General features: G+C 40.0%; 3 protein-coding genes and 1 long non-coding RNA gene across 6 annotated transcripts; 2 read left to right on the top strand and 2 right to left on the bottom strand.

The window, feature by feature from the left end:
* Positions 1 to 9,466: 9,466 nt before the first annotated feature.
* Positions 9,467 to 10,285, bottom strand: LOC123986411. The gene is made up of 2 exons (XR_006828877.1): positions 10,221 to 10,285; positions 9,467 to 9,750 (listed from the first exon to the last, which is right to left on the bottom strand). It is a non-coding gene; the product is annotated as an uncharacterized LOC123986411 (long non-coding RNA).
* A 10,456-nt stretch (positions 10,286 to 20,741) lies between these two features.
* On the top strand, positions 20,742 to 41,301 carry LOC123986055 (TRIO and F-actin-binding protein-like). The gene is made up of 18 exons (XM_046074124.1): positions 20,742 to 20,891; positions 23,860 to 23,972; positions 28,778 to 28,944; positions 29,103 to 30,232; positions 31,425 to 31,564; positions 31,925 to 32,081; positions 32,163 to 32,240; positions 33,140 to 33,172; positions 33,426 to 33,494; positions 33,683 to 33,772; positions 34,014 to 34,108; positions 37,097 to 37,733; positions 37,916 to 38,150; positions 38,948 to 39,059; positions 39,216 to 39,375; positions 39,523 to 39,636; positions 40,369 to 40,455; positions 40,592 to 41,301. Exons 1-18 carry the CDS (start codon positions 20,742 to 20,744, stop codon positions 40,739 to 40,741), a joined length of 3,717 nt encoding a protein of 1,238 aa, XP_045930080.1. The 3' UTR covers positions 40,742 to 41,301.
* smdt1b (single-pass membrane protein with aspartate-rich tail 1b) lies at positions 40,950 to 43,157 on the bottom strand. The gene is made up of 3 exons (XM_046074033.1): positions 42,860 to 43,157; positions 41,398 to 41,556; positions 40,950 to 41,221 (listed from the first exon to the last, which is right to left on the bottom strand). The coding sequence occupies exons 1-2, from the start codon at positions 43,019 to 43,021 to the stop codon at positions 41,419 to 41,421; spliced, it is 300 nt and encodes a 99-aa protein (XP_045929989.1). The 5' UTR covers positions 43,022 to 43,157; the 3' UTR covers positions 40,950 to 41,221; positions 41,398 to 41,418.
* On the top strand, positions 42,844 to 56,692 carry zgc:158803 (LUC7 domain-containing protein). Of its 3 annotated transcripts, none has more exons than XM_046074032.1 (11): positions 42,844 to 43,035; positions 45,831 to 46,053; positions 46,518 to 46,612; positions 47,384 to 47,482; positions 48,128 to 48,238; positions 48,425 to 48,568; positions 49,707 to 49,883; positions 50,034 to 50,194; positions 50,292 to 50,321; positions 52,393 to 52,548; positions 55,595 to 56,692. In XM_046074032.1, exons 2-11 carry the CDS (start codon positions 45,993 to 45,995, stop codon positions 55,821 to 55,823), a joined length of 1,263 nt encoding a protein of 420 aa, XP_045929988.1. In that variant the 5' UTR covers positions 42,844 to 43,035; positions 45,831 to 45,992; the 3' UTR covers positions 55,824 to 56,692. The 3 variants fall into 3 exon arrangements, with proteins under 3 accessions (XP_045929988.1, XP_045929987.1, XP_045929985.1); XM_046074031.1 differs by having other exon boundaries at positions 42,844 to 43,047; XM_046074029.1 differs by lacking the exon at positions 42,844 to 43,035 and having other exon boundaries at positions 45,405 to 46,053.
* Positions 56,693 to 72,089: the final 15,397 nt, after the last annotated feature.

The raw sequence follows: 72,089 nt of genomic DNA, 5'->3' as shown, positions 1-72,089 counted from the left end.
CGTGTCTGAGGTAGCTTTTATTCAAGTATCTCAGAGGACCTAAACAGACATATATCACAACATAATCCAGTGCAAAAGAAAGACTGGAGGAAGACCATGTCAAAAAAAAACCCAACAGATTACTATGTCCCTTAATCTCCCAATCCAAACAACAATATGAAAGGTTCACCACAGTTGCTGTGTGACCTGGCTTAAGCCCTTTTGTATAATCTGAGATCTAATGATATGAGATGGGAGGGAGCGATATGAGATGGATGAAGAAAGAAAGAAAGAAAGAGAAAAAAGATAATATATTGAATACACGTATGGGCTAAAGTAATGGGCTTTACAAAGTATGAGGTCTTCCACGTTGGACAGAGTGTGAGAATAAATACAGATTAAGATGAAGAGATTATGACGTCAGTGGATGGTACTACAACGTGTAATGGCATTTACAGAAAAGTAGAAGATTTACACACACACACACACAAACCAAAAGTGTAAAAAAAAAATAAAAACACTCTTTGTTGTTGGCTTTTCTCTCTTCCCAGTGTAACTGCTTTTCTGAAAGTTAAAGGAATGTGTGAAAATGTTGCATTTGGTCATGCCATGTTTTCCGGAGGCGATTCTCTTTTGTTTTCCTGTTCCTCTGTTTCTGTGTCTCCGTACAACACAGCCTCTTAAAACTGACATTTGAAAAGGGCCTACACGTCCCTAAGGACGGCACTGGGTCCACACAGTGTCCTAGTCCTACAGAGAAGCAAAAATAGGGACCTGTACTTATTTTGACTTGAAGAACTTCATCACACACACACACACACACACACACACACACACACACACACGAATACTAGAAGTAACACTAGATAGATTCACAGTAATAGATGAACAATGGACAGTAGCCCTTTTGTGTTCTCTTCACAAGGTAAAAAAAAGATCATAATGCAGTAGTGGAATGTAACTTTATACATTTACTCAAGTGCTGTACTTGAGGTACTTGTACTTTACTTGAGAACTTCCATTTTCTGCTACTTTATATTTCTACTGTATTAAATATCAGAGGCAAATATTGTACTTTTTAGTATATTCACACTTATAAAACACATGTTTAGTTTGTAAAATATGATGCATTATTATTGACAGTTGTTGAAATGAGCTCCTCCTTGAAAGCATTAAATTGCTGCTTTACATATTAATGCATACATAATGATACTCTAAAATAGTAATAGTATGATGCATATTATACTCCAAATAAGGCCATTTTGCATATTGAGCACTTTTCTTTTTATATTTTAAGTACATGGATAATTAAAACTTTTTCTCTTTGTGCATTTACAAAATCAATTTCTGTTCTATCCTACTAAACAAAACAGAACTTTTATGCCACTGAGATGATACATTGAACAAATCAGCTTTTATTTTGCAAAGGAGTGGTCACAGACACATTTCTATCATAGTGGACATTAATCCTTAATGCTTGTATACTTTTACTGCAATGAAACTTTGAAAGCAGTACTTTTACTTGCAATGGAGTATATTTATAGTGTGGTACTTTTATTGAAATAAATAGCTCTTACTGCAAACAAGGATAACGTCTAACTTTGATATATCAGTTTCATAGAAGATATCCTGAGCCATACTACAAGTTTGGGTCATAAGCAGTTGCCTCAGCTTTAAAATGTGTATAAATAGTGTTGTACCCATTTAAAACAACAGAGATAAAAGTGACATTTCCATCTTTGCACATGCATCACTGCAGGAACAAGGCCTAAATGTCGAGAAATGGTTCACACAATGCAACCAGAAGTTGTGACGGGGCAGTTTGCAAACTAAGCAGCAGCTGTGACGTGTGTTGGTTTCATTGAGGCCACAGGAGCCGTCCAGTGCTGAAAATCAATCCAAAGCCTGCAGGAATAATCGACAGCTGGGAGCAAAGGGGAGGAGGGGCGTGGGGGGCTGAATACTACCCTAACCTTGAAAATGATTTTTGCTTTTAAAATCTTTTCCTCTCTTTCATCTGTTTACACACACAGTTTTTTTTTACGGTCGACTTAACTCTGCCACAGGAATGTTTTGTTTAAGTATTGATTGTGTTTTCTGAGTGGTCAGTTAGTTATTGCAGGACTTACCAAGGTGGCAGTCTCTTAATATGCAGTTTTGAAATTTGAAAAAGGTTTAAAGTGGTAATTAATAAGTATTTTTTAATCATAACATGTTTTTTTAAATGCCCTTTTGGGTTATACGATTATTAGTGTTTGTTTTTTTAATTGTCCCAGTAAGCCGACAACCGTTACCACAAATAAAAAAAATATGAAGATTTAAAACACTCACCTTGGTGTTGCTGCAGACTGAATCACTTGAAGACTCACATTAGTTTCATCCTCATAAAAAGATATTTGAGTAGGTTTACTTTTGGCACCGTCCTCTCTTCTCTCCTTTAATAGACAAACACCGTATTTAGAAATCTGCTCCCAGAAATCTCTTGCACAAACTCGTACATGTCCCCTGTCTGAGCTATGTCTTGTCGCTCCATAGTCACTGAACAGAGCCGCTCCTGCCTGGTGGTTGTGCGTCTGCCCCGATATCTGCCAGTGCGCGTGTGTGTGTGTGTGTGTGTGTGTGTGTGTGGGAAAGAGAGAGAGAGAGGGAGAGAGAGAAAGAGAGAAAGCAAGAAAGAGAGATCTGATTATGTTCCTATTTATATATATGCTGTTGTTTTCCCCTGAGTGTGGAGATGTGGATTGTATAATTTAGACTTCAGCCCACTCAGACAGATACTTGCCACAACACCAGTGAAGACTGTTGTAATCCTACAAAATTCCTGTAGAGACTTAAAAGTGTCTCTGAGGTATTTTACACTGCGTTCATATTGATTTTTATAAGTAAGTTTATATATTTAATGTATGTTATCCCCTTTTTCATAATATAAACATTAGTATATACAGTATTTCTTGGTTTTCACATTTTTAATTAAATAAGGACGCAAGAAGCAAAACAAAACATATACATATAAAGACACGCAGACACAAAAAACACTAAGAATAAAGTAATAGTAATAAATATGTACATCCTCTAGTTCATTAGGTTCATCATATGGTCAGGAAGTCAGAATTGGTTAGGTTTATCAGTGAGTATATTTTTTGTATTGTAGGTGTAGGTGGCCTTTAGTTCATTCACTCATTTAGCTGATGCTTTTATCCAAAGCAACTTACAATTGCTATATGTCAGAGGTCACACGCCTCTGGAGCAACGAGGGGTTAAGTGTCTTGCTCAGGAAAACAATGGTGTATGGGTCACAGTGGGGGATTGAACCCAGGTCTTTCACACCAAAGGCAGGTATCTTTTCCATTGCGCCATCACCACCACCAGCACATGACAAATTTTCCATGACCAGGCAACTTGAGCTCTTCAACCATAGATTAATAATTAGTGCTTAAGTTTTACAATATTTCTTCTGTAGGATACAAAAGCTAACTGATTTTACTTGACATTTAGATGGTTTCAGATACATGTTACATTTTACATTTACGTCCCTATTTGATCCAAAAACGTTAATTCCTACATTTCCTTTCTATTTGACTTCCCCTGCTTGGTAACTGCACCTGTTTTTCAAACGCCTTTCTGTTAAATCTCCAAGTCGAAGTAATCCTTTAGACTTACGAAAGCTCCTTCAAAGCTACAGAAGACATTATGAAACCGTTTTGCCAGGCTGAGTAGTGCTCTCCATGATGACTAAACTTCATGTGAGTAAATTTGGTGGAGTGCCCCTTTAACACCAATGACTTGTGATTTTAACTCAGCCAATCAACTTTTCATTTTCCTGGCAATGGATATAATTTGAATCAAGCCAGCCGCCGCCAATCATATTAAGGAGTGATTAGTTGGTCTTAACATTGGACCCCATACTTCATGTTACCTGTGATGTGCAAAACAATGACTTTGTCCCTCCTCTGCCCAGTGCTCTACATATTTAGAATTAGAATATTCTCACCATACATCAAATGTAAAGTTACCATCCAAACTGACTAAACAATCACTTCAAGTAGAGGATTTTTCCAATTTTGTAGTTTTTGGAAGACACAAATTAGTTGCCCTGTCAACCGTGATGAGTGAATAGCCAGTCGCCTGAAAATAATCAGAGAGGCGGAAGAAAGTAATTACTACAATCTCTGCAACTTCGGACCAGTTCACTGCTTCCTACTCTGTCCTGCATCTTCGCCTCGAGCAACAGCACCCAGCCAGGGACCACACTAACAAGTCATGATGGACTTAATTATGAAAGTGTACTTTACTTCCTATCTCGTGATTTTACAAGTCATTACACAAATACTTAGAATGAAAAGTAAAAATGACACAGTGATGCTTATACTGAGAGGTTGAATGGCGGTGAACCTCGGTTTACTGCTCTGACCTCTCTCAAGTCATTATCATCCTTCTCAGGCATTATGTGCATGCAATCAAGGGAGGCGATTAAGTCACTTAAGGGAGGTTAATATCTTATGTCTGGTTAAACACAGGTTACATAACGGAGATTAGTGTTCCAATTACTGCAACCTTAATTTGTCAAGTAACTGTGAAAATGAGGAATTACGCACATGCTGTTGACCTGCAAGTCACAGGAGATTCAGAGCTGCAGAGATAAGTCGATTAATTGATTGGTCTATCGAAAAGAAAATTAATCAGTAACTACACTGAACAAAATTATAAACGCAACACTTTTATTTTTGCCCCCATTCATCATGAGCTGAACTCAAAGATCTCAGACTTTCTGTATGCACACAAAAGGCCTATTTCTCTCAAATATTGTTCACAAATCTGTCAAAATGTGTCAGCGAGCACTTCTCTGATCAGACAGCATGGGTATTGCACAGGTGTGCCTTAGGCTGACCACAATAAATGGCCACTCGAAAATGTGCAGTTCAATCACACAGCACAATGCCACAGATGTCGCAAGTTTTGAGGGAGCGAGCAATTGGCATGCTGACTGCAGGAATGTCCACAAGAGCTGTTGCCTGTGAATTGAATGACAGCTGCTGCAACAATCGGTTTGCATAAACAAAGAATTTCTGCACTGTCAGGAACGTTTCACGGAAGCTCATCTGCATGGTCATCGTCCTCATCGGGGTCTCAACCTGACTGCATCTTCGCACAGCCATTGAAGAGGAGTGGACAAACATTACACAGGCCATAATAAACAACCCGATCAACTCTATACGAAGGAGATGTGTTGCACTACGTGAGTCAAATGGTGGTCACACCAGATACTGACTGGTCCCCCCCCACCAGACCTCCCCAATACAGTGAAAGTGCACATTTTCGAGTGGCCTTTTATTGTGGCCAGCCTAAGGCACACCTGTGCAATACCCATGCTGTCTGATCAGCATCTAGATATGCCACACCTGTGAGGTGGATGGACTAACACAGATTATTAGATATATGAGAGAAATAGGCCTTTTGTATACATAGAGAAAGTCTTTGAGTTCAGCTCATGATGAATGGGGGCAAAAACAAAAGTGTTGCGTTTATATTTTTGTTCATTGTATCAGTTAATCATCCTATTTATTTCAGTTATTTTTTTGATGTGAGGATTCAGTGCTCGTCTTTGACTTGTAAAAGAATCAGAAGAGTGATAATGTATTCTTGGGCGTCTGAGATGACATGTTAATATCTGCAGCATAGTTCTCATGGAAAGAGGGATTTTCTTTTGGCAGCCCGGTTGGCTTGTGTGTGTAGGTGTTTGTGTCTGTGTGGGGTGGATCTTGAATCCATCAAATGTGTGCCGAAATAACCTCTTCTGCTTTCATTTCTGATAACCATTCAGCCCAGAAATAGACAAGGCAAAGAAATGGCTGCTGCAGCCAAAACCGTTTTGCACTTGTTGCACTGGACAGATTGAATACCACCAGTCTTTGTAAATAAATAAAAAATTAAAATATCAATAAATAAAAAAGCAATGATGATTGAGCATGGCAGCACAGTGTCAGCCATTTCCATACGGCTTTATGGTTTCTTATTTCAGACCTCACTGAGGTGTTATTGCCAATTAGACACAACTCTATAGTTTCCATGGAAACCTTATTTTTCTGCTCTTTCTCTTGCACATAAATACACACACAGTCTCTCTCTCTCTCTCTCTGCCTGGTTTATTTTTAAAACTCCTTTCTGTTAAGTTTCATGAGACAGCAGGTGGGCGTTGCTTTGCGTAGGGGAAGGTTGGGGTACAGTAATATAGGAGTGAGCGTGTGTGGGCACAGGTCAGAGGTTAGGGGATTAACTAAGTAGGCACACAGAGGGAGTGAGTGGGCTGAGAACAGCTCACAGTCGAAGGAACACAGTGTCCTCCGTGTAACAAGTCTGAATGAAAGACAAGTTGTTAATGTTGTGTTGGCCAGTAACGGTAGCAGTTTGATGATTCATGTACACAAAGTTTTACAATCACATACGAGGTGGCACTTACACTTGAGAAATTAATGTGGGCTGCACATAAAAGTAGTACAATAACAAAAAATAATAATGCTGCAGAAGCATGAAGATTTAAAAAAACAGCCTGTGTTGCAGCCACAGATAAATGAAACTCTTCTAAGCTAGTAAGAGTGTTAAGTCATGCAGCTGGACATGATGCTGAGCAAGGTGAAGGAAAGACCGTCCTTACTGCCAATACGGCCATCTGTGTATAGAAATAGCCCTGATCTAGGTGGCAGTGAGATATTAATGCATTTTAGTGGCATATTTTGCTGGAGGTACTTCTGTATTTCTGTCTCCATCAGGACCATCCATCACTTCTCCTCATCACACATAGAAAACCATTGAAAGGCACACATGCAGGCACACAGACACACAGAATTTTTCCCAGTGCAAACTTCATCGAGGAGGTAAATGACAAGAAATCACCGCCTAAAGACCTCCACACCATTATAATAACTCTTCCCTTCAGTCCTTTTTAAATTTGATAAGCAGGTGATGGGAAGCTATTTTCTGTAGTGTTGGCCGTCTCTGTGGCCCTGCTTGATGACTCCCCCTCGAATGCCACAAGAGCCAATTTACTCAGAAGCAGGCGGACGCCTCATTTCTCACTGTGAGAGCTGATCCAGGTCAACATGTTTTTAGAAAAGTAGGCCGAGGGGGGCAGGAGGAAAGCGAGGGAGGGGCAATCACCCCCAGCGGCTGAATAAATTTGCTCTAAATAAGAACTTTATAAAGTGTTGCTTTGTACACTAGAAACACCAACATGCCACGTGCACTTTATTGATTTGTGTATTTTATTTGCCAGTCAGAAACTTGTTGAACATTTTATGAGATTAACACAAACTTAATTCCAAGAACCCTTCACTCATTTTTGGCAGGTGTTTGTCTCTAAATAAGTGTTCAGTGCACTTTACTTTCTTTCCAGACAGGCTTACATAACAAAACTATTATTCACTACATGAAATTACCAGTGTTTCTTGTAGAAACAGAGACATCTGTGCCGACATTTGCCAACTCTCCGTGTTGTTCCATTCGATGATTTAAAAAGGTACACCTATACTTCTTGTGCTACAATCTCTGCATGCAGTAACACTGTATTTTACCCTCGCTTTTACATGTATAAGCAATATGGAAACAATTCAGTGGTTTATAAAACACTGTCAAGCCACAGATTTAAGGACCTTTTTAAGTGTTAATGTAGTTGTCAACACCTAGAACTTTCCTGGTGATCTGTTACAGATAATATGAGTGACAATACAATGTTACACAGTTGTAATCCTACAAAATGTCTTAATATTCTAAATTCAAATGACATTCATGTATTATATTTGTACTACTATTTTTACTTCTTCTGTACTCTCCATACAACTGAGCAAACTCCATCAGTTGACGAGGCCATGAGATGCAGCTGAATAAAATGACATAAATCTAGTAGAAACCAGTATTTCCAGGATGCAAGTCATCCTGGAAAAACGTTTAGGCCTATATATAATATTTAATAACACACTGTAAGGATGTTACTGTTAATGTGTGTAATTATATATTACACAATGATTAAACATGGTTACAGCAATGTTATACAGCAGAAGTGATTAATTCATTAACTGTTCATACACCAGTTGTATTTGCCTCATAGGAAAAGTCACAACTGTTGACAAATACAAAAACACTTAAAAAACTGTCCTTACATGTGCTGACAACTACATTATAGTGTGTTACAAAGTTTATATATACTGTATACTTTATATAGCCTATACGATATAGTGTATTCAATTCAATGGGAATGTGGAATGGGAAGGTGTTACTGCAATAAAAGTGAGAAATAAAGGCATTACAGCTGTTTCATGTGGTTGACTGGTGGCTATTTAACTGTTAATGATGATTTAAAACAATCACCATGTAACACCAGCAAGTGTAACACCAGCATTAGAATTAGTCAACAGTTTGTAAATAAATACTTATTTAGGGCACAAAGAATATATAAAACTTTAAAATACAAGGTGCCATCAGCTGCTCCTTTCCTATCTGTGAAGCAGGGTTTGACATCACAAACAGCTAAAACATAAAATACAGATAAAATGAGTGGGCTTGTTGATCTGATAGTGTAAAAGATGGTAAAATTGTTGTGTCCAGAAGGTTGTTCTGAGTAGAATACTGGTCACGATCGATACCTGCCTTGGGTGAGGGGTATCAAAGTTAAGAGTGCTGGATCAATGTTGGCCCTCTATGCTGAAGTGATTACTGATGGGGATTTAATTAATCACGTATGATTGGTCGTATTATGAGAGACTCTGCTACAGAGCCCTGTTTCTTTGTTTTAAATTAAGTACGTCTATGCTATTTCTACTCCATTGGACAGAGTGATGCAGAGGGAAAGAATTGATTACAGTTACATGTAACTCTGACGTAAAACCTACAATGCTAAAAGCTGAGCACACGTGCCCTCACATGTCCATGAATCTCTACATGATGGACAAAATAACTGGAAATTTAACACCACAAGCTAATACGATATCTCAATTTAAAACTTGAAGACACTTGCGCATACAAGTTAAATATCGAGCAGTAGCCTAACTGTTATAGTCCTGCAGTATTTCTCCCTCATCCCATCAGTTTCCTGTCAGTTTCCCTGTTTGTTTCTCTGTCTGGTGTTTGTGTGGTCTATCTAGGCGTGACACTAAGCCAATCACCTCCTGCGCACCCGTTACACATCCACGAAATAAGACGCTGCAGTGTATCTACACCGGCTCTTTACTTTATTCTCCACCAGGTGGTTCAATTTCCCAAGGTAGTACTAGCGCTACAGCCATCTTCTCTAGTTCAAATGAATGGATCCTGTTCTGCCGCCACCAGATTTTCCCTGAAATTCCAAATAAACTGTGTTTAAAGGTGACATGTCTATGCGAGTTGTGCTTTTGGGTCCAGAATCTGACATTATGACAGAAGCATGTAGTAGATTTAAAATTACATTTACTCATTTGGCAGACGGTTGGACTCAGGTGCAAACACAGACTCGCGAAGGTGTGGAGAAAAACAGGTTTATTCTCGAGAACAAAACAGTTAACTAGGTGAGGGTTTGGAAGTCCAGACTGGGAAGCTAGAGAGCTTGGGGATCCATGAGTGGCTGTGTGGCTGGCGATGTGAGGTGGCACGAGGCAGTGGAGGTCACGGATGGCAAAATAAAAAAAAATAAAAACAATCTGGCACCGACCCTCCAGGAGGTTGGAGCTTAAGAGAAGAGCGGTGATGAGCTGATCTGCTGCAGGTGTGGAGGAGAGCCAGGTGCTGAGCCAGCTGCCACACCCCCTGCACAGAGATAACCACAGAGAGCGCACATCCCAAGCAGCCATATAACCCAAGTTGAAACAGACACTTTTATCCAAAGTGATTTACATTGGAGGAACATACATACAAGCATCAGTAAAGAAGAAATGTACAAGTGACTATAGATACTAAGAGTAGCAATACATACTGGTAAGAGCTTTTAGTGCATACAGCATTAACAGCAGGGGTGGACTGGTAAACCGGGCCTGGTGGGCCTGGCCGACGAATGTTTGGGGCCAGTGTAACTTAAATTATTCATTTATTTAAAGAGGTGGTATTATCCTCATTTTCAGGTTCAAAATCTTATTTAGGGGTTGTACCAGAACAGGTTTACATGGTTTAATTTTCAAAAAAACACCATATTATTTTTCTCATGCTGCACATTGCTGCAGCTCCTCTTTTCACCCTGTGTTGTACGCTCTGCTCTTGAGCTACAGAGTGATGCATCTTACTTGTACAAAATCTTTGTTGGGAGTTGCACATGCGCAGTCCCCAGGTAAGGACTAGTAGCCAATCAGAAGCAGAGAAGGGCGGCTCGTCAGAAATAAGGTAGTGTGATCCAAATCAAAGCCGCTTCAGACTGCGACCGTAACCTAGCAGATGGTATAAGTTACTCACAAGTCCACAACATCATTGTTCCACATCTTACCATAAACCGCAACAAAAATCACCATATTGCAACTCAATTTTACATAAAAATTGGCCAAACAATTTGAACGTTTGCTCAGTTGCTTTCACATCCGGTGTAACATTAGCATTATAGTTACAATTTTAGCTGTGTTAGCCAACGTTTACAACAACTCCGCACTTGAACAGTCTGTGAAGTTACATTGCCGTGTTTATTTTAAATATAATTCACAACCAATAAAGCATACTTACAGTTTGTGATTGTGAATTTCCAGGCCCAAACAGAGTCGGAGTTGCATCGTCTTTTAGAACTAAATGTTAAACTGTTGCCGGTGTTCTGACGATCTGTGCTGCCTTGCCGAAAAATGCTACCATAGTGCAAATCGATAGACTCGACTCTACTCGGCCCTTCTCCGTTTTCCATTGCAGACAGTACCCAGAGATAGTACGTAGCTTGTCGTCATAGCGACGCTACACACAACTGCCGAGACGTAATGTTCAATGCGACACACACACCAGCGATCCACACAGCTTTTTAAAGTTAAAACGTTTCAACATTACTCGGAATGTAAAGACAGATAAGCGGTATGAAAACCTTCCAGCTTTGTTTTCCTCTGCCGTTGTTGCTGCAGCGGTCTGTGTGACGGCGGGAGCAGAGGGCTCTGTGAGCGGGGGGCCGGCTGGCCTCGCCAGCTCCTTACGCGGGTTGGCACAGGCTTCCCCCGCCGCCACTTGCGGAGCTCCTCAACTCCGAAAATATTCAAGCACATTTTTGTTCTGCCATCACTTCTCGTAAAACTGTCAATATTTAAAATCTACACAGCTGATTTCTCACTTCAAAAATTCTCAGAAGTGGATTTAGTGATGAAATTACACACAAAAACTGTAAAATATCAAACTTTCTGTTGCTGGCCTCTGTCTGGTGCACGCAATGATAATGCAGTCAATAGTGACGATTCTCTCTGACCAATCAGCAGTCTGTCCTGTTTTCACGTTACATTTTAGTATCCCTCAGCTCGCTTGGAACCTCCACGGAGGTGATACGAAAAAAAGTACCTAGAAGCAGGTACAACATTTCTGCAATGCAAAACCAAACAAAGGCGAGTCAAGCAAAAGGGCCTCCGCTCAGACTAGCTTGATTTGAGGGTGTGCCTGACCCTGCTAGCCGCTTGGCAAGCTTTATGACGCGTTTTCATTGTGACGTCACAAGTAAAGGGCTGGACTACAAACGAGCTGTTTTAAAGTGGTTCAGAGCAGAGCTTTCTGTGGGAGATGGGAACTCCCTTTGGGCTGGACTTTGGGCTTTTTCACTTTGCAAACCTGTTACATGCACAAAAAAGATATATAACTCAATAAAGCAGAGGGGAAAAGCCAAAAAGCACAATACCACCTCTTTAACTGATTTTTTTTAACTGACAGCGGCCCATTGTGTAATTTTCTATACTGACACTGGGCTGGCCCAATCACATCTCTTACTGCCTCTTATAATAATAACGCTATCATAAAAGTGACCTCTGCTGGTGATCACTCACTGTCAGACAGTGTTGCATAAGTTATTTGACATTGTTTTTGTGGCTAGCATAGTTCCTAATGCAGTCTTAAATTTGGCTAACTGTCCTAATGGCTGAGGTGAGGTTATTTTGTCAGCGTCGCATTGACTAATCCCACGCCGCTGTGAAAATGACTTGTTGGCCACAACACATACCACTCAGCTGGTTTGGAAGAATATTATAATAATATTATTATAATATGGAAGGATGGTGTGTTGGTGAGGGGTTTCTACCGATTTTGGTAGGCCAAAAATGCCAGGGCTGATTATTTTGTCCCAGACCAGCCCTGATTAATGGGATAAATACCAAGGGGAAGAAGTAAGAGTTAACGAAAAGTGCAGCTAATACAATTGTAGAGAATTGTAAGGAGACAGAAGAAGAGCGCAGGAAGTGCATGTTAGAGGTTAGAGGTGTTCTAGGAAGAGATGACTTTTTATTGGCTTCTTGAAGTTAGAGAGGGACGCCCCTGCTCTGCTGGCATTTGGTAGCTTGCTCCACCATTGTGGTCTTATAGATGAGAACAGTGTGTAGGGATGGCAGAGCCAGGCAGCATTCGTTGGAGTAGCGCAGTGGACGTAAGTGGAAGGAACGTAAGCTTGTGTTCTGGAGTTTAGGTAGATGGGTGCAGATCCAGTAGTCACTCTCTATGCAAGCATTAGTGACTTGAATTTGATTCAGGAGGCCACACGTAGCCAGTGGAGGTCGCTGAGTAATGAGTGACATGAGTCCTTTCGCGTTGATCAAAAACCAGACGCACCGCCACGTTCTGAACCATGGAATGGTTTCACAGCACAAGCTGGAAATTAGTGCTTGTTAATTATTGCCTTTTCCATTTATTTGCTTTCTTTTGAGAAAGTTGTGTTTGGTTTGTTGTTTGTAAAGTTGTAAATTTTGTAATAAATATCTTTATTTTTTGTTTGCACATGATTCTGGTTTCCTGTTATCATTTGCCCTGGTTTTATTTTAAATATTGTTGCTCTCCTCTCCCCCTTACCATTTGGAGGAGAGTAACAACTGCAAGGAGGGCGTTTGTGATGAGGTTCCTCTGCCTGCTAAACGAGCATCCTGCTCACGTTTGATTAACCTGCTTACTGTTGAGAAATATTCAGCTGCATTTGACGCAAGCTCGGTTCTTATTTTGAATTACGCGGACGCTTGTACACAGGCGTTTAATGATCATTGCACCCTGCTGTTGGAAAAAGTGCCGCCTCTTAACACTAGAGAAATTCCTTCTGTTAATACATCCCCGTGGATGAATGACGCCATTCGCAGCTTGAGGCATGTCTGTCGGAGAACTGAGCGTTTATGGAAAGCGACTCAGCTACAAGTCCAGCATCTTAAAGAGCTCTTAATAGACTTTAATGGAATGATCAAGGATGCTAGATACTCTTACTTTACTAACCTGATATCTGCCTGTAAAAAAAATCCTAAAGCTCTGTTTGAGACCATTAACAACACTGTTTCTCCTGCTGCATGTATTGTCCCTGTGTTTTCAAATGTTGACTGCAACCACTTTTTGTCTCACTTTGTGGACAAGGTTAGAGCTGTCAGGGCAGGCATTGTTCCATCAGCAAACCCCCATTTAGTTAAACATCACAGACTTTCAATACTGGACTCCTTCTGTCCCATTACCCTGAATGACATCATTAAGTTAGTGGGCATGATGAAACCTTCACAAAGCCCTGTTGATATTTTACCCACATCTTTGCTTTTAAAGTCCATACATCTACTTGGCCCATGTTTGGTTTAAACTTATCTCTTCAGCTGGGCCAGGTCCCCAGCTGTTTTAAGCATGTGGTTGTTCAGCCTATCTTGAAAAAGAACAATCTTGATGCAGCTTCATTTAGAAACTATAGGCCTATTTCTAAATTGCCTTTTCTTTCAAAAATCCTAGAAAAGGTTGTTGCGAACCAGCTACATAATGTTTTGGATTCCCATAATATCTTTGATAAATTTCAGTCTGGTTTTCGTAAAAACCATTCAACTGAGACTGCCCTCCTTAGGGTCTCAAATGATATTTCGATGGCTGCTGATGGGGGTAAATGTTCTGTGCTGGTCCTATTAGATCTCAGTGCAGCGTTTGATACTGTTGATCACTGCACTCTGATTGATCGACCGAAAACAACTGTGGGCATTACTGGATCAGCTCTGAACTGGTTTTCCTCCTATCTCTCTGACAGGAGTTTCTCCGTGTCCATAGGAACATGTCAGACTCTGCCCCTTTGTCCTGTGGTGTGCCCCAAGGTTCTGTGCTCGGCCCCCTGCTGTTCAGACTGTATATGCTTCCTCTTGGAAAGATTATTGGTAGGTTTGGAGACATATCTTATCATTGTTATGCTGATGACATCCAATTATATTTATCTTTTAGTTCTCATAGGCTAGACAAACTGTCTGAGTTGCACAATTGCTTAGCCTCCATTAACAAATGGATGGCAGACAACTTTTTGCAACTAAATACAGACAAAACTGAGGTGTTGATTTTTGCCCCAGATTACTAAACCCCTAAAATTAGGCAGGCCCTTGGGGCTCTATCATCCTCTGACGGTAATGTTGTGTGAAATCTGGGTGTCATTTTTGATAAATCTATGTGTTTTAATAGTCATGTTAAATCACAGGTTCCTTCCTGTGGTTCCTGTTTTTTCCATCTCAGGAACATTGCTAAGATTAGATCTATGGTTTCTAAAGAAGAGTTGGAGATGCTTGTTCATGCTTTTATTTCTTCTCCTATGGATTATTGCAATGTACTGTACATTTGTCTAAACAAATCCTCCATAGACCGACTGCAAGTTGTGCAGAATGCAGCTGCAAGGCTTTTGTCTAAAACTAACAAGAGATTGCACATTACTCCTGTGCTTAAGGCTCTTCATTGGCTTCCGATTGGTTTTAGAGTACATTTTAAAATTTTAACCATTACTTATAGAGCCTTGCATGGTCAAGCTCCCTCTTACATCCAGGATCTGTTGCCAAGACCTTTTAACTGTTCCCAGAACACGTTATAAAACAAGAGGTGATCGTGCTTTCTGTGTGGTGGCTCCAAGGCTCTGGAACGTTCTCCCTTTAGCCTTGAGAGCCTTGGATTCTGTGGAAACTTTTAGAAAACACCTTAAGACACATCTTTTTAGACAAGCTTTTAACTAGCCATATAGTTTTGTATTTTAAGTGTTGTTGTTATTTGTTTTATTTTATTCAACTTTTTACTTTGAAGCACTTTGTGACCCTCCTTGTCTGTGAAGGGTGCTATATAAATAAAGTTTACTTACTTACTTACTATTGCAATAGCCAAGGAAATTAGTTCATAACAGGCCAGAGAGTTTAAATTAATTTTTCATAAGCTCACAAAACAACTCCACAACTAACTTGAATAGAATAATGTAAGATAAAAGTTAAGGACCATCAGCTGGTGTATTAAGACAAGATTCTTCAATGAAGTCCTGAAAATAAATGCCTCACTTCTGCCTGCGTGAAATGTAACATAGTCTGTTTTGTGATTTTTTTTTAATACATGGAGATTTTAAAACACCATCTTCAACTCATAGCACCTACTGGAAATCACCATGGTGTTGGACATGTAATGTTATGGGCAGCTGTCTCCTGGTAGCCCTAACTGTAAGTGAAGGTCATTAAAGGACGAGAAATAAATGTCTTCTGTTGTAAGACAATGTCACCCCAAACATACTGCACAGCACGTTTAAAGCTGATGATACACGGGGCAACTTTTTAAGCAATGTTGCTGGGCAATCTTGCTAGGGGCAAGTCCGACTATGTTTTGAACAGATAGCAGCAGTGCGGGCTGGGTGGCGGAGTGGTGGGGGAAGGGGATTACGGTAGTAATCTTTATTCATTACCATTGACGACAACGTTGCCCTGCACGATTGCTCTAAAAGTTGCTCTGTGTATCATCAGCTTAAGAGTGATGATGTGTGATGAAGAAGAGTACCGGCCACAGGACATGCATATTTTTTAATAAATAAAACACATAAACTTACAACAGTTACAACTGTGTCTGCGTTCTTTGAGTGTTTAAACCCATTCATTACATAGTGCCCTCTAACCGTCCACAATGTAACAAAAAAGTAGTGTCCATGGCGTCCCACAATTCAATGCGCCGGATTTATAGATGGGAAAATTACAGTCATGTGACACTATACATGATCAGCGATGATGCAAAGTGACAATGATTGACAAGTGTCCAAAATCTCAATTTACTGCTCGCTACTGACTCAACAAATGAGTGTCTATACTAGGCTATATGGGGAGCTGCGAACAAGTGAACAAGTGGCTTCAGACAGATTTAGTTTTAAAGTTACTCCTGATGACGTCTATGTATGTGACCTAATTTCCTTGTGTCCGTTATATAAAAGAAATCTTGACCAATTTAATTTTCATAACAGCAAAAACAGAAACATGGTGGAGCTCTGACAATAGTACAAATTATAATTGTTATGAACACAAAGCAGTTTTAAAGCAGTCATTAAAATGTTTACACAACTGTTTTAAGTTGTGTGAACTGAACTTTTCCAACTGCATTTCCATGGATACTGGCTCTCCCATTATAGCAACTGCTGCCAGAGAAGCTGAATGTAGCTACAGCATGTGACACACAGCAGAGGACAAAAATATCACTCCTTAATTGTAAAAGACACCTTTTACTTGCCAGAAATGTTTAATTATACTCCTGCATCTTAGCAGTTCATTTGATAGGGTTGCATGGCAAAATGTAGGCTTGCAAAACTGTAATTAATCATCAGAAACTGTACATGTTCTGAGTTTACATGCACACACACACAAACACACACACACACAATAAACTGGGCGCTCAATTGTCACCATTCATTTTGAAACAAGCAGATGGTGCAGGGTAGTTTTTGTTAAGTCGAGTGAAGAAAGATAGAGCCTGAAGAGATTGAACATGAACATTTGAATGTGCATGTTTGTCCTCAGTTTGTGTATATCCCTGTACTATGTAAGATTGCGCACACACACGCACACACAAACATATACACTAATAGCTCTGGCCCCCTCTTGTGGCTTGTTGAATACCTGATGGGTATTAACTGATTATGCCAATTGATGCCTAATATTACCACTATTTAGCTCTTTTTCATCAATGTGACACCCCAATTTAACCTACATATAATCTATCACTGTTCGTTACACACTTACACTACACAGTACATTTAAGGTTGTTAATATCATGTAATTCCTGTAGGAACATATCATAGGCCTATCATTTTGTTCTTCATTTCTGCTATAGGAGTTCATACTGACATTAATATTTAAACCAATTAGAATATTCTGGATTCTAGAAGTTTTGAGCTTTTATTCCCCATTAAAATAAAATTAAAATTAAAGTTCTTTGTGTTTGAACAGTGTTTGGCTGTACTGCATGAGGTTGTAATGTCAGGCTCACCAACACTCCACTATCTTGTTCAAGGGTTAAACATTGCCCCCGTTACTCATCTATACATGTTCATTCTCACTTTATTGTTACTATATTATTGTCATGTTAATACTGATGTTCTTGCTTGAGGCATTTTTACCCATTAACCCTCTCTGTTCTTGGTCCATCAATACCCTTTTACAGAAACTGTAATTACCCAGGTATAAATCAAGTATTAAAACCAAAAAGTTTGTATAGTATTGCAAGCCTCCAAACATTTAATGAGGCAACATTTTCACCTTCAAGGATTTGGGTTTTGCTTGAGAAAGTCCCTGAACCTCAAATTATTGCTTGTCATTTTCTTTTGATTGCTCCATTATCACCCAGTTGTTACCTTGATATTTACCCCTTTATTGTTTTTTTTATTTATTACTGAGCTGTAATGTAAAGTTCAACCACCATACACCCTCAAAGATATCACAAGGAAAAACATGAAATGCACAAACGGCTTTGCCTCATCTTGTAAACATGAACAGACTTAAAGGAAAAGTTCGACGATTTGGGATGCTTACCTGGCAAGTGTTAAATGAGAATATTGATACCCCTCTCATGTCTGTACGATAATGAAGCTACTGCCAACTGCAAGTTAGCTTGGCTTAGTTTAGCATAAATACTGGAAACTGGTGAAGCAGTTATCCTGTCTCTGTCCAAAGGTGATAAAATCCATCAACCTCTAAAGATGACTGTGCAGGACAATTTATGTGCCAGCTAGGCAAGCTAGCTATTTCCCATGTTTCCAGTCTTTATGTTAAGCTAAGCTGATGGGCTGCTGGCTGTTGCTTCATATTCACTGTCAGAGTGGTATTGATCTTCTCATTTAACTCTAGGCAAGAGAGCAAATTGGGCTGAAACTAATGAATATTTTCATTATCGATTAATCTGCTGATTATTTTCACGATTAATTGTGAAAAATGTCAGTTGTTGTTGGCAGTGTTTGCCAAAGCCTAAGGTGACGTCCTCAAATGTCTTCTTTTGTCCTCAACCCAAATATATTCAGTTTAATGTCATATAGAGGTAAAGAAACCAGAACATTTTCACAGCTAAAATCAGAGGATATGGACTTTTTTTTTTCTTTTTAAAAAGTGACTGTTTTCTGAATAAATTGGTCATAAAATGTGATCTGATCTTCATCAAAGTCACAACAATAAACAATTTTAGACCATTCCTCTTTACAAAACTGTTTCGGTTCAGCAATATTCTTGGGATGTCTGGTGTGAATTGCTCTCTTGAGGTCATGCCACAGCATCTCAATCGAGTTCAGGTCAGGACTGGGTCATTCCAGAGGGTGTATTTTCTTCTGCTGAAGCCATGCTGTTGTTGATTTACTCTGTGCTTTGGGTTGTTGTCCTGTTGCATCACCCATCTTCTTTTTAGCTTGCCAGACAGATGGCCTTACATTCTCCTGCAAAACTTCTTGATAAACTTTAGAATACATTTTTCCGTTGACGATAGCAACCCTTCCAGGACCTGAGGCCTGGCCCCAAACCATGATTCCCCCTCCACCATACTTCACAGTTCGGATGAGGTTTGGATGTTGCTGTGCCGTGCCTTTTTTCCTCCACACATGGGGTTGTGTGTTCCTTCCTCAACAACTCAACTTTGGTTTCATCTGTCCACAGAATATTTTAATATTTTAAGTCTTCAGCTGAAACTCTAGTATCTCTCTCAACCTCATTGAGCATTCTGCGCTGTGTTCGTGCAGTCATCTCGGCAGCATGGCCATTCCCAGGGAGAATAGCAACAGTGCTGAACTTTATCCGTTTATAGACAGTTTGTCTTACTGATAAACATCAAGGCTTTTAGAGATACTTTTGTAGCCCTTTCTAGCTTCATGCAAGTCAACAATTCTTAATCTTAGGTCTTCTGAGAGCTCTTTTATTCGAGGCATGGTTCAAATCAGGCAATGCTTTCTGAGAATAGCAAAATTTAAGAGTGTCTTTTTATAAGCAGGGCAGCTCTAACCAACACCTCCAATCTCATCACATTGATTGGACTCCAGGCTTCCTGACTCCTGACTCCAATTAGCTTTTGGAGAAGTCATTAGCCCAGGGGTTCACATACTTTTCCCACCCTGCACTGTCAATGTTTGCACAGTGTGTTCAATAAACATTTAATCTAAAGTTTGTGTGGCATTAGTTTTGTCTGTATTTGTCTAATGTTGTCACTCAGATCAGATCACATTTTATGACCAGTTTTTGGCAGAAATCCAGGTAATTCCAAAGGGTTCACATACTTTTTCCTGCGACTGTATTTCATGAGAGTGGAATCGATCTTTTCATGCCACTCTTGGCAAGACAGCAAATATTATAAGTATTTCCAAAAATATGAAAATATTAATTTAAGATAATCAGCAGTTGCTTGTTTTATTATTCTGTACTGTATCAGCAGTCTTCACTTTTTAATTCTCATTCTCAGACATTGTACCCCACCCCTTGTCCATCTCTGCTCTTTTATCTCTCCTCATTGTGGCTGCACTGTAACCATCTGTGCTGTAAACCCACCGCCGTCCATAAGACATCTGTCAAGAGGAGTCAGTGCTACGTTTCACTTTCTAAAGATGATGACATTTGATAGGACACAGTCACCACATTGGACCAACGTGAGAACCAATGAATGTTTGTTTTCTGATTAAAGACCTCAGCCTCTCTGGCATCTATCAGACCATTTCCATCCATGTCTGAAGAAACTGAGCTTTTAATGAAGGAGAAGGATTCTCTTGGAAATAAAACATAAAACACTGTTTCAACTTTTTTCTCTGTGAAAATGAAGACTTTGGAACGCATTCATAAGGTAAAGTGTCTTGTCAGTATTAGATATTTCTATGTAAACCATGTCATAGATACCTTAAGTTAGAGGATCCCCTCTATGTAATGATCACAATATACACAGTTTTCTGTTCAGAGGTGTAAAAGCATCCCATAAATAGTGTTGTGTGTCTCAGTTAACAGGATATTTGAGTAACTGTGCTCACAAACTCTCCTTAAGATGTATTACATTGTTAGCGACATGGAGGCATGGCTCACTGGCTTCTATTTATAATAAAAACAACACTTATATATCAGTTGTACTGCTATTCTTCTGCTTATATGCAATTCATATATAGACATCTAAAGAATTACGCATTAATCTCTTAGAGCCTGCCTAATCATAACTAATAAATATTAAATTGTTTTGATGATAGTTATTCATCTTATTATGCTAATGAGCTATGCCCACAGAGCCCACCAACAGCCTCCTGGGAAATAAGACCACACCATTGCTATTGAAATATATCAATCAAAAGCTATTTTAGTGCTAAGGTGTCCTGAGAATACCCAGCCAAAAACCACAGATGATGGGGCAGATTCAGGATTGACATGGCGCACCCTGCTGAGGACTACTACTGCCATCAGTTCCAGCCCAACACCTTTGACCCCTCCCGCTGCAGCTCCTGCCTGCGGCCAGATCATATGCACCTTGGCAGCAACACTACTGCTGATGCACAACAGGAGGGTTCACATGTGCGGGTATGTGCGTGAATCATTCTGTAGTTTTGTGAAATAATCCAGACCTTTATTTCCTATCATACTTCTAAGAATTACATAAGAATGCTTTAAAAACAATATAGGAGTATTACACATATGATGTCTGTCAACTTATATCACTAAAAAGTTCCCTGTTTTTTAAAACCGCTCAGTGAACTACATCTTTCGTCTTGCACAACATACGTCACCAACACCAACATGGCCATCACCTAACATTAAAGTTATTATACCTGATTTGTTCTGTCCAAGAATGTATTATAAGACTTGGAAACAGAACCGCTGCTCAGTCTTGCTTCCAATTTTACAAAGTGACCACTCACGGTATGCAGTGAAACTGCTGACAGGACACCTCAAACTGATCACCACAGTATTGATCAGAGTTGCACGCAGCAACAGGATGAGCTGTGTTTCTTCCAGTGGATTTAGTGCAAAACCATCCACCACCTCATTAAACTCCAGAGCTCTGAAAAGATCACAAGATGCTAATTAACTAATTCTGCACCTGAGTTAATGAATTAATTCTGAATTCTGAGGTTTTGTTCTTGGGATTATGAACACGTTTCACCTTTCATTATTTTTGTGATTCCTGCAGTTTTCGGCACAAAAACAGCTTTTCATGATGATCTCCTCATAGACTTAATTCATTCAGTTTGTTTTCTACCACTTGCATGTGCACACATCTCACTGATGACACTAAAGCCCATCTACATCATACATATCTAATATCATTTACATTAAAGTTATTCATTTAGCTGAAGCTTTTTATCCAAAGAGACTTATAACTGCTATATGTGAGAGGTCGCACTCCTCTGGAGCAACTAGGGGTTAAGTGTCTTGCCCAAGGACACATTGGTGTATGTGTCACAGTGGGGAATTGAACTTGGGTCTCTCACACCAAAGGCATGTGTCTTATCCACTGTTCCATCTCCACCCCAACATCACATTTAACAATGATAATGGTGACAGATTTACCATCCAAATTCATAATATTGGGTCTTTAACTTCAGACAGAGAGGTATTTCAGACAAAGACAGCGTCTCTTTTTTGACAGAGGATTGTGGATTTGTCGGCTGAAATGATACCTCTAACTAGCAGAATTTATCAGCATAGCTAGTAGTCTAATCTTCTACCTCTTCTAATCTAATCTTCTAATGCTCAAACACTGTGACTTGGTTTAAAACTCAGTCTCTAACTAACTTTTTAATGTTCAAGGCTAATTTGTTTGAAGACAAGAACCCTGGATCCTTAATCTTAAACATGCACATGGTGGCTACATAGGCTACATGATATCATGCTGAAAGAATGAGGCTAAAGCTAATAGGTCCCAGGTAAAATGTCTGCATCCTCACCAGCTGATTACATTTATTCATTTAGCTGACACTTTTATCCAAAGCAACTTACAATTGCTATACATGTCAGAGGTCACACGCCTCCGGAACAACGAGGGGTAAAGTGTCTTGCTCAGGGACACAATGGTGGATGGGTCACAGATTGAACCCAGGTCTCTCACACCAAAGACAGGCATCTTATCCATTGCGCCATCACCACCCCATGTAGAAGATAGAGAAATACAAGAACAGCATTGTTTGTGTATTGGAGGGTAAAGCTATTTACCCTCCAATACGTTTGCTCTTAAGTTTGCTAATAAGAGTAAAACTTTTATCATTCAAGTCCAAAATTTCATTTGTAGCAGTTTGATGAATACAGGCCCGATGCTCACAATCAGCAACAGCCAAGTATAAATAACCAGCGGTCATAGTTACAAATAGTTATAACATTTATGAATGCAGGCATATCAAGATTACACACTGACGTCAAAATCTATTGTGACCATGAGGTTCAGGTGCTTTTTTAATGACTTGCAACCATTTGACATGACACGTGTGATAAAACTGTTCCACAAACTGAGGTGATGATGTCAACCTATAACACAGTCACCAAGTGAAACCGCTGTGGAGGTGGGAGAAGGATAATACAACAAGGTGGCATTTGATTCTGTTTCATTAATTAATGAAACCTCATTACAATCCTTGGGGAATTGGCTGTAATCTAATATGCCCATATGACACATGCAAACATGGCCCCTCACACAACACCGGCCCACTTAAGTTAAGAAATACAGTCAAGAAAGTAAATGTTTTATCAAAGATATTACTGTGATGTAGACTTTATTTTGATCTGAAAACAAAAGAAGGCACTTCACATTCTTTAAACCGGCATCCAGTCAAGAGATCAAGACCTAAAACGAGCAAAAAGTTTGTCGTCTGTCTGTTTATGAGAGGTCGAGACGAAGGAGGGATCAAGATAAAGATGAGAAAGAAGTTGAGTGGGCGGTTCTGGTAATGCAAAAGCACTAGACCAATGAAATAATGATGAGCATGACCAGAGACTAGCTTAAGTTACGTCCTCTGCAGTCTAAAAGTATCGGCTTAGGAAGGAGAGAGGGGAGACAGCTGCTGAAAGCTTTGACAGCAGATTTGTCTGAAGGACAGCGAGCAGTCACAGTAAGTGAAAATATGTCTTAACTGTATAGTTGGCTATATATAATAATAATATAACTTTATTTATAGATCACTTATCAAAACAGAGTACAAAGTGCTTGTAAATTCATGTCTGCAGGGTATGTTTATGTTGCTGTGTGTTTCTTCTTTATAATGGATGGGATAAAAGACATCAGCCTTCAAGTAGTTGCTTAGTTACATTTTGTCAGGGTTATGTGGAGTAAGTGACTCTATTGAGTGTATTATTATAAGATATAATCAATGATAACTGTGCTCTATATGGAAAACAAGAGGAATTATCAAAACAAATACCCAATTTCCAGTCAAATTAAATGATTCCACAATCGCCTATATGACAACACAACATTTTTGTCTCCTAATATGATCAGTTTGACTCTCACTAAATTACCCAAATGTTAAAAAATGTGTTTCTGTGCTCCACAAACTAGGAAGCAGATGATGATCATTGCTCCCTGTCTGAGGGGACTACAAGTGGCAGTAGTGATGACATCAGTGGTGGTTGGACCTACGAGTGGAGCCTGGTCCACAGTCTGAGTCCTGAGTGGGAACTTAATATCTGTGACACTGACATACAATCCAGGTGACTGTATCCTGTATCCTGATTTTAGAAACCCCTTACTTTACCAAGAACAGCCTGACTGAGCAGTGAGCACACATATACCGTGAAACAACACACTTTTCCACAGAAAGACACCTAAGCCTAAGGTTTGTCTCTGAATGTAACTAAATTATCTGCTTAACATTCGCTTCAAATGATTAGTTTGATAATACATTAAAATTATGCTTAGAGCACATTAAAGGTGAAGTAAGCGATTCTGGAGTTAAAAACCCATGTTATGTTACTGGCCCAGCACCAAACAGAAAAAGTTAGTAATTAGCTGGTGAACAAAGCGAAGCAGTTAGCAGCTAAAAAGCCAGATATTTCCCTCAGGAGTTGGTGGAGACCAAACACAAAGCTAAAAATAAACTTAATACTGGAGTTACATCCATGAGGTGGCCAGAAACTTGACTCCAAATGATGGTATTGCTGCTGTGTGTCTGCTGGATATGTAAATGAGCAACTGTTTGCCATTTGCTTTATAAAGTAATAATGTGTCAATGTTGTGTTTACAAAAAAAATGGTTAATGCTGCTTTAAGTTGCATCTATATAATTTTCTGTTCTCATTCAAATCATGTTGCTGTACACTAATCAATAATATTAGGCAAATTAACATTTTGGCAGTTGTATATCCAGGTGCAGGAATAAGCAGAAGTTTTAATGTTTTTCTCTTTAATACCCAGAAATCACCAATTTGTTGTCTGCACGCTACACACATTACTCTCAATAAAGCTGGTTTGTGGTGCTGTATATCAAAGGATTACCGAGGCACTATCTAATGTTAGTGAGAACAGCTCTCTCCAGACGGACTGCTCACTCACTGGCATTCACAGGACACATGGAACGTGTTTGTGTTTAAGTTACACAAACTGTCATGTGTTCATTTGGGCAAATCATTTGCAGAAGCCCTATTTTTGATTGAAGGTAATCAGATTGGGTCTATTTGTACAGATAATGCCATAAAAATGAAACATCTTTTCATCATTGCATCGTATTATTGTAAAGTTTAAAATATCTAGTGTTGTGTTTATTTGGCGGAGTGATTATTAGTGTTGTAAAAGACCAAGAGCGGTCTTGAGTACTACTCTTGGTCTTAAGACCACTTTATGATGGTCTTGGTCTCGTCTCGGACTCGACCGCATTTGTACTCGGTCTTGTCTCGGTCTCAGACATTGAGGACTCAGGAATTTATTTCAAGACCAGTCAAGACCATAACTTTGGGAATATCAATATATTGTCCGATTTATTTTTTAACATCCAAACTTTTATTCGATGTAAAACGTATTGCTTCAAATGCAACCAATACCCACGATGGTAAACATGGAAAAGGAACGTCGAATAAAGATGCTTATGTTGATTTCAGATCTTAGTGTTTGTATGTGGGTGCTTTAATGGGAATGTGGATGTTTCAGATCAATTTGAGAAGTACCTATGATCTCGTTCCACATTTTATTGTGTGTCATGTGTTGTGGGGAACTGGTCTTGGTCTTGACTCGGTCTTGCCCTCCCTCGGTCTTGGTCTCGACTTGGTCTCAGGGCCTAAAAGTCTTGGTCTTGACTTGGTCTTGACTTGGTCTTGATTTGGGCGGTCTTAACTACAACACTAGTGATTATGATTGTGTTTGCTGTCAGAGTTTTGTTGTCCAACTGTTGAGGCAGTCGTTAAAGCAGGTAGAGTTGCACTAAAATGGCGGTGCCTGTGATTTCACTTTCACCTATGACTGGAAATTAATTGTAATGCACTAAATAGTTAACGGTTAAAGAGGTGGTATTATGCTTTTTGGCTTTTTCCCTCTTCTTTATTGTTATATACCTTTTTTGTGTGTAACCCCTCTATTCTGGATTAAAACATATAGGTATACATCAATCGCCTAGGCTCTGAGCAGTATGGTTCACAAGACTCACAAGGAGACGTGTTTAAAGAACAGAACAGCTGGCAGGTTTAATTCACAATCCTGGTTCACAGTTTTGAGAATTATTGTGAGCCAGCTGTCAGGTGTGAAGAAGTTTCGGAGACTGATGAAGACTTAACATAGCATGGTTTATTGAGCCCGGCCGAGGAGATACAGTGCCAGCATACAACATGTGAATACGTCAAATGCCAACACCAAATCTGAAGGATAACATCTTGTGGTCCCTTTTATGTTTCTGTCTTCCCCCTAGTGCCTGTAGGTTTCTCTATTAGGTCACCTTCACCTAGAACAACTATCTATCTGATGTTTAGATTCCAATGCCATATTGGAATCTCTCACTTTCCATAAATTGTACTCTAATCTGGGAGCCAGTAGTTCTTGTAAACATTCTTGTATGGCTCAACCATGTAAGATTCCCAGAGAACACTGATATCTGCTAGCCTGACATCTGAGCTACTGTCTCTAGCTAATCAGTCTATTGTTGTCTTCCTGACGAGGACAAGTTAGTGTGAGAAATACCTAAAGCTATAATGTCAAACACTTTACGGCTACATTACTCTAAGCTAGACCTGTCTTACCTTTCCCTGTTACATCAATTAAGACACCTAAGAAATATTCTCAACACACAGTGTTCATAAAATTATTTGCATTTAGAATTCAAATTCCACCTAAATAAAATAGAGCTCTTTTAAAATAGAGAGTCAATCTACCTGGGTAGTAGAACAAAACACTTTAAATGTCTCCTATCTATCCAAAATCTCAACGCGAATCAGTTCAGTCACCCAACAGGATGGAATCCAACACTACTGGCCACACTGTATCCAATTGTTCCTTCTGCGAAGTCTCACTCACTGGGACAGGCTTGCCATCAAAGTAATCATGGTATGGAACCAACTAAATCCAGGATCAAAAAAAACAATCTGATGCAGTACTCACAAAAAGATTTATCTTATCCACAACTCTGGGTATGAATTGACCATATATCTTAATTTATTTACTACTGTTGGCATCACATAAGTTGACACTCAACCGGTTAACACTTTCAGTGACAGCATATTATATATGGGTTACATGTGCATGTAACAGGTTTGCAAAGTGAAAAAGCCCTAAGTCTAGTCCAAAGGGAGTTCCCTTCTCCCACAGAAAACTCTGCTCTGAACTGCCTGAAAACAGCTCGTTTGTAGTCCCGCCGATTCCTTTCATCCCTGTGTTACGTCCCAAGGTCTAGGGGTGTCTTGGATGTAACATAAAGGTGTGGCTTCCCACTCTTCCCATTCCCAAACAAGGCCAGAACACAGGAAATACAATTTAGCAGTTTTATTAGCTTCAGAGATAAGCAGTGCCCAAAACAACAACCAAAACAATGTAAGAAAACTAAAACTTTCCTAAACCAAAAACAAAGTAAAGAAAAGACAAAGTTCTAAACTAGGCTTCTAATCTCAAAAACAGGAGAAAAAGGGTGCAAACAAAAAGGGCTTCTCACTCCTACACACTGCTATACAACAAAGAAATATCTGTATATTACAACAAAAATGGCTAAAGCCAACAAAACAAGGTTGTCAACGACAATCAGAATTCTGAAGCTAAGCTACACAGATTCACTTACAAAGTATCCTCTAATCACAGCAGTTTTCTACTCACTACTCACGACTAACAGACATAACACACAGTACACAGTACACAGGCTCAGGCTCAGGCTCAGGCTGGAAATGGCAGAGAGAGAGAGAGAGAGAGAGAGAGAGGAGGTCCTGTCAGTGGGGCTTAAGATGGCTGCTGTCATCCAGGTGACCAATCAGGAGACTCCAATCAGCTCTGCCGGACCAATCCAGTGTGCCCACCTGTTCTCCATTACCTGCATACACACACTCTAAGGGAGGAGAACAGCTGACATTGCAGGGGGAGATAAAAACAAACAAAATATGACCCCAGGTTCATAACACCTGTGACAACACAGGGATGAACGCTAAATGCACCTCATATAATGCTCGCCAAGCAGCTAGTCTGACACGCCCTCAAAAACACCACTGGAAAAACACTGGGCTGCAGCACACCTCCCCTCTCCCTTCCAAACACTAGCTACCCTCCAGGCAGTCAATGGACATAAAGTTGTTACTGTGATGTAGAGACAGAGCTCAGTTAAAACTTTATGGATGAAAAATACTTTTGATACAGATTAATAACTCACCACTCTGAAACACTTGCTCCAGTCTATGTTGCTAAGCTGGTCGGCAACATATACAGCTGAACTGAAGCTGTGTTTATCCGCTTCTCACTGACCCGCCCTTCTCTGCTTCTGATTGGCTAGTAGTCCTGAACTAGGAACTGCGCATGTGCAACTCCCAACATAGATCTTGTAGAGGAAAGATGTATCACTCCATAGATAAAACGAAGCATTCAACACACAGGGTGAAAACAGGAGCTGCAGCAATGTGAAGTATGACAAAAAAATAATGTGTTTTTTGAAAATTAAACCATGTAAACCTGTTCTGGTACAATCCCTAAATAGAATTTTGAACCTGAAAATGAGCATAATACCATCTCTTTAAAGAGTAACCAGCATCTTTCTTTTTCACCTTTCACTCCTTATAACATTTGTAGGCCTCTCCCTGGTCACCAAACCAAGTGACTGCCCAGTATACATTCTACAACTGACAACTCAGGAGGCTTTTGTCTCCTGCCAGGCCGTTATTTTAAATAAGAAACTGTTCTTAATTAAATTGCCTGGTAAAATAAAGGTATAATAAAAGATAATAAAAATAACAATAAAAAACTCAATGTTTGCACCAGCTTCCTCACCTATATATCTATGATGCCTTTGTACTACCATCCTCCAGCTCTCCAAATCATTGGGACTGTCCAGAGAGGAGCAGATCCCTCAGCTCAGAGAGGCACTGTGTGGCCCAAAGAGATATGACCCGGTTGGATCCTTCTCCCCACCGTGGCACTGAAAGCTCCTGGATGGATGAGAGGAGGGGCAGAGACACGTCCCGCCGGGCATCGGGTACAGTCACAGATATACACTGCACCTTAATACTAAAAATGTAAAAATGTGTGCCTTAAATGCACAGAAGACCTTCTTGATCTTGACCTTGACCAGTGCTCATGCTCTCTTATAGGCTACATGTTCAGGCAATCATCTCAGGCTTGTGTGATTTTCAGAGTCCAGAGGAGCCAGGGAACATGAGAGTGGCTACTCTCCAGACAGAAACAGTGATGGTGAGGGGAAGATGGAGGAAGTCAACAAACCGCGGTATCGTTACTACGAGAGGGGGCGTCCTCTTCCAAGCAACTATGTTCCTGAGCCCAAAGCCTGTGTCCCCTACAGGAACGTCAGCCTCGGCGTGCCCTCCCAGAGGAGGAACCCAGAGACGTATATGCTGGAAGCTTGGAGAAGTGAATCCCCAGAGAGGTACACTTACCACTCCAACTTCAGACGGGGAACTGATTCGCAGAGGAATTCACCAACACGCCACAGCTCCGTGAGCCCAGATCGCTACAAGTTAAGTGATTCTGCTGTGGGAACACAGCGAATGAGCTCCCTCTCCCGGAGTCAGGCTCAGTCATCTCATGGCTCCTCTCAGCTTCCATCACATGGTCCTTCTCGGCATACATCTGGCAGGTCCAGTCCATCCCGCAGGAGGGGGTCCATTGCCACTCGGACCGCCTCACCCTCTAGGGCCACCCCTTCTCACAGGCGAACAGACTCTTTTCATTTACAAAACGGTGAATATGATGCTCAGAAGAGATACAGCCTAGAGTTGAGGAGTCCCTCACAAGCTTCAAATAAACACAGTTTGGACTCTGAGAAACTCTACAGGAATCTGGAGTCTATCTCCCGCCGTGGATCCTCGGTCATCCAGCAATACTCATATGAGGGATCTCAAGCATCTCCTCGAACCAGAACAGTTGTCAACAGCTCAGCCAACACTCGCACTAACAACAGCCGCGACGTATCACCGCCCAGGAACAGCTACAGTACACACAGCCACACCCCACAAAGGGAGTCCTACTCAAGAGATAGCAGACTGAGTGCTTCTCAAGGCTCCTGGCAGGGGTCCTTGCACTCCTTACTCAGCCTCCCACCCTCTCGTGGTTCCTCCGCATCAAGACAAGGTGCTACCTCTCAGGTGCCTGGTGGATCACTGTCACATGTTGCAGTCACAGAAACGGATAAGGCTGATGAGGGTAATAACAAGGTCAGCAGTGACAGAAGCAGGAGCAACATAAGGCGAGGCATGGAGGCCTTACTGATCTCTGAACCCAAGAAGGCTGCAGTAGAAGTGGAGGAGGTACGTATAGCAGATATTACGTACATCAGATATTACTTGTTTTTAACCAAGCTAGCAGTGTCGGCCTGTCTGTTACTCGGCCAGCTACTGGCATCTCCAGACTGAAATATCTAAACAACTATTGCATGGATATCCATGGAATTTAGTACAACCAACCAACAACTGACTTTCGCCGACTTGATAGTCTAACGTGAGCTGCAGGTGACTGCAGGGGCAGTAAGATTAATTATTGTAATTGAAGGCAAAATATACAAAATTGACACAATATTTCTTCTTACCAGGCGGCTTTTATGTTAGAGAATTTCACTTGTTTCAAGTTTTTTTGTCCTGAAGTAGCAAGTGAAATATTCTTGTTCTGTTGGCAGATAATTTTGCTTATTTTAAGTAATATTTCCCACATTTTAATGCTTTTTTCCCTTGTTTTTGAGAGCTCACTTTTTGTAGTGTAGCTGCATCAGCTTACTGTGAGCTGAGATCAATGATCAATGCCGCGAGATCAGGCAATAGTGTAGTTCCAACTTGGTGCAGCCAGGGAAAAGAAACTGTGGCGTCAGACTCGGCGCCTGCAGCCACCTTGCTCCCGCAAGGTTTCAATGTCATGTGACATGGTGACGTTTTGCAGCGCCGGCAAAAGTCAGACATGCCTTATTTTAAGTCCAACATGCAGCACGTTAAGTCAGCGCAGCACAGCGCAGCATGAAGTCAAATGCATTTAGTCAACAAATTTAGTGATCCTTTGACTATACCTCTAGTGCCACCATCAGGTTAACATTCCTGTTTCCACAAGGAGGATAAATTGTAATGACTTTGGTGATCGTCTTCTTTTCCTCTGACTTTTCATCTAGCACTATCTTTGGTTTGTGACCAAACACCTGCAAAACTTATTACGTTCCCATCAGCCTCAGCTGTACTTTGTATTAAGTGCTAAGCACCAAATGTTAGCAAAAAAGTTGATGAACATAGTAAATGGTATACCTGCTAAACATCTGCATGTTAGCATTGTCACTGTGAATACAGTCTATGTTGTGACCATGTTAGCATGCTAATGTTAGCATTTAGCTTAAACCACCACTGTACCTAAGTGCTGCCTCACAGAGCCTATAGCTTGACTGTCTTAGTCTTGTTATGTTGTGTGTCAGAGACAACTCTCCATAACGCATGTCCTGTAAAATGATGACAAATCTTTATGAAGGTGGGGATGACCATAGATGACTACATTGTCCTGGCTGATATTCCAAAGATCCAGCTGGAGTCAGAGAAAGAGTTGACAGGGCTGAGGAGGAGGAACCAGAGTCCCAGCCCATGCAGGGCCCAGAAACTTAGGACTTACAGGTTGGTGGTACCATTTGGTACTGTATGGTATCATGTTATAGCATATATTCAAGGATAGACCAGAAGAGCAGAATTCCTGTAGCCGTGCATCTATTCAGTATTTCTTGTGTCTGTGTTTAAACAGTTCCCTTGGCGGCTGAAATATTAGACAAAAAGTAGGGTAGCAAGTAAAAAAGACTTTGAAGATATCTTTTGATCTGGCCATCAGCGTTTGCCTTAGTTAGAGTGCTCTTGATGCCTTTACAGAAGTATGTGAAAGTTCAGAATGAAAAAAAGCATGTAAAGTGTGCCTATGGTGTGTTTATGTGCTAAAAAAAATGTTTCCTCTATTTAGTTTCGCTACACTTTAATTTGTCTCAGAAGGCACCAAGATGAAATAGACATCTACAGTTCAAGGCTTGAGTCAGATGAGAGGGGGAGAGGTAGAGAGCGGGGCAGAGACAGACGAGAGAAATGTCGGGACTCTGAAAACGGACGATCATCTCGAAGACAGTCAACCACATCTGTTCATACACAGGTGCGATGCAATGACTGCAGACACGTTCACAATAAAATCCATCAACAGAGCTTATAATCTTGTCTGTGTATTCTATCAAAGAGTTTAGATAACCAAAGGGGAAAACACAGATCTTCAAAGATGAACGAGCGTGCTCCTTCTGAATGCCCACAGACACAGGTGAGCAAGGTCCCATGACTTTCTGTATCTGTATAAATCATGCAAGTGTTTGAAGAAAAAATAGGTCATTCATACATTCATTCTAAAGTAGCCCCCGATATTTATTTCAACTCTTTTACCTTTTTTACCTCTTTACCCCTCTCACATAAGCACCTTGCAGGAAATAAGCCATTTGTTAGCACTCTATGTTTTAGGGCAGCATGTTCATGTGATTTATCATCTTTATTAATAGATTCTAGGATGGTTGAAGCCAATGTAACCCGCAGTCTCAGCGCTGTAGTGTCATTGGTTAAACTGCAGAGTCAACAAACACAGAGGGATGGATTTAGTTATTTCAGTTCTGTGAATCACATGCAACCATGCAAAAGTTTGCAGCAGTTCAGAAACCCTGACATTTTAGTAAGAGCTAGGTGTTATCTCACATTTGTGACTTCCTCATTTCACTTCATGCATTTTCTTCTCTCTCAATGTTTCTTTCTTTTTCTCCCCGTCATAATATATACTGGACAATATGATACATGCATTGTAAGTATTTTATGTGATTTTGTGGTAACATGCCTTAATAGCACTTGTCTGCTTTCAAGTCAGTCTAATAATGTTTCATCAGGTCCTCTTTCTCTTCCTTTTTTTCACTGTTAAACAATGAGGTTCACAGTTCTACAACTACACCTCTTCCCTTTTTTACCTTCCCATTCTGCAGTTTGTTTACCATACTTTATTGTCTCGCCTGCCTCTCAATGCTCCCGAGTGATGTAATTATCTCACAAAGACACGTTTGTCTGCTTCTAACAGTTTCCGTTTCCTCTTGTTTCACTGTCAAGTGTGAGACAGAAACCACCACAGAATGCTCTTTAAGAGCATGCTCTCAATGCTTTACTTGCAGGTGTTGTTACTTGAAGGGGTGGATGTCCAGACTGGATGAACATGGCAAGGTAAATGTTTTTTTTTTTTTGTTGAAGTTGTTCTTCTAATGTATTTTTTAAAAAGGTGTTGTCATTTTCTGTCCTTATTCCTGTTGCAACCACAATCTCACACCCTGACAGACAGCACAAGACACAAAAACGAGACTCAACCCTAAACTTTTCTATAACCACTTACTATAGTAATGAAAATGTCAGTAGATGTGTTTAACACACACACAACAGATGAATTTAACGATGTCCATATTTACTGGGTTTTTCTCAGTGGAGGAAACACTGGTTTGTTCTGGGTGATACTTCGTTGAGGTACTACAGAGACTCGGAGGCTGAGGAGGTAGGTCCTGATATTTGACGTAAAAGTAATTTCTGATTTGTTAGAACATTTAACCTACAGCAGCATACAGTATTTATGTAGATTTTCCAACCACAACATGTTGGCAAAATACCATTAATTCTTCTTTGATGTTTGTGTACAAACTTATTTGACTGGACTAAATTTAAGCTCTTCTTGTTGTGGTGCAGTCAGATGATCTGGACGGCGAGATCAAGTTGACATCTGCTGTGAATGTGTCAGATTGTGATGTAGAGAAGAACTATGGACTCCAAATACAAGTATGTATTTACTATACTTTTGTTTTGCTCATTGTGTTTTACAGTACAGCAGATGAACAGATGGACAGTCAGACAAGCCCCACACCTCCCATCATTTCCACATCAATTACATTTTTGGCTGCTTCCTGTTTAACTGTGTGTGCGTGTGTGTGTGTGTGTGTGTGTGTGTGTGTGTATGTGTGTTTGTGTGTGCGTATGTCTGTCTGTGTGTGTCTTTGCTCTGTCTTTTGATCTCCTCCAGACAAAGAGAGCAGTGTTCACTCTCTCTGCTATGACCTCCAGAATACGGCGGAACTGGGTGAAGTTACTAAAACAGGCGATCCAGAACAACACGCAGTGAGTCTGACTTTATAGTACGACACAATGGTGAAAGTAGTATTAAGATCCTTCACTTCAGTAAAACTAGCAATACCACACTGTAAAAAATATGCAATTTCATGTAAAAGTCTACATTGAAAATATTCTCTTAATTAAAAGTACATATGTATTATAAGCGAAATGTACCTAAACCTAAAATTACTCATTTCAGATAAATGGCCATTATGAGTGTTATATTATTATATGCTAAATCACTAGATTATTATTACTTATGCTTGAATATGTAAACAGCATTTTACTATTGTAACTGACTGTTTTTAAGAATTGTATGTACTGTTGGCTATTTAAGAACAATGCAGCAAATGTTTTATAGGTACAATCTTAATTTGTCAAACTTTATTATCCCACAGGGATAATGTGGTTGCAGACAGGTATACAAACACATTCATCCCAAAAAAACCCAGTACAAATGCAAGATCACTTCTAATGAAGACAGGGTAAAAAACAACTGAATGCCAACTTCTACATAAAGTGCTTAGGTGCAGAAATCACATGTGAAAATTCATCCTACTACTATACTGTCATCTGAGCGGGAACTCTGGATCCATCTTTAAGTAGCTCAAACTATTTCTGCAGGGGGTGCTCAGGACAAAAAAATATGGCCTGGGCCTTGCTTAGGGCCTGCCAACTGACTCAACCCAATAACTTTACTGGCCACTTCGACAATGGGGCCAGGCTTATTCTTCTTGGCCAGATTCACGCTCCCAAACCATGCCACAATGCAAAGGGACAGAACAGACGTAATGAAACTTCTATAGAATAGAGTCATCATTATAGTGCACACATTAAATTAGAGACATTTAATTTGAAACAAATCTGCATTTGTTTGGAAGCTCAACTTGTTGTAAAACATACGACCCAAATACTTGGTTGGGACTTCCTTAAGTCATTAATCATGTCCTTGGTTTTAAACACATTCAACCACAAAAAAGACTCCTTACACCATGACAGAAAATCAGCATCATCTGCACTCCATAATGTGTCCCTTCTGGTATTTACTTTGACAACTTTGTGTGTAAAGAATATTAAGTAGGAGAGACAGAAGACATCTTTGAGGTGAACCAGTGGATGAGTGAAGCTTGTTTGAAAGAACACCGTTAACTCTCACACACTGTGATAATTCTGTGAAAAGATCTAGACTCAACAAAGAAGAAGTTTCTCTGCAAGCAAATATGGCTAATAGTATTAAAGTCAGAGGAAAATCCTGGTGTGAATCAACAGACCCTCAAGGTGATGATATAGGCAGTTCAGCAAGGTCAGGGCGGCATCCTCTACCCTTCTGGACCTGCTGTAGAACAGACTGTTTTATAATCTTGTAAAAAAAAAACTTCATAACTAAAGATGTAAGGGCCGCAGGTCTTTACAGCTTTATAAGAGTGTCACCATCAATGGTAATTGCTTGGCTGACTTGGCTGTCTTGTTCCTCAACTCACCTCTTTGTTCTTTGAAATCGTGTTTTTCAAACCTCAGATAGAACTTTAAAGTGTCAGCTAGTTGTATATTAGAGTTAAAGCCATCAAGACAGACTCCCATTCTCTCCTTATCATGTCAACCTGTCACTAGTTTCATGCCATTCCACTTTTGGGTTGTTACGTTTAAATTGGGCCCCAGTCTTATCGTTATATAAAATTTTTGCTTTCTTGATTTCAGCAGTTAATTCTTATTTAATTCCTCTCTCCTTTATTTCATCACCTCTATTAAAAGCAGCTTTCCTTTGACAAATAAGCCCTTTTAATTCTTTAGAGACCCACTGTCTCAAGTAACTAGTGATTGAAGCTGTGAAATGAATGTAGTGAAGTAAAAGGTACAATGTTCCCTATGTGTATTGTATTATAGTAGAAGTATAAAGTGGCATGACCTGGCATGACAATTGAAACTGGTTTGCAATAATGAAAATGTGAAAGTATCATCACACACAAACTAATGTAAAAATACCAAACATGTCTAAGGTGGAGTAAGCAATTCTGGAGAAATCCAACACGACAAATAACATGATACGGAGCGAACAACAACAGAGCAAGTAATCTGACTAACGTTAGCTAAGTTGTGGTTTAGCAAACTGTTGCTACAGTCGCTGTTGCAAAGCTAACATGAAGCTAACATCACTCTCCTGCTACTATAGCTAACACAACAACAAAAGCATGTCTTGGTGAACTGAATGTCCGTGGGCAAGTAATTTAACGCTACTTGACACACAAATTAGGGCTGGGACAGCTGGCATAGTGTTGTGCGGCGGTGTCTGGACAACTTTGTTTGTTCCTGTTTACAGAACCAGGGCTGTGTACACACACCAGATTTTTTTCCCGCGCACAAGCAAAACAGACAGCCAGCAGAACATGAGGAGATATTTGCTGAATTTGACAGAGACAGACAGAGAGAGACATGTATTGGATTAGAATCACCAAAAACCTTCCATAACGGACGAACATTGTCCAACACTATGAAGACTCATTATGTCAATAAACACAAGTCAGTATATCAGTCTATACAAAGTATGTTCAGTTTTATGGCTTCTAAAATAAAACCAATGTAATACATGTCTGTGAAAGAGGGAATGGAACTAAATAAATCATAAACTAAAGTCAAATTATTGAGGTTCAGAGTTTATTCTTGACCTTGGGAGCAGCAGTTGACTAAATAATCTCACTTCAAGGTCCTTTTAGTTACTATTCTGGATATTTTAATCACAAGAAAGAAAAATCAATAATCAAGTAATGGACAGATTACAAAACGGGACATACTGCATGGTGAGTACTTGATGTCAATCATGTTAAATGCTCAGTCTAATTCAGAAAAGGTGGCATTCCATTGACGTGAAAAATTCCTGAACACTGCAAAGAAATGCAGACGATGCGATTGGGTGGTCTGTCTGTAGTGAACCCCCTCTATCATCTTTCTTCTGATGTGTAACACTACCCTCTTGTCGTTCCCTCATTCTGACCTCAGCCAATCAGACACCGGCAGCGAGAAAGAAAACCCCCTCTCCCGCAGACGGTCGTCATGCCAACCCCCTGCTCGGTTCACCTGCAGGGACTTGAGCTTTGAACCTACCACTTCCACCACCACCACCACAGCTGCAAACTCCCAACAGGTCGACCACCACTGCCAAACTATAGACGGGGATCTGGACTTATCGCCAGCAAGTCAGAGAGAGGAAGGGGAAGGCTGGGACCGTGAGCAAGCGAAGCGATTGGAGGAGAGGAACAAGTGGTTTGAGGAGGGGGTCCCCTTCAGTGAGATGGGCAGCAGGTGGGACTCCATGGAGCTGAAAAGGGGGAATATACCTGTGCCTATTATTGAGACCATGGACTCAGAGGTCAACAGGAAGTGGACAGAATTCGAGACACTATCATTTAGGGACATGAGCGCGCAGTCTCTCATTGGAGATCAGGCTAATCAATCAAGCAACCTGCAGGCATCACAGTCTCTCATTGGCTCCCAGACATATCAGTCGGGCCCTGGGGAGGTCGAACAGTCTGTCACTAGTTCACAAACTGATATATCGAACGCAAAGGGCGCTCTTCCATCCATAAATGGAGCCCAAACCAGTCAAACAAATACAGCTGAAGCTCTTCAAAAGGAGGTAAGAAATAACTTAAACGGCATTAAAAGAAGTTTTAAAAAAGCGATGAGTAGAAACACACAATACAACACAACAAGACATTTCTGTAACATGTTTTCAATGTAAGGAAAATATATTATATCTCAATCCTTTCCACCCCTCTCTTTCCTCCCCCATGCATCCTCTGTCAATCCATCCCCTAGGCGCTCTCTCTTCGAAAGCAAGTGGAGAGCATTAAGAGGGAGCGTGCAGCCATGGGGATAGAGGTGGACAGCCCATGTGGCCCTGGGGCCCCGTGTAGGGCCAGATTAGAGACCATGGAAGCAGCCCATCAGAAAGTACTGCAGGAACTGCAGGAGAAACATGCGAGGGAGATCAGGGAGCTGGAGGAACAAAGAGGCAGGATGCTGCAGGAGGAGAGCCAGGCAGCTGCTAAAGGTAAAACAGCACTATCAAGGAACAGTAGCTCAAAAGGTTGACGCAAATCAAGTTTGGTTAAGGGTTGATAGAAAAGCATTTTTATTACATTTAAACACGAATATGCCTGAGCTTGAAGGTTCATTATTGACCTTGGAAATGTTGAATTTTGGACCACAATTCCCAACAACTCCAACAAACAATTCTTCATAGTTTACATTAGGGATGAGCAAGTACACCACTATCTGTATCTGTAGCCATACTCGGGATGGACGGGGCTTACATTGAAAGTGGGTGGGACTAACCATACATTATTATTTAAGCCTGAAATTGATGTGGGTTGATCAGAAGTTGCTATAGTTAGAAACCTATTTACAGAACAGTCTCAGCTTCAAAGCAATGTATTTACAACAATAGTAAGAGAACTATTGTTTTTTTTAAAAGTTCCGATATTTATAGTTTATTAGAAAACAGATAGTGACACCTTTGACTCTAATGATACTCGTACTCCAAAACCAAAACCAAAGCTTTCCATATTATTTATTTCCATCCTTTACACCTGCACTTTATCCACACATCTACCCTCAGAAAGGTGCAAGTAACAGCCAAGTAAGAGCCTCCTTATGCCTTCAACCAGCCCCTCTGAATTTCTTTAGGATTTTTATTTAACTGTTTTTAATTTGTTAATAATTTTTCTTTTAAAATCATGTTTTTTTGTGTGTTCTTGATGTCTATTCTCTGCGAACTGTGCTGCGTTGTTTTTAATGCTGTGCAGTGAAGACGGTTTAAATAACTATTTAACTGACTGTTCATCAAAGCTATGGAGGCACTGAGGGCAGCTCACAGAGAGGAGCTGGAGAGAGAGGTGGAGAAGGCTAGGAGGTTGGCTGGAGGTGCTGCACACGTGGATGCTTCAGACAGAGGCCACATGTAAGTTTATTATAGTCACTTTGTTACCAAACTGAGAGTGTTCTCCATCTCACAGGCGCTCGCTGCAGGCTTAAGATGTTCTACACTCGACCATGACCCCCTTGCATGATAGTGCATTATGATTTCCTCCATAACTTGTGTGTTTGTGCGTGTCAGGCCCCAGGCGGACATCTTGCACAGTGAGTTAGATGTGCTGTCAGAGCACTACTCTCAAAAGTGCCTGGAACTGAGCCGCACTGAGCAGAGCAGCAAGGGCCGAGAGACGGAGCTCGGTCGCAAGGAGAGAGAGCTGGAGCAGCTCAAAAGAGAGAATGAGGTTTGTCTGATTTCAGTTAAAAAAACATGTACATCAAATTCTGTTTTTGTTCTTAAAGGGTCAAATTACAACAAGAGACAACATTACTAAAACTACTTGTACACAGTATCCTCTATACTATAATTTGAGCTAAAAATCTCTTTTCAGGAGCTTAAAGCCAAGCTGGCGGAAGAGATCAGCCGCATGCGTTATTTCATCACAGGCCAGAGGTCGGGCATGGTATCTCCTAGCAACACTGAGCGCACTGTGTCAGAAGTAGAGGTATTGATAGTAATAAGTTCAATGGTTGTGTCTAAATTAGAACCCACGTAATCTCAACTCATGGGAAAGTAGGTGATACTAAAACATCTTGACCTCTGCATCCAAACCCAGTTTAATTTATTGCACCTGAAATATTAACTTGGGCATGAAGGACAAATGTTGACATTACTGTCATCATGGGGAAGCAGAAAGCAACATTTGATGTATGTGCTGTGGGAGTTTGAACCAGCTTTAATAACACAAATTGATTTAAAGCATTTTTACAGTTTTGTCTTGTATCCCCAGTAATAGCTCCCTGCTGCAACATTGCCTCCCCTTTTTTTCCTGTGGCCTCATTTGTGTTGAGCATCTGTGGTTGGTCGCATTGTAGAGCAGCACATACTGCCATCTGCTGCCTGAGTCACAGTGCATGTTTTAGAATACCAGTCTAGCACAAAACTTGTGCTGCAGCGACTTCCTGCAATCCCACATCAGTGGTGTACTCCACATGTAGTGGAGTATTAAGTACTCATGTTTCCCTCAAATGTAGGGGAGTAAAGTATGAAGTAGGATTAAAAGGAAGAGTTCAAGTAAAGCAAACGTACCTCAAAATTATAAAAAAGTACAGTGTTTGAATAAATGTACTTAGTTACTCTCCACCACTGTCCCACATACAGTGTCTTTCCATTTATACGTTAACATCTTAAATCTTTTTAAACTGGTACTGAGATTTTACATTGTTGTGTCTTTCAGACGTTACTGAGGGCAAAAGACAACGAGGTGCAGTATCTTAAAAAAGAAATCAGCTGTCTACAAAATGAAGTGCAGTTGCTCATTAAGGTATGTTACACTATACAACTATGCACTATACAAATGATTCAAAATAACACACTGCTATATTTTGTGTATTGGCAACTGTGATTTAAACTTTCCTCCCTGCTCGTGTCTTCCATTTTTGTTCCAACCTCTACTCTAGGAGAAAGAAGAGGCTTACGAGCGTTACAAGGAGGCCTATATAGAGCTGAGTGACATGAAGGGTCGTAGCCAGTTGGAGATGGGCTCCCTAAACAAACACTTAAGACTGGCCAATGCTGCACTTCAGGAGGGAGCGAGACAGCCAGACTAGTAATGAAAACTGTTAAAAACTTGCCTTGGAGGACAAAAACAGCAAGCTAATGTAAAAAATATACAAAATATAACATCATTGCAGTACAATAATAATATGTGCTCTTATGACTAGATATGGAAGAGTCAGAATAACAATTATGGCAACATTTGTGTACTTGGAAACCACCACTCAAAAACTGATGAGATTAAATAACAACAAGTGTTTATCCAATTGTCATAGACTCTGTTTATTAAGTGACAGACACAAACATGCAAACAAGAGTGAAGGCGTAACTAGAAGTTTTGATAGCCTCACATGACATGCGATTTCAAAAAAAATAAATTTAAACTTTTAATTTAAACTAAATTTAAATTTTTTTTTGAAAACAACATAAATAGAGAGAGGTTGGTGGAGGTAAAGAGATGCATTTGGAGTGCCCCATCATCCCCATCTTCCTCGCGCCGGCTGGTATGCTTTCAGTGAATATTGCAAAGCACCCTGTGGATATAAACTGCCATCAGCTTTCTACCATTACCAATTGTCATCATTGCAAACAACCCACAAACTACACCCTTTAACATGTAGCTGACACACTCTTTACACATGAATAAGTCTGTGCATTAAAAAGTTCCAAAGGTGTTTAAAGGTGCAGTTAATGTACACTATGATGTTACCATTTCTTTTCTGAAGTTAGCTCAGTCATCGTCGTCGTCGTCCTCTGGGACAAAGATGTCATGCTCCTCCAAGAGAGCAGCAAAGTTCTTGCTGATCAGAGTTCCCACGTACAGGAAAGGCACCACCACTACTGTCATGCGGATAAGACCAAACGGTGTCTGAAAAACATAAGAGGGAATAGACAAGTGACGTGAAAATTAAGGTTTTTTTCCAGGGGGTGGGACAAATGAACAGTTCAGATTACTGACAATATTAATCCCCACCTCAGTTTGCTCAGATTTTTGATCCAGATTTGTGTTTTTCCAGAAGCTAAATACAAAAATCTAATCTCCAAAGTTACTTTAGCAGAGCGTAGAAAAGATGCCCTGCTCATAGGGGGATTTTTCCTAAAATGCCGGATCTAGTAGATGGTGGGTGTACAATGCCAAAATTTGCAACAGCAGGCTATACAAAACATTTTCCAATAGTTGTGCACTGTATTTACATCATTTTCATCTTTAAAACTGTATCTACTATCATATCAATGTATTTTATTGGAAAGGCTTTGAATTAAAGCACACTTAACTGACATAACTGGGGCATTCTGGTGGGTTGTGCTTTTACTACCTAACTACTAACTTGGGGTCCTGTTTTGAAGTGGGCCGCTGTGTCAAAATCTAGGTTAACGACCATTATTGTCACAGCACATATTCCTACATCAATGTGCTTAATCAAATTACCCACAGCAAATCTTTGACCAGGTACTATTCTAGCAGAGAAATGAAGAAACACTTGCAGAAAGAGTGGGAGGACTATAGGGGCCCATCAGCTCATTTTGCCCCATTTCCTTCAGTCTGGGTCTATGGGCTTTTGTTCCAGTGATAACGAATTATGTGAGAAAAGGTAAATTAAAAGGTAAGGATTTCCAGTTTTGTCTCGGCACAGTATAGTCAACTTCACCCACATATTTAAAAATAAAAAACAACAACACATTCGTATATTAAAAAGACTTACAGCTTACTGTGTATGTAATGTTCAGTTGAGTTAATTTATTCGCTTTGGACATCATTAAAGTTCCCGAAAAATACACAACTTTGCTGTGACGTTAATATTAACTCGACCTTTGTTGCCTTGACAGCAATGCACAGCTAGATCTGAAGTGTTGAAGTCTAATTGTTTCGCGCCAAACAGAACAATTTATCAAAGGCTAATCTTATAATTACACATTATTTCGATTGCTTAAACAAAACGTCGACTTAAATCATGAATGTGACTTACATTTAACAAAATAAGGGGGTAATAATAATTACTTCCTGAACGAACTTGTAGGTACGTGTAAACATACGTTCATTTGCTGACGACTAGCCTTCTGCATTTCTATTGGCCACAGCTGGTGCCAATTCGGAGTTAATTCCCGCCTACGTCAATCAGTCATATTTCTTGTCGGTTTTCAGTCGGTAACTAAGCCGGAATAAAACTCACTTTGTCCGGTTTCGGTAAGATTGCCCCCGACGCTGTTGATACGGCGGTCCTGATTTGAGTCGTCCGGGATATGTTTGATGTTTTCAAGCCGGTGTTACGGCTCATTATCCCCGTCTTTCTGGCGGAAAGCCGCAGTGGAAGCCGCAGTATACTCGTCGCCATTTTTCCAGTATAAGGTGACAGACAGGGTAGGACGTCTCTATGGGTGGCACTGGGATGGCTTTAATGGGTGTGTCTTCACGTCTGACAAAAAACAAATATTTTGATGCATCAATTGCATTAATGAGTTAGTTATATGTCCTGTACATTTGTGGCACTGGCAGCTCTTCTGACTTCCTTATTTAAATGTTGTTGTTTTTTACCAAACAAACTTTATTAACAATGTTGGCACAAACAAACAATATATAAAGACAAACTATATTTTCCAGGGGTCCAAGAAAAACTTACAGATTCAGTAAGGCTAAAAGATAGAAAGTCCGGATTAAAGCACCTGCTTCTGTTTTACAGTTTCAGCATCAGTAAGTGTTACATATATAGTTTTTTTCAATATTTTACGTCCATATAGCCTACAGGAAAGAATGGATTAGAACTAGTACAGTTAAGTTGTTAAACTTTGATATTTAGCAAGTAAGAATAAAAGATTTGTTATGAAAGATTGTAGATTCTTATCCTCCCTGAAATCAACAACACCAAAGAAAATATCCTTAAAACAAAAAGAAATACCCAGAATGCGATAAGCCTGAATTAACTCCTAGATGTCTGACATGTCTGACTATATTTGCGGGGTAGAACTGGTGAAGAAATTTTAACGTAATTTCTCTCACTTTATTAGTAAGCAAATATTTAAAGGGTAGTGCCCACACTTTTTCCCAAAGCACAATTCTATTATGCTATTCCAGTATGGGATTCCTCATTGAAATATAGCCTAAATAGCCATACACAGTTAACGTCACCAACTGCTATGTATTTTTTGTTTTTACTTTATTTACAACAAAGAGGTAAAACAAAAAATAGCATAAAAACAGTGCGAGGTTTGTACAGTCCATTTATGTACAAGTCCATTAATTGAATTTCATTTTAGGTTCAAATTAAATTAACTTTGTTTAAAATGTCTTTTTTCATACTGACACTGTAAAACACTGGAGTCAGTTTATTTAGATTTGTGTACGTAAAATTTACCCAGAATGACCAGCAACTTAACTATGTATGAAATATTCACATCCATCCATCTAACCACAACATACAACACCACATCATCAAATACATCAGTCTGTACATTAGTATTAATTTTCATGTTGATTAAATTCTACATATATGCCCAAAATAAACACCGTGACAAAAATAAATGAAAATGTGTGCTCCGCATTACAAAAATGACATAGCCTAATTTTTTCCAACACTTTCTTTACAGGATGAATTTAATGTGGAAGCTTGAAGGATGAGTTACTTCTTTAACTTTATTAATGCCTTTTCCTGTATCACCAAGACCAGAATAATTTACTGCAATTCAGCATTTCAAAGCATTTGACCTACAAAATAGTCAAACCATGAGAAACAAAAGTGACTGAATGTTTTTTATGTATACCAATGTCCAGTTTTCCAAACGGGGGGATTTGTCCAAATTTTCACATCTCTTCTTACTCCTAACAAACCAAACTACTACTACCTACCACCACTACTACTTTTTCTTCGTACATATTCAACGTAGTGAGTAAATATAGAAGAAACAAATGTGCACTGTCCAAAAAAATAACTGCTGATTAGCCTACTGCATTATATTCCGTTATATTTTTCTATTTATGAATTGTCACGTGACAGCTGAATTTTTTGTTTCTCTTTTTATAAATGAAGACATTTCCATCCTAAATTGGAGCAGAAAATGGCTCCTGAATGCAGGAAATTAAGAGTTTAATGCTCACAATCTTCTGGACCCCGACCTATATATTTCAGCATTTCATATTTCTTCAAAATAATGTTAAAAATCCTCTCATCTTGTTTTGTCTTGGGTGGCGATTGCACAATGGATAAGACTATGCCTTTGGTGTGAGAGACCCTGGTTCACTCTGTGACCCATCCACTTTGTCCCTGAGCAAGACACGTAACCCTAGTTGCTCCAGAGGTGTGCGACCTCTGACATGTATAGCAATTGTAAGTTGGTTTGGATAAAAGCGTCAGCTAAATGAATAAATGTAAATGTTTTTCAGCATCGTCTGCATCTCCTGACACAGTTCTATCATCATGCCCCTAATCTGAGCCCTTGTGTCACCACCACTTTTCAACACAAAGTGATGCCCTTGAATCACACACATTTAGGCTATTCTATATCCCCGTTTGATAATTAATGCAATAACTAATGTAATACTTTTTTCACTAAGCCTCCCATGAAACAGTGCGGACCCCCTCTGGGGAGGCCCCCCTCCCACATTGAAAACCTCTCCCTTAAATAAAGACAAACTGGTGCTGAACAATCCCCAAGAATGCAGCAAATGAAGCGTTTCAACAGTGTTGAGAGACTGTTGAAACGAACCCCACGCCCTTGCCCAACATTTCGAGGTGTAACGTCATCAAACTGAGCAGCGCGCGAGACCGACTGCAGCACTTCCTCGAGGCAAAGGCACGATAGCGCGCTTCGCGGCGACGCGCACGGAGAGGAAGTAGAAAGACGGAAGAAAAAGACGTTGAATAAACTTGCCAACTTCTAGCTGAGTGTCTAGAAACACAGTTACATGCTATGTAACAGCAGAACTGGTTATTTATCTGGACACAGATTTAGTTAGCTAACCAGACGCCCCGTCCACACTCAGTCACCGCCCTCTCAACTCGCCGTACGACCTGCGGACTCCGGCAGTTTTCAAACAGCCGTTGCACTTGCTCAACCGACCCGAAGTCAGCCACCGTTACAAAGTCACTTTTAGCTGCTGTTAAAGTGCTGTGATATCCACTAAATTGTATTAACGTTACACACAACCAGCTCGCTGGCGCAGCGGAACTCGGGCTTTCCCCTCCGAGTGGGAAAAGTTGTCCGTGTTGGCGGTGAAGGAGCCAACGAGGCCTGCGGTTGAGGAGGCTGCATGTGTGAGGACTGTCGCTGGCGAGGAGTGACTCACACTGCGTTAGCTAAACACTCGGCAACATGTCGGCCCAGGCACAGATGCGAGCGATGCTGGACCAGCTGATGGGCACGGGGAGAGACGGTAAGCAGGGCTGGCTGTGGAAGAGTTCGGTGTTTGGTCGCGCCAGGACAGGAGTTTGTGTTGTTGCTAGCATTAGCCTTAAAGCTAACGAGTCTGCCACACAGTGACAGTGAGGCATGCTTTACAAAGCCAAGCTAGCTAACATGAGGATAGCCAGCCGGCTAGCTACCTGTTGTGTTTGAGTTCATATGGCACGGTAAGTTATTGCGAACATCAATGAACAAAAAATGTATTAACATTTTAGCATCCTACCTGACCAGTGTGCTCTTTTCTTCGTGGCTCCTTGCTACCAGATGTTGTCATGTTATCAGACTATGCGAGCAGCTAACTTTGGGTTTTACTGGTAGGGTTAGATATGTCTCATTCATCACAAGTCTGCACTTCACTGATTTAGTACGTGTCGTTTCATCTGATGTACGGGTTAAATCACAAGTTAAAATGTCTGTCTGGTTTTCTTTTTTAAGGAGATTCCATGCGGCAGAGAATCAAATTCACAGATGAGCGAGTTTGCAAAAGTCACCTCTTGGATTCATGTCCTCACGACATTCTGTCTGGCACCGTGAGTATAATTTTTAAACGCAGAGGGCATTATCATCAAATACACTGCAGTCATAAAGTTTTAGGACAGTTTTTGTAAGTGGTTTTTACTGTAACACAGCACTTTGTACTTAAAATGACACAATGACTATACAGTAAGTGCTGACTGTGAGGTTTTTGGGTGCGCACATTTGTATGTATTTGAACAGTGTAGGACTAATATTTTATTTATATATATATATATATATATAGTCTTTTAATTTAAGGACCAGGCAAAAGTTTAGTGACTACCAAGAGGCTACTTCTGACTCTCCTTCAGATGTGTCTTTAAAATTAGATTGAAGGGAAAAAAGCTATGCAAGAGAGAAGGGAAGTTAGCTGCAGGACAGGCCTGACATAGCACCACAAGTAATGGTGTCAAATGTCAGCTGATGTTTCGGTCAGGATTTTAGCCAAATTTAGCTTGTAAATATTTGCATGTAACTTTTAACTTGTCCAATTACTTTCTGTCCCCTCAAACTCAGACTGTAAATAAAAACACAAATGTTCTTGGGTGTCAGTACTTTGTGACTACTACTGTACACCTGCTGCAGCAAGGCAACAGTCCGTAACAAACACCTGCAGCACTGTGAAAGGATATCACATTTACAATAACTAATGTGATGCCATTTAAGATGCTCTAAAACAAGACAAAACTTTAGCATTAGTTAATTATTGGCACGATAAATCTCTAGATGAGCGATATGTCGAAGCATACAAACACAATACATTAATGGCTTTCTGATTTCTGCAGAGAATGGACCTGGGAGAGTGTATGAAAGTCCATGACTTGGCCCTCAGAGCAGACTACGAGATTGCCTCCAAGGAGCAGGAGTACTTCTTCGAACTTGATGTGAGTCGTACACACACACCCTAACAGCCCATCATGTGTAGGTGTTGGAAAAAGTGTTACGTATGATTCTACTGTAAATAGTAAAATACAAAACGTTATACCACTGCACAGTTTCTGCTTTCACAGTTATGTCTGTGGCTGCTTTCATATCAAACCAAGCATAGCGGGTCCAGATGAAAGTAGGAGGGTTATCTCCTACACGGTTCACCTGATAATCTGATGGCTTCAGAAGATGAGATGAAAGCAGTTTAAACTTATGAAAACTGAAACTGATAGCCTAGTTCTGAATCACTTTACAGATTGTAAAGCCATCCATGGCAAACTTAATGGTGTTTGGCTTTGTCAACAAAACTGACTTGATTTAACTAGGGGTTATAACACTTATAACAATGAAGTATTCTGATTGAGACACATTTTGGCTCTCTGCTTGTGCTACTCATTTCCAAGCATATCAGAGATTCAGAGCAGGGTGAAGGAATGGGCAGACATGGATGTGTGTGGGTGATTAGTATGAGGGCAACTGATTAACCTTGTTGACATGCACTTAATAGCAGACAGAGACTGGTCATATTTAGCAATAAATTACATTAAGATATCTAATTGTCTGTTAGAGAAAGTGTTGTTAGTGTTTCTGTTTTCTCGCAGGCTGCTGAACACCTTCAGTCTTTTATCGCTGACTGCGACCGCAGGACCGAGCTGGCCAAGAAGAGACTAGCAGAGACGCAGGATGAGATCAGCGCTGAAGTGGCTGCAAAGGTGACAAATTCACTGATGACATTGCTATTTGCAATTATTATCTGGTCTTTATGAATGTTGTGCTCTACTCTAGCAGGGAATAATTTATCTCCTGGGCAAATGCAAACACCATTATGAATCTGTGCAAAGTAATGTTTGTTTTACAGCTCATGTTTGTTTTGTCTCTGTTTCTCCTGCCATGAAAAGGCTGAACGTGTCCACGAGCTGAACGAAGAGATCGGGAAGCTGCTGGCCAGGGCAGAGCAGCTCGGGGGCGAGGGGAATGTAGACGAAGCCCAGCAAGTGCTGGAAATGGTGGAGAAGACCCGGGCCTTGAAGAAAGAAGCAGAGGTCAGAACTGCTTTCTTGTGACAAGTTTGTAAACGTAGAATAGATATATACTTGTACTTATGTGTCGCCAACTAGATCCTGAAATAGTGGTTTCTCTCTGTCAAGATGTTTGGTTTAGAAACCAAAGGGAGTTGGACACATAAGCGCTTCTCAAAATGGATAATCACTGAAATCAGGAAGGGAAAACATTTATTCTCCATCTGTAACTTGGGTATTTTGAGTTGACAAAGAGTGCCTCGATTTATTTTTTTTATAGGTATCATTAGGGCTGTGCGATATGGCAAAAAAATTCATATCGCGATATAGGTCATTTCATATCCCTATAACGATATATATCCCATTCCCATATAACATTTCTAGTAAATTCAATGAAATATAACATTTCCAACTAGAACTTGGAATATTTCTTTGCATTATGTAAGGGTAACTTGACAACACCATGACAAATACCATGATAGAGTGAACGACGACACAGCAAGTAATGTAACTATTGTTAGCTAAATTGTGGATTAGCAAACTGATACCATTTGCTGCTTCAAAGCTATCATCAGAGGATGAGACAGTCCGAGAGCAGCACAGCAGCTCCAGACAGCGACACTCACAGCTCTCCTGCTGCCATAGCTAACATCACAACAACAGCATGTCTTGGCGAACTATAAAGTGAGCTGTATCTCCGTGGGCAAGTCATTTAACGTTCCCTGATTGACACGCACATCATGGCTGGAACTGCTGGATAGTGTTGTGTGGCTCATCCATTATATTTAATGCAATTTCTGCTCCGCAGCACCGGCACGTGTAGAAGAACGGACTGGAGTGAAGTTAGTTTCAAGTAGGATATTTGTTTTTAAAGCTAACTTTACCGTGGTGCATAGCACCCTTCCCTCACCAAAATATTATGGTAAAGTGTGGAATTTTCAACGACGATATAAACGATAGAGCTTAATTGTAAATGATAGACATATTTCTTTTGTCAAACTATAGATATTGTCATATTGCACAGCCCTAGGGGTCATATTACTTAACATAGCTCACACTCAAGTGGAGGCTTGATAATGGAAAAAATACAAAAGTGTTTTGTTCTTTATGGTGGGTCTTAAGTTAATTCACTTCCTAGACTCATAATCATTTGTTATTGCAGGATGTGTACAGAAACTCGATGCCAGCCTCCAGCTTTCAGCAACAAAAACTACGTGTGTGCGAAGTGTGCTCTGCCTACTTGGGTCTTCACGACAACGATCGTCGTCTGGCTGACCACTTTGGAGGCAAACTGCATCTTGGCTTCATTGAAATCCGTGAGAAGCTTGAAAAGCTAAGGGTAAGGGGTGCACTGGAACTGGCAAGCACAGAACAACTTTAATTTGCCAGAGTAGTAGACATTTCAATTATATTTGCATTTTTGTTTTGTAGTGGAACATAATCGGCTACTTTTATTTTTCAGTGAACGTGTGATTTTTGTTTTATCCAGAAAGCAGTTATAGAGAAACAAGAAAGAATGCGAATGAGGAGGCGAGAGGAACGCGAAAAAGAAGACGAAAGAGAGCGCCAATGGGAGGTGGAGCGGGAACGAGAGCGGGAACGAGAGCGAGAATGGGAGAGAGAACGAGAAAGGGAGAGGGAGCGTAGGAGGTAAGAAACGTTCTGACTCCCACTGTTGCTGTGTACAATGAAAAAGTTCTGTGTCACCTGGAAACGAAAACCGTCTTGACTGATGTTTCTGTCTTAGGTCAAGATCTAGAAGTGGAGACCGATACAGGTACGTCTGCTTTCACCAGGATCACTTGATGAGTTTATTCTTTGTCAGAGACATGTGAGTGACTTCACAGAATATACAGACTAGCTGTATATACACTGAACAAAATTATAAACCCAACACTTTTGTTTTTGCCCCCATTCATGAGCTGAACTCAAAGATCTAAGACTTTCTCCATGTACACAAATTATTTCTCTCAAATACTCTATGCGAAGGAGATGTGTTGCACTGCGTGAGTCAAATGATGTTCACGCCAGATCCTGATTGGTTTCTGGATGCCACACCTGTGAGGTGGATGGATTATCTCAGCAAAGGAGAAGTGCTCACTAACAGATTTTGACAGATTTGTGAACAATATTTGAGAGAAATAGGCCTTTTGATTAGATTTGATAGAGAAAGTCTTAGATCTTTGAGTTCAGCTCATTATGAATGGGGGCAAAAATAAAAGTGTTGCGTTTATAATTTTGTTCAGTGTATGCTTAGTATGTGGGGGTTTTGCAGTGGTACAGGGTACATTGTTAGGCTAGCTGTGTGGTTTTATGAATTTAGTCTTTCATTATATGGCGTAGTTTTAGCATTACAAATAACAAACATGAGGGTGTAATGGTATACAAAGCCAATGTTAATACAGTAACTAATTGCTATCTTACTGAAATCGCAATACGGCCTCCTGGCCCACACAACATATTCTACAGACTTAAGAAAACAAAAAACTTTGTTTGTAACAGGTCCTTGCAAAAATCACACTGTAATCATTTAAATATGTTTTTCAATGAAAATGAGAATTATTATGTAAAATTGTGATTCTGTCAATATCAGTCAAATAAATCGCAATTAGATATTTTTTTTCAAAATTGTTCAGCCCTATTTTGCAAGTTTTATATAGAACCACACTATTTTGGTCAAGAAAGTTTAGAAGTTGATGGATCTGTTGCATGTTTTTAATGGCACAGATAAAGTAGTTAGGGTAAAAAAATTTGAAGTAAAAGGTGAATATTAATTTAGAACTGTGATGAGGCTGCTGTGTAGAGCAGTACGATTATCTAAACATAACGCACTCTTGTAGTTAAATCAAAACCGTAATGTCTGTGGTGGTAGTAGTAGGGTTGGGCAATAAAACAATAATGATATTTATACCATAAATAATAGTTTAAACCACAATTAACCATCTGTTTTCTTTTCAGGAGCAAAAATCAACCTTTAAACTTGAAAGAAATAATAATTTGATGTTTATCGTGATAATTATCAATATCGAAAGACATGTCGATATGTTTTGCCCTATCGTCCAGCCCTAGGTAGTAGTGTTATTTGAAAATGACCAGTTTTCCACAGTATTTTCTGGAGTTAAGACCACGAACCACATCATAAAAACTTTTTACATTTACAAAATAAAACTGTTCCTTTCAGGGGAAAAGAGCAGAAGTGCTACATCACAGAGCAAATGCCATGTATTAAATGACTTTTGCGGATTTATTCACTAAAATGACCATGAGACGATGCATCAGGATGATTCAGCATATGAAGCATTTACCTGAGACTGTCATCAGTAGCGCTGCACTAGTTGTGGCGACAAGTAGCCGTATTTGTACTACACCAATGACTGCCAGAGTACATTTAAGTCCAGGTTCATAATTAAGTTTGTAGATGACTTGTTAAAGATTGTTAAACTTTTCCAAAAGACCATTGGCACTAATTTGAAAGATCTTGACCATGTTTATAAAGAGAGCCATTTGGAAGGCAAAGGCCATTTTGGCCATTTCTTGCAGAGTTTCAACTTTTGCCATCAGGGAGGAAGTACACTTTCCCTAGGAGGGCCAAATCAAACGGGTCATTTGTTCCGTCAGCTGTTGGGTTTTTAAACAAACTGTAGGCCTGGTTGCTGTTGCACATATACTGTAATATATAGTAATGGATACATATTGCTCTATATCTCATGGTAGCTTTACTGCATGTTGATTACACCTATTGCGTGTTATATGTGTGGACAATAAAGGCTGTCAAATCAAATCTATAGCTTATAGCAGTGAAGCCTACCTACCTTAAAATGTGTTTTTCTCCATGTCAATTTTTGCAGGGATGGAGGCAGTTCGTCCTCCCATCATTCAAGGCGCCACCGCTCTTCTCGATCCCGAGAAGAAGGTGGAGAACGGGATCGTGAGAGAGAGAGGAAGCATCGACACAAGGACAGACATCGCTCACGTTCCCACTCTCACAGGCGTAAAAGGAAGAGGTGTGTCTTTTATCCATCACTGAAATTTACATAAAGAGAGGATTGATGGTCTGAGAGTAAACCTCCTTAATTTACAGAACTCAGTCGCTCAACTAAATACAGATCACAATATGTCGAATAATCTGTCGATTGACAGAATAGTAATCAGCAGCTATTTAGATCATAAAGATTAAATTTTAGGTAATTTTTCAAGTCACTGCTTGCAGCTACTCAATGTGAGTATTTGTGGCTTTTCTCTATAATATATCATTCATCATATCATTATAAAAATAGAAAAGCGACTTAAAAAATAGACCGATGAATCAATAATTAAAATAATTGTTGCTCAGTAGTAGATTAATTAATTTAATTTTACCATCACTGGGTGGTGGGTGTGGCCTCCAGTACATATTCAGGGTACCCGTGGGGTGTTAAAAGTATTAAAAAAGTCTTAAGTTTCATATTCCAAAAATAAGGCCTAATAAAAAAAATAAGTATTAAATTTAGTTTACCAAGGTCTTAAATATTTTCTTGTCATTTCGTAGGATTTAATTAAAGGGGAATTATGTAGTTTTCAGCGGCCACTAGCGTTGCGGTTTTAATATTGCTACAAGGTGTGTGCTCGTACGCATGATTTTTGTTTTGTATCCTTACGTGGAGCCTGTGTTTTGTTGTGATCCGGTTGTTTTATGGTGTTAGTGGACTGCATGTTGTTAGCTGCCGTGTTGTCGCTGTAGTAAGAGAGAGGCTCGGGAGCGCACAGAGCTGAATCAGACCCGGAGACCTCACATTAAAAGCAGAATTGTGGCTGATGCAAGCAATGGAGAAAACAGGCGTGCGCTTCATTTCGAAGTGAGTTTAGAGCCCATTGACAATAAAGCAATCACAATTTGATTTATTAAAATCAAAAACTTACATATAGCCCCTTTAATGCTGTAACGTCATACATAAATACTTTGTGTGTGAGACTTCATAATAATACTGCATTTGGTGTGACTCTGATGTTATACAGCAGTACAGGTAACGTTACTGTTACGTCAGTGTTTAGCTTTACGCTCTGGACTGTGGAGTGTTCGTGGTGCAGGAGCTCTGGCATCCAGCTCTACTTTGAGAAATGTTTATTTGTACAATAAGAAAACATGCAATGCAATTTAAAGATAAAAGAAACAAATGTGCAAAAATCTGAATCACTTTATTTAAATAAAGACAATTCTACCGTAAATTGGTGTTGAAAATGTCTCCAGGATGCAGGAAATTAAGTGTTTAGGGCTCAAAATTTTCTAGTGGACCCCCATTTATATAATTCAGCATTGAATATTTCATCAAATAGTGTTAAAATATCTTCTTGTCTTCTTCTCATGAACCCAATATTGTGAGTTGTGCATGTGAGCTAAGTGTATCGTCACACCCCTACTCTGAACCGTTGTGTCCCCACCACTTTTCAACACAAAGTGACGTCCTTGATTCATTTTGTCTGGGGGTACCCTGATATTATTCAACTAACAGTAAAACGTGCGAGAGTCAAAACTCAGTGCTGAAATGAATTATTTTTGTCTGTCATTAGGAAAAACACACTAACTGTGTTGTATGTAACTGGGTAAATCATGATCAGTAATATACAGTTTATTTAATTTTATTCATTTAATCACTGCGGTCACATCTGTCTGCAAAACACTCGTGTCCTATCTCTCCTTCTCCGTGGCTGCCTGCAGCGACACTTCCCCTGTCCTCAGAAAACAAAAAGAGCATGCACACTTGTTACTTTGTGGCTGTAACAGTTATGTTGACACAATGTCTATATACCCTGCAGTCCCTGCTTTGTACCCAATGGAGAGCCAGAACAGCGCCCACCTGCGGGCAACAACAACAAAAGAATGTTTCACAATGATCAGCATTTAGTATTTTATTAGGCTATAACTAATCAGGTTTAACAGGGCTCAACGTTAAACTTTTTTGCAACTGGCCCCACCGGGCCAGTGGGATTGAAACTTACTGGCCCTGAAGACAGTTTTTACTGGCTCTCCCTCCAAAAGTTATTTATCAGCGTTACAACAAAACCAAAGACTTATAAGTTATGTTATTCTGTTAACATGTTTAATCGTTTATTAAATACATCCTGGATATACAAAAATAAATAAATAAACCAAAATGTAATCAGTTTAAATTGTAAAAAATAAAAAGGTTAACAAAACAATTTACTTTTAAAACAAAATATACCCAGTCTCAAACATGATGTGCTCTCTCTCCTGCTGACAGCCATTTAATAAAATATATACAGAGCAGTAGATACAAGTCGGCTCTGATTGATGAGGTTGCCATGGTAGCGACATGTCAATCACAAGGTCCCACCCTAAACCATACGCTGCTTTCTGGTCTATTTCCCCCTAAATACGACCAAAATTTACAAAGTGAACATCATGCTGTGTTGAAGAAGACTTGAAAATATAGCGACTGAGACCATAAACTCATTATGAAAGTGTTTACTGAGGTAATAAATCAGGTGAGAAGTAGCAACATTTTGGCATTATTTCTAATGCAACCGGAGTTCTTTTTGCAACCAGCAGTCTCGCCCCCTGCTGGCCGTTAGAGATAATGCAGGGTTAAGTTCCGTCTGCATGGTTTTACTTTCAGACCCAGAGGTTTCCGCTTGATTAAGATTAGAGAAATAATATATGACAATCACTCGTCATGTCACCACAACTCTGGATTGGACAACGGTGCACGCCAAGAGCTGCAAAACAACTGCAGGATGCTGACTTTCTAATGCGATTTTTTAAATGTATTTTTCTATTCATTTATTTTTTTCATTTTGTAATACTCATGTTTTTGAGTTGCTTGTTCGACTGTCCCGATGTATCTTTTTACTGGCCCCAGTTTTTACACAATGATATTGAACGTTCTCCGCAGCTTCCAGACGTTGAGAACCATCTTTCTACATGTTTGACATAACTTCCACAAACAAATGTCAAATCAGAGACAACAAGTAATCCATATTCTGCTGGAAGTGAACTTTCCACAATGTTTCCAGAAATCTGTGGCTGATCGTATTTATTTATTTTTCCCTCAGGTCCTCCAGAGACAGAACATCTCACCCCCGTGAAAGAGAGAGCTCACTGCCCCAGGAGAAATGTGGAGGAGAGGGCTTGCGCAACGACAGGGCGGAGTACAGAGACTGGGAGGACGGGGAGAAGTCCCCCTCCGTGGACACAGCCAGGGGCAGGGAACGAGAGAGATCCCTGTCGTACGAGCGGGACCGGCGCTCCAGCTCTGAGGAGCGAGAGTCCGGGGAGATATGAACAGGAGGGGACGCCTCCGAAGTGTTTGATTTGGATATATTGTTTAGTAGAAGGAGCATGGAGAGATGAGGGTGTGTTGGTGCGAGTGTGTGTGTGTCAGCTTTGTATATTTGTTCATGTTAAGAGCGGGATGTGAATATTAGCAGGGGTGGACATTGGAAACTTGACTTGGGGATGAGGGAACAACTTCAGTGGTCGCAGTCAAGGAAACGTGCAAACCAACTTTTATAAGACTTGTGAATTGTGAGGCTAGTGTGACCTGGAAGCAGTAGAGTCATTTTTTTATGCCATCTTGTCGATCTTATGTACAGTTATTTTGACAGTGAAGGGGGATAAGTGAGTGAAGAGACAGCAGCCTTACTTGGAGTCTGTTTGTTTTTTTTTGTGTTGTTGTTATTTTACTCACATGAAGTGCTGTTATTTTTTTATCATTAGTCAAATCTTTAATGTCAGTAGTTTTTCCTGTTCCATTACAAATCCATCACTTTCAGTAGCTCTGGATTCATTTACACGGGTCAGACTCATTAATGTGGCATAACTGTTGCAGTAATGTTTAAAATGAGCCTTGAATGACTGAAGGCACTTCTGATGTTTGTGTTTTATTTGCTGCCTTCAAGCCATAACAAGCTCATTTGGAAAATCTGATCCCTGAGTCACGATGCAGCGATGAGCTTGTACTTTGAAAACAAACACACACTTGTCCTCCCGAAAGAAGTCATCCAAATATTTCCACTCAGTTCCTGACATGCCAGTGCATACGGTTGATGTGCATAATTACATAGTGACATTGAAAGGCCCAGGGACTTGTGTCCTGTTTGCTGTGATACAACCTGGATGTTCGGGGGGAGGGGGGGGGGTCTACTTTGCTGTGCCACCATTAAGTGAATAAAATGTTCTGCTTCCATTCAAATACAATGTGTTTATACAAATTTCTCGTTAATTTCACCCTCACTTTATTTTGTGTTTTTTAGCTGTTTGGTCCTTTGAAAGAAAATTATGATTTGTTTGCTGAAAAATCGTCCTGAAAATTAATGTTACTGTAGCCTCATGGCTTGGGATGCTTTTTGCGCCTCCCTCTACCGAGCAAGAGTCAGACTCGTTTGCTGATGTGACTCTTAAGCTGGTAATTCCCTGTGGAGGGGAAGACCAGCTGTGTTCAAGTCCTGTATTACCAGTGGTGGACATTAAGTACATTTACTCAAATACTGTACTTAAGTACAAATGAGAGGACTTTGTTCTTTACTGAGGTATTTTCTTTTCATGCCACTTTGTAGTTCTACTCTACTACATCTCAGAGAGAAATATTGTACTTTTTACTTCACTACATTTATCTAACTGTGTTAGTCGTTACTTTACAGTAAGTAGGATTTTTAAACACAAAACATATGAAGAGTTTATAAAATATGATGTTTTGTTGTAAATTGAAACTAGCCAACAGTTCATAGAAGTACAGCTAGGACATTAGTTAATTGACAGAAATTTCATTTGCAACTATTTCGATCATTGTATAAGTTAAATTTTTCATGTAAACATATTTCATGGTTTCAGCTTCACGAATGTGAAGCTTTGCAGCTTTTCCTTTTACGTATTTTAATCAGTTTGAGGTTTAGACAGAAAACAAGCATTGTGAAGGTGTCACTTTGGGCCCTGGGCATTTGATTAATAGATAAAATAGTCAGCAGATTAATCAATATGGAAAAAATCATTAATTGCAGTCTGACTCAAAATAGGTCAACCTCTGTAAAAGCCTGCTGAATGCACAAGTAATCTGATCACATATTGTCACAGGGTACATTTATTTATCTGCTTTGAGTACTTTTAATACTTAACATTTTATGCTTATATGCTTTTACTGAAGTAACATTTTCTATGCGTATTTTAACAGTGAGGTATTGGTACTTTTATTGGTACTTTTACTTAAGTAAAGGATCTGAATACTTCATGCACCACTGTGTATTACTGATAAGAGCATTTTGCTCCAGATGTACTGTCTATATCAGCAATAGATCACATAAGGAGTGAGTTGCAGGACACCTGCCGGCCTGTAGGTGGCAGAAAATAACCGCCTATACACGGAGAACGTCTTGACGTCAACTGCTAATGCAGGCACGTCGTCATGACGTCACACGCACGTTCGTAAAAGAAGCGCGACTGAATGTTGGATTTGTTTACTGAAGTGACAGAACCGAGACTGTTTTAAGCGTTTATCTCGGGATGTCGTTGTTGAAGCCATTTAGTAAGCTGCCCGGTTTGAACACAGCGAACATCTTGGTGAGTTTGTGTTTTAGTAGCTTGAACTGATTGACAGCTAACAGAGGCAAAGCGCCGAGTTAATGTGATAAACAAAGCATCGGTGTAGTGTTGAGACTGTTTTAGCAGCTCTTAGGATGAGCTAAAGGTGGGACACCAGTCAAGCCATCAGTTAATGCACGTTTAATGTTACTGGTTATCTGTCCTGGATGGATTTCTGCCCGACATACTTTCATCTTGACAAAGCACATATAATACTTGCAGTCCATTCTCCGGTATATCCTCTATGACATAATGAAATCAGTTTCACATGAAGCTCACCCCGACATAGCAGTTTAAAGTTACTCAACAAAAGCATAACAAAACCATTCACATGTTCCCTAATGTAGTGGTTCCCAACCTGGGGGTCAAGACCCCGCCAAGGGGCCACACGGTAAATCTGGGTGGGAAGATGATTTGTAAGGTAGATCAAGAAACATATTTCTGCTACCTACAATTTTATGTTTCTTTTGTCTAAATATTGCTTTTCCTGTGACAGACTGGAAAGTTTAACCTCTTCAGGACAATTTTCAAATTAAACAATCTCAGAATTGAAAGTCACTCTTTGGTGGTACATGTAGACATTTATTTTAAGTATCAAATGGTGAAAAAGTTGGAATCTCTAATAGTACAGTATACTTCAAAGAGCTATTTGAAAGAAGTTTGAAAATATACCAAACAGTCCAGAAATGTATTTCACATGCAGTGAAAGTTTTCACAGAGCACAGAAAGAAATGTATTTTTGTGAGTACTGTGGTGAATTATAAAATACCCGAAATGAGAGTCTAAAGAACTGCATTCAAATTGTTACTCAGTGAAAGGTAGAAGAAACTTAAAAAGTAAAGGATACATTTGATTAAAAAAGTGTTTTCTGTCAGTGTTAAATTGTTGATGCATTAATGTATGTGCACCATTTAATGTTATACCTGATCTTACTTTTTTATGTTTTTCAATGGCCAATTCATATCGGCCATCATATAAAGGGTCATGTATAATTCAATTATTCCATGCAGGGTATTGTATTATATATATATATATATATATATATATATATATATATATATATATATAATATATCTCAATTAATTTAATGGTCCTGGAACCCTAATATCACCCAACTCTGTACATAACCACTTTGAAAATGTCACACGTGTCCTTCAGAATATAAAACATTTAGTGTAATCAGAAAGTAAAAATACTGATTTTGTCTTTGTAATTCTGCTACTGTCAATGATAAAATATGGGCAGTACTGAAAAAAATTTATTTGGTATAAATATTGTTCTTGCTTCAATTGTCTTTTTTTCTTAAATGATGGATTATATAACGACCATCTAATATCTCTGCCTACAATATATACATCTAACCTGTTGCGTAGTTATGCATGTGTATAGCTTGTTCAGTGCTTGCCAGCATATAAGAGAAAGGACAGAATGTTCACTTTCAACAGAACAGCAGCAGCTGTCATGGTTTAGACATTAGTATTGTCAAAAGATTCAGGTTCGTTTCCAGCCCATGGCCCTTTGCTGCCTTGTCATCCCTTCTCTCTCACATTTCCTGTCTCTCTTTTCAGCTATACCTATCAAATAAAGGCAAAAGCCCCCAAAAATATATTCAAAAAAACAAAAACAAACAACATACCACCAAAGTAGCACAGCATGTAAATAAAGGTAAGTGCTGAAACTACAAAAATTGCCCAGAACATATTAGGCCTAATGAAGGTTTAGTTGGCTGTTATTTCAAAAACATAGCCGCAAATCATAAACTCTGTGGCTGTAATCTCTTGGCAAGTCTCTCCTAGAGCACTGTTCTACTGAGAACAGGAGCATTTAAACATCAATTTCCCATTGATTGTTTCCAGTTGTGTACATTTCCTGTGTTAGGATGCCCTTCAAGTGTTTTTACCTGGAGGGACGTCCACGCTCACTTATCTTTGCTATCTGATGCTGACCTCAGCTGATGCACTCTGGCCCCGCCTCCGAGCCCCACTAAAGCCATTAGCTTCCGGCCATTTGATTAAATGTGGCCATCGATTCCCACAGGAAATGAGTCAAGTTCAACTTCACCTGATCAGAGCTGTCAGCTCCCTAATGGGGAGAGAGAGAGCAGGGGTGAAGAGAGGGATTGTGGGAGGTAGGAGTTCACATAAAGAATAGAGGGATGAGATGAAACGGCTTAATGTAAAATACAAACACACACCAACATACACTGGAAAACATCCAGCACCCTTTTGTTCTTGACTCATTGGCAGCTTCCAGCAGCCTGAGGGCTTCACATAAACATAAAGGCTTCTGAATTTATATCTATTGTCTCTATAAAGGTTGCTGAACATTCATAAACCTCAGTTATTTCTGCTGTAATTCATATTCTGCAGATGGCTCAATTTGTTTTACTATTTGAAATGTCCCAAGATATGTCTTCATCATCACATTTAGATGCAATTTCTCTGGTATCTTCCTCAGCATTATGCCTCCAAAATGATGGTGCTATTTAGCATGAAAGAGAGAGAGGGAAGAAAAGGGGATAAAAAGGTGTATATCATGTTATTGACTGACTTTTTGTGTTTGGGAATTGCCTTCCTCTTGCTTTCCCTGCAGTGAGTTGCTGAGAGAAAGAAATCTCACTTGACACAGTGACAGTTTTAACAGACACACTGTGTGTTCCACCCAAGGTTCACGCCGCCCATGTTGTTTGGCATCAGGATCTGATGTTTTAATGTTAGGTGTGTCAGCAGAGGCTCCAGGAGTGGATGTGACCCACAAAGAGGTTCAGAGAGACACAGCAGGCAGGAGGCCAGGGAGAGAGCAACACAGTCTACTGCCAGGGTTACACACCTACATAGCTACATACTATCATATTGCCAGAGGTTACTCAGTTGGCTGACATAAAAACTCCCACCATTGAACCAGCAGACTTGCATTAACAGCCTCTAGACATGGTAAAAGGACAAGGAGCAGCCTGTCACAGCAGAATAGGCCTGGATGGGAACATTGGTGAAGCAAAGAGCAATAATCTGTCCCAAGATACAAGACTGCACAGGCAGTGATGGAGGTTTTTTTTGTAAAGCCTTGTTTCCATTTTATTTCAGTCAATGACAATGTTTTTTCACACTGGCGACCTGTCCAGGGTGTACCACGCCTTTCGCCCAATGTAAGCTGGGATTGGCACCAGCCCCCCGCGACCCTGTACGCAGGATAAGCGGTTGACGATGGATGGATGGACAATGTTTTTCACACTTTGTTTTTCTTATTTCGTCCAATTTTGTTGACAACAATAACCGGTCAAAGTAGTAAAGGCATCATCTAATTAGGCGAAGGAAAGTGTCTGTGTCAGTAAAATGTTTTTCTGAAGCACTTGAGTAAAAATCTCAAAGCTATGCTACATCTTCTTGTGGCTGAAGTGGAGAGGGCATATGACACCTATTCAAAGTAATTAACATGTTACTTTTATTGTTGCTTGTGGTGTGTCGTCAACTTTTCAGTTAAAGTGGCTTGTTGATAATGTTACTTCCTAGAAACCATTTTTCCTTCTTCTCCAACAGCTCTATCATCCTAAAGGTGTAACCACTTTGTTACTTACAGTGTAAAGATGGCTGTTCTGGTCCAGCAGGGAGCCATTTCTAAGTAATCAATACCAATCACTGATCCTCAGCTTCCGCTGCAGATTATAATGGAAAAGAGTGGGCTGTGTTGGAGAACGTCAGCTATGGCTGAAAGTCAGTGGACCATGTACTTTAGTGTTTTTTTTCATTTGTGTAAAATGTGCCGTTCATTTAATTAACCCTAGTTGTATTTCCATTTCAAGTAAACAGAGTCATAAAGAGCTTTGTTGTATAAGCTACTGGTCACAGAAGCGCATACAAACTCATCCAAAGAATGTTCTTTATACACTTCTGATCTTAAGCATATGCACAAACTGAGTACTTTGTTGGATCCATCAATATTTGCTTAATTCCTAAAGTAGCTAATTGTTTTGCTCCTGTCTTGCCCGCATATATGGTATAGTCTCTTATAGACTCTTATGGCATCCTATCCAGTTTCTTCCAGAAAATAAACTCTAACAAGCTGAGATGGGCTTCCTGTCCAGCAGAAAGCAGAAGGGAGTGAGTGGGTGGTAAAGGAAGTTGAGTATTTGAGTTAATGAACCAAACCAGGCAAGTGTTGCTACTGTATGTTTACTGCATGCGGGCAGTTGTTTGCTAACATCAGAGCCATAAGCAAGATTGTATATCTATTTGCTTTCTTTCTGTCCCTTAGTGAATGACTTATTTAAACATTACCTTCAGCTATTTTGGATTAGCAGTATAATGTTTCCTATAGTGTGTCTGTCTGCATATTGGGTATGTGATGAAGTCCAGAGGCCTCATCCTCCCTGGTGGAATTGAAGGGTAAATGCTAATTGAGCAGCTCTAAATACATGTAATCCAACAGAGCCCTGGGGTGGCAGCATTAGAAAGGGAGATGAAACAGACCCTCAATAAAGAAGCTGCAGGAGGCTGACTCCACTTCACCAAATATTAATTAAATTAGCATCAATTGTATAGTAATGCCCACTGTAGAGGACAAATGGCTGTCAGCTATGTGAACAATACATAAATAATCAGGAACAAATGTTGTGGAAAACCTATTTTCATGTAACACATTGTGTGATAGAGCTTCACTATTAGATCCTTTTAAGAAATCATTTCTTTAGCTTTTAGCTTCAGAAGCTGGACGGGAGAGAGGCAGAGAGAGATCCAGTGTTACCGCTTTCCTTTTCTCATCTCTGAGTCATGTTGGTGAAAGTTGTCCTGTCTCTCCTTGAGAATAAATGGTTTACAGAAACTGCCAAAACTACATTCTTCATCTAATTTACATTTCAGACAACTCTTTCAGAGTTCTCAGTGTTAAAAGGAGGTGGTGATGAAAATGTGCGTCCAGAGAGGAGACTCTTGGTTGGGCCACATAAAAGTTTTGTTATCCATTCCTCTTAAATTCCACAAGTCCTTACACACACACACACACACACACACACACACACACACACACACACACACACACACACACACACACATACTCAGTCTCTCACCATCTTTCAGTGTGGACAGTAGCTACATGCCTCGACAATTAGGTAACAACTGTCTCCACGCAAAACCCGAAGTAAGAACGGTCAGATCACCTGGTGATGTGTTGCAGCTAATAATAACACTCCCTACCTGTGATTGCATAGTTATGCTCATTCTCAAGATGAATATGCTCTGCTTATTAAGTAATTAAGGATACATTTTGAGACGACAGACTGAGAAGACTAAGGAAGATTAGTTTTATTCTACAACCTGGTGACGGTTGTTTTGGCCAGTTATCTTTTTGTAATCAACACCGTTAGTGGAACTCCTGTAAACTTTATATTCCACACATGAGCAGCAAAGAAAAACTGAAAGCAGCTCTCCTCACTGAGCTGACACACAACTGTAGTTCTATGCACGTCACGTAGATATTGCACACGTACGATCACTCTGAGAAATATCTGCTGCATTTTAAACATATTAATGAAAGCAGAAAATGGAACATGTTATTTTACCATCACTTATTGGATTTTTATGCATCAATGATGTGTTCATTAGATAGAAAGTTATGCATTAAAGAGTGGGATGAGAAATATCAGCTGCATGTCTCTCTTGCCCTGTCTTAGGGAAATGTTAAATCATGTTTCATCTTCTTAGATGAATTAATCAGGTCATTAGAGGAGACTAATTTCATCTGATCAGGATGGCGATGTCTTCTGATGGTAATTTAACATCTGACGTTATCCTGACAAAACAAGTTCATTTAAATGAAATAAGTCATTTGAAACAAGTGTGAAACAACAGTTTGCAAGGATTATATATCTCCTCTTAATCCAATTAAAACTGAAGATGTTTTATTACATTATTTTAATGTTGGTTTGCATTTTGATCCTTCAGTTGTCTAAACTCATAATTGCCACTTTTTTATTCCCTCCATCGTCAAAAGGAAACCAGCTTAAACTGTCGACTAACTGCAAAAAAATCTTTTGTGTCCGTTGCTGATTGACGAAAAATCACCAGTAATGAATTCAAAAAATAATGTACAGAATGAGAGAGAAATGGGACTTTTACTGGTGCTGAAATGGTGTTTACCTGCAAGGTGAAAGGGTTTGTGTGTGGGTCCAGAGAGCAAAAGGCAGGGGTTGATCAGAGTGAGGATTTTTGAGCTTGACCATGGCAGTGAAAGCTAGTTCTTGAATCTTGAAACATCGTCTTGCTGGTGGAGAAGCAGCCTGATCTGATACACAATAATGAAATGTACAAATTAGATAAACTAAATTTTTACTGTTCTTCAGATAGTTATTCACAGGATGTCACTTGGTGTTATGAGTCCAGTCCTGCTGGCATACTGACTCTTTCTTGCACCTCTGCCACCTGGAGAACAATTTGGTCAAGATCAAGTCAAGTGTATTTATACTGCTCAGAATCACATTCTGTAAAATGTCTAATTTTTCAATTGCAGAGCAAAAGGTTTCCACGAAGACAAGAAAAAACAGCATCAAAAATACATAAGACTAAAGACCAACTGACTGAGAGGGCAAGTCAATAGTCCAACAACAATACCCACTTTGCTCAAACCCCTTGATAATTTAGGCATTGTTTTGGACAGTGGTGGAAAAGAGAAAGCTCTGCCATGAAGCATAGTCAAGCATCATGTTTAAGTCCTCACTTTGTTAAAAGCTTCATAGCTGACTTGACAGTGCTTGCTTTGGAAAACAACCTCTGGGCTGATCTGATCTGCACTGTTGCCACCCTGAGTTTTATAAGGTGCTATCCCAACAGTCTGTGTGGACTGCAAATAGTAGCTTTGTGTGTGTACAGGAACTTTCATCATTCTTCAGTCTATATTTACCTGTCTAACAGCTCTGACTTTGTCTTACTTCATCCCTTTGTCTGAAGCAGGATTATATAATCTGGACTATGAACTGTGACATTAATACATTGAACTGTCTTGAGACGGCCCTGAAATACTGTAGTCCTAGTGCTAAGACGTGTAATCACATGTGAAGTAATCTTTGTTCCTCTGTCAAATAGAAATAATTTGGCCTTAAAGGAAACACTTCAATCTGTCTTCACAGTACAGTTGTGTAACAATCTGAGCTGAGTGGGTAGGTGGGCTTTTTTCAATAACTTTAATCATGAAATCCTGCCGTCTTCCACAATGAGTAATGCGGAGGAGTGAAATACGGAGTACCCCGGACACCTACCACAATCATGGCCGCTGCAGGATCGATACCTTGACATTGGTTGTAATGTTAAAAATCCCAGAGGTGGCTTTAGCTATGTTTCACCCTTTTCAGTTAAAAGGACTGACATGCAAGAACTGAATGATTAATCCTCTTTTAAAATAAAGTAGGTGGAGACATGGGCACAGGAAGAAGGGGGTGGTGACTGTAATATATTTTCTGACTGAAGTTTTTTTTCCTTCAAAACCATTTTTTAGAGAGGTTTCTGTAGGATGATTGTCAAAATGAATAATAATAGAATACATGGCATCACAATAGGATGAGATTTGCTGGTCCTGTGGAGGAGCGTTTAAAAGACTCACCAACTGCTTATGGCACAAATTGGTAATAGCTTTGTAGAGCGAGAATGAGTAAATATCCTCTACTTTCTCCAGCACCATTCATACCTCATACCATTATTATTTGTACAAATAAAGACAACAGAACAGTTAACAATGGGCTACTTTATAAGTTCAGATGATAATACAAACTGGCTTCTTTAACATACAGTGGGGAGAACAGGTATTTGATACATGCTGATTTTGCAGGTTTTCCTACTTACAAAGCATGTAGGTGTCTGTAATTTTTATCATAGGTACACTTCAACTGTGAGACGGAATCTAAAACAAAAATCCAGGAAATCACATTGTATGATTTTTAAATAATTAATTTGCATTTTATTGCATGAAGTATTTGATCACCTACCAACCAGTAAGTATTCCGGCTCTCACAGACCTGTTCTTCTTTAAGAAGCCCTCCTTTTCTCCACTCATTACCTGTATTAACTGCACCTGTTTGAACTCGTTACCTGTATACCTGTGACTCCAACCTCTCCACAATGGCCAAGACCAGAGAGCTGTTTAAGGACATCAGGGATAGAATTGTAGACCTGCACATGGCTGGGATGGGCAACAGGACAATAGGCAAGCAGCTTGGTGAGAAGGCAACAACTGTTAGTGCAATTATTAGAAAAGGGAAGAAATTAAAGATGACGGTCAATCTCCCTCGGTCTTGGGCTCCATGCAAGATCTCACCTCGTGGGGCATCAATGATCATGAGGAAGGTGAGGGATCAGCCCAGAACTACACGGCAGGACCTGGTACCACAGTCTCAAAGAAAACCATTAGTAACACACTACGCCGTCATGGATTAAAATCCTGCAGCGCACGCAAGGTCCTACTGCTCAAGCCAGCGCATGTCCAGGCCCATCTAAAGTTTGCCAATGACCATCTGGATGATCCAGAGGAGGAATGGGAGAAGGCCATGTGGTCTGATGAGACAAAAATAGAGCATTATGGTCTAAACTCCACTCACCGTGTTTGGAGGAAGAAGGATGAGTACAACCCCAAGAACACCATCCCAAACATGGACGACTGCACCGTATTGAGGGGAGGATGGATGGGGCCATGTATTGCGAGATCTTGGCCAACAACCTCCTTTCCTTAGTAAGAGTATTTAAGATGGGTCATGGCTGGGTCTTCCAGCATGACAATGACCCGAAACACACAGCCAGGGTAACTAAGGAGTGGCTCCGTAAGAAGCATCCCAAGGTCCTGGAGTGGCCTAGCTAGTCTCCAGACCTGAACCCAATAGAAAATCTTTGGAGGGAGCTGAAAGTCGGTATTGCCCAGCAAAACCCCCGAAACCTGAAGGATCTGGAGAAGGTCTGTCTGGAGGAGTGGGCCAAAATCCCTGCTGCAGTGTATGCAAACCTGGTCAAGAACTACAGGAAACGTATGATCTCTGTAATTGCATACAAAGGTTTCTGTACCAAATATTAAGTTCTGCTTTTCTGATGTATCAAATACTTATTTCATGCAATAAAATGCAAATTAATTATTAAAAAAAATCATACAATGTGATTTTCTGGATTTTTGTTTTAGATTCCGTCTCTCACACTTGAAGTGTACCTATGATAAAAATTACAGACCTCTGCATGCTTTGTAAGTAGGACAACCTGCAAAATCAGCAGTGTCTCCCCACTGTCTACTTTCTGTTGTTCCAAACAAAGACAATCCTAATGAGAAGAAACAGCAGCTCTGCTAGAAACATTTTCACTGGGACATTCCAGTTATGAGTCTTTGAAAAGTGAGAAGTTGGATTACGAAAAAAAGAGGGTGTAGAAGAATTACTAAATAAGTCATGTATGGTTGAGGTTCTGTTCCCTTACAGCAGAACCTAGCAAAAACTTGTGTCAGCCTGGTTATTGTGTTGGTCTTTTGTTGTATGTTTGTGACATCAGACTGCTGTTTACTGAGAAAGCCTCAGGTTGAAACACTGGAGTAGGCTGGAGAGGAGAGAGCTAAATGTGCTTAATGAAAACTAAATATGATATCGTACACACAAGAAGTGCAAATGTGTTTGTGTGTGTGTAACCGAGACTCTGTGGTGGGATATTGGGATAAATCAGATGGCTGACTAACATAGATCAGCTTGTTCTTCTCTTCTCTCTCCTCTCCAATGCCTGAGCCCAACAGAGAGCCTTCCTCTTTTTCTTCTTCTCATTAAGTAAAACATAAAACCACAGTTCACAAATTTCCCCTAAAGGTCCAGTGTGTATGATTTAGTGGTGTCTGGTGGTGAGGCTGCAGATTGCAACCAACTGAATCTTTTGTCTCATCCTCCACCATTCTGTAGAAACATGGCTGTACAAGAAAATAAGGACAGTGGATGAGAAGGAACTATATAAACCAATAGGAATATCAGGGACATAGAAATAACGTAGTGTAGCATACCTACTTCACCCAGGGTCTCCGGACCCCTGGGTAACGTTATAGTTTAATAATTACACAATTATTCCTAGTGATCAGTTAGTAGTAATTGCTTAATCATTTCTACAAATCAGTCAATCTCATATCACAGGGCGTAAATCCTCCGTGACAGTGACTTGGGGTTAAACAATACACACACACAAAGTTCCTGTGATTTAGGTGAAATTTATTAAGCTAACTAAGGTGAAATAAATGCGGTTAAATATACATCAGACATAAACAATGACTAAACAAACAGAATGCAAACAATGAGAGTAAGGGTTCAATTTGAATTTAGTTGGTCTAAGTTATTGTGGGGAAGGATTTGATAAGGGCAACTAATAAACGCAAGCTATGATAATAACTGGCTATGAGTTTCAAGGATTAAAGTTTATGGATTAACAGACTATTGGACATCACTGATCACAGAGTTGCAGGGTTTCATGCCTTACGGGGTGTCGCTGGCCTGCCTTAGGCCGGTTGCACGGGTCCCCACGCTAGCTGCCCGATTCCTGGCTTTATGCTAGGAAGTTTTCCGGGGGTTCTCTTGTCTGAATGAAGAAAAACACTCCAGTGGCGACCGTCCTCGGCCTGGCAGTTAGGCTCTGTTCTGGTTTGGATGTCCTTTGGGTTACTGCTGGCAAGACAGGCCCACGTGGCTGGGTCCGAACTTCGGTGGGAGGAGTATAAGTTAACTCGACGGAATAAAGCTTAAAAGAACTTGGTCGTTCTTGAATTCAGAGTTGCGCGACTGGAATGGTCTGATGACTTTGCAAACAAAAGAAAAGATAACTTCCACGAAAATTCTCCAGACAAAGAAAATTTGAAATACGCGGCGCTTTGCCGGGCCGACCTCTTGGGTGTTGCCGGGAGAGTGGGAGCATGCTGGGCGCGTGTCGAGATGTTGCTTCCAGAGACAAAGGACAAGGGCAGAGCAAGAGAAGAGCTCCCCTGTTTTGTTTGTCTGGCCCCTTGGGGTGTGTCCCCAGGGGGCTTGGCTTTGTTCCCCTGAGGGCTTGTTTCCATTGAGAGGGAGGGCTTCCGGTCCTTTAACTGTAATGTCTATTTTAAAAGTCTATTTGTGCATATTTTAATCAAATATCTTCCCACAATCAAACCTTAATTGTCAAACGGTTATACTGTTCTTGGTTTCAAGCATTCGATAAAAGGAAAGGAAACAATTCCTTAGTCATTGTAATATTGGAATGGTTACCAGTTAAACACATTCAGGATTTCAGAATGAAAGAGACTTAACTCAATATTTCCTGAATAATATTGGCTGTTGCACATTCTTACTTGTAACTTATGGCAACTTATGAGGAGACAGTATTCCTTTGTCCACACAAAGAAATGTGGACACTGTCCTTTCTCCGGCGTCTGGAGTTTCTCACCAATTCATATCTGGGTGTGAAGATGAGAATATCCTTTGATGTGAGGTAATTAAACAAAGAGGAAGGACAGTTGCCATGGTTACATGTGTGGAGGGGCAGTTTAGGGTTTCCTGCCCTCCTTCCAAAAGAGTTCTGATAGGCTGTTCAGGAGAAAGTTAGTTAGTTTCTGGATAGTGTTTATATTGTCATCTTATCAGTCATGCATAGAGTCTGTTATCTTAACTTCACCGGAGGTGGTAGGTTTTACGATCTAACTGCCCAAAACAGCACTTAGGGAAAGCAAACCTTTCACTTGGGTCAGGCTGTCTGTAGAGGGGAAATATCTCAACCCCCCTGCTCTTTCTCTCAGGGAGAGACAGAGATTTTTGGAATCTCATAATCGTATAAAATAATTAAAACAACACTGGCTGATCCACTACATCAGCTAAGACCCTTTACCTCCACTAAAGGAGTAAAGGAGATGGCCGAGTGAAATGGAAAGGATTTGAGGCCATCTACAGGCTGACGTGTGTAAAGTTTTCTTCCTTTCCAAGTATCAATAAGGATGTTCGTTTGCGTTCAGCTGCCCATTCCGCACCTGCGCAGTGTGTATCACAGTCGCTCTCGCGCATCAGTGGTACATAACGTGTTGGCCAGTAATACTGTAATATTACTTTTCCCACTAAAGAATAGTTGACGGATTACTATTTCCAAAACAGTAATGTTATTACAGTCACTAATCATATTAAGGCTGCCCTACTGAACGCACCATCCCTGATGTGAATGCGCAACTGCGCTGCAGCTCAGCGGCACCGGACCTTATCAGCTGTTAGCCAAAAAGCTAAAGGAAGACAGGAGAACAGGGAGGAGAGGTATTTTCGACAGCTGTAAATAACGTTGTTGCCATTATTGTGTATTTGTCACAGTCTAAGATGCAAAGAACATTGTTGTCCTTTGTAAACTTTGTGCAACCAGCAAAAAGCTTTTAACCGCGAACAATTCTACATTGACTTAGGGTAATTGAAGCATCAGCTAAAGCAACACAACAACATGAAACTCAAACTCCAGTCGCTACTGCCAGTGATGCTTGGACTCATCGGGAGAGAGTGGCGTTATATCACCCCATAATAAGTAGGATAGAGTAGCTAATATTACTTTTTTAAGGAGTAGCCTATATGCTAAGTGACTAGGTAATAGCCCAATTTATTTCTGAGTAACTTGCCCAGCACTGAGTTGACAATAAGCATCGGATAAATTGGGTATGTTTTGATTATTGCTTGTTGTAGGCTATGTCTAATGTTTACTTTGACTTTGTTGTCGATTGATCAATGATATAGCCTACATCCACTTTGCTGTATGAATGGTTGCTATTTAAGTATTTATGTCCTTATGTTAAAGGTTTTGGCAAGTTATAACTTCATTTCTTGTGAATGATTGTGACAGAGTTTATAAGGCCTTTTCAGACGGCTTTGATCCGCGGGGTCGCTCTGCGCTCCTCATCAACAGACAGGCAAACAAGCTCTCCATGAGGTAACCATGGCAATGGCTTCTGTGTAACTAGTGTGATCCCGTGAAACTGTTGCGGTCGACTGTTTGATCTAATTTGAAAGTTAGTAGTTATATTATTTAGTTATAGACTCAATAATTTCATGTTGCACATTTAGCTGTTGAAGCTTTGTAAAAAATGAATACAAAATAATTATTATAGAGAGGGGGCAGTGGATTAGACACTTGTCTTTGATTCCCACTGCAACACATCCACCAAATGAGTTATTGTCTTGGGTCCTGGTTTACCATCCATATGTTACAATAGAGCCGCCACCAGTTTTATTGGCGTGTGGGGAGGGTCTCAGTATATTTTCCTGCTTTTTTGCCCTTTGCCAATCACATGCCTGGTTTTAGTATCACCTCAGTGGCAGTGATACGGAAAAAAAGCACCAGGTATCAGATACAGTTAAAACTTTTACCCAATGGAAAAACAAAAAAGGCGAGCAGTCGAAGCAAGTCAAGCTGATACCATGTGGTGGAAAAGGGGCATTATAATCTTAGTCAACTGAACTCAGATTAGTGCTGCTGGATGAGGAGAAATAGACAGAGTGACAGCACTGGTAGGAGATTCAACATATGCTTTTCATCTTCACGTATCACTCTTTCATTGGTTCGGTCATCTACTAATAGAAAACCTGCTCTGTGTCGATTGATACTGACAGGAGATCAGATCAAAACTCTGAGCAGAGGAAATTATAGACATCTGCAAACTTGATCTGTCGCTCCTCAGACAGACAGCAAGCAAACAGTGAAGAATGTTAATAAGGATAATGCTTGGATATTATTTGTCTGTTAAATCATGTGAAGATATAAATATATTGTACTGTATTGTGAATGCATTATGTGTGGTACTATATGTAACTCATAAAGTGAGTTGTCTTAATTTGTGAAGGCTACATGCACATCTTCAAAAGCATCAGATCAATATTCAGCCTTGAACGAGGTTCAGTGGGAGTTGAATTTTACACAGTAGCTCATATATACTGAGCTGCATTCAACATGGACAAAATTGTGTGTGCATATGAAAATGATAATTCCTGGA

This window comes from Micropterus dolomieu, linkage group LG17 (genome assembly GCF_021292245.1).
Source record: "Micropterus dolomieu isolate WLL.071019.BEF.003 ecotype Adirondacks linkage group LG17, ASM2129224v1, whole genome shotgun sequence".
Lineage (NCBI taxonomy): Eukaryota > Metazoa > Chordata > Actinopteri > Centrarchiformes > Centrarchidae > Micropterus > Micropterus dolomieu.
The sequence above is the reverse complement of the archived record's forward strand: the minus strand, read 5'-3'. Positions and strand labels throughout refer to the sequence as shown.

Excerpts from the sequence above, each read along its gene's own strand:
- LOC123986055 (XM_046074124.1), top strand. The coding sequence starts at position 20,742 with ATGGCGCACCCTGCTGAGGACTACTACTGCCATCAGTTCCAGCCCAAC. Across the intron at positions 34,109-37,096 it reads GCGATCCAGAACAACACGCA|CCAATCAGACACCGGCAGCG; the intron begins GTGAGTCTGACT and ends TTCTGACCTCAG. Across the intron at positions 37,734-37,915 it reads CTGAAGCTCTTCAAAAGGAG|GCGCTCTCTCTTCGAAAGCA; the intron begins GTAAGAAATAAC and ends TCCATCCCCTAG.
- smdt1b (XM_046074033.1), bottom strand. The coding sequence starts at position 43,021 with ATGGCGACGAGTATACTGCGGCTTCCACTGCGGCTTTCCGCCAGAAAG. Across the intron at positions 41,557-42,859 it reads TCTTACCGAAACCGGACAAA|ACACCGTTTGGTCTTATCCG; the intron begins GTGAGTTTTATT and ends TATGTTTTTCAG.
- zgc:158803 (XM_046074032.1), top strand. The coding sequence starts at position 45,993 with ATGTCGGCCCAGGCACAGATGCGAGCGATGCTGGACCAGCTGATGGGC. Across the intron at positions 47,483-48,127 it reads AGTACTTCTTCGAACTTGAT|GCTGCTGAACACCTTCAGTC; the intron begins GTGAGTCGTACA and ends GTTTTCTCGCAG. Across the intron at positions 48,569-49,706 it reads CCTTGAAGAAAGAAGCAGAG|GATGTGTACAGAAACTCGAT; the intron begins GTCAGAACTGCT and ends TTGTTATTGCAG.